Source organism: Malania oleifera, chromosome 4, assembly GCF_029873635.1.
Source record: "Malania oleifera isolate guangnan ecotype guangnan chromosome 4, ASM2987363v1, whole genome shotgun sequence".
Taxonomy (NCBI): Eukaryota; Viridiplantae; Streptophyta; class Magnoliopsida; order Santalales; family Ximeniaceae; genus Malania; species Malania oleifera.
In genome coordinates, this window is record NC_080420.1 from 16,581,955 (window position 1) to 16,654,043 (window position 72,089).

The window sequence follows — 72,089 nt, forward strand, 5'->3', positions numbered from 1 at the left end:
GTGAAACTCGGTTTTAATGCAGACAAAAATCAGAAATCACTCCCTCTCTCTCTCCCTACGGTTTCTCTCTCTTCGATTTTGGCTTTGTCGTTCACCAGATAGATGATCTGAGGCTGCCACGACGCTTCTAGGGAAGTTCTCTCCAAATTTTTCGGAGCGAATCGTTGGTGGAAGCGAGTTGAAATTCATCCCTGAGTTGAGGTAAGACTTTTTATGCCAAATTTGATCTTTTTGCAGTTGTAGGAAATGATACTCATGTGAAAATACTGAATTTTAGTTCTGAGAGTTATTATTTTCAGGGAGTTGAACGAGAAAACTCTGTGAGTGGAGGACCGAAAATTTTAGGGAGGTTTTTTTTTCCAGTGTCAGGTAAGGGAATAAACTAATGCAATTATTTTTCTATGCAAATTAGTATTATTTATCAGCAAATTAATTTTTCAGAAAAACATGTATTATATTTGAATATTATTGAGAAAATACATATTTTGGAAAATACTGCTGTTATACAGGAAATGTAATTTTAGAATGAAATGTACGAATTTACTCAGCTATGTGTGGCATGAATATTATTTTTCATGAAAAATATTATGATATGACAATTTTACGAATAAGTACGTTTTTAGGAATTATGAAATAATACAGTACATTATGATTTTGAAATACATGATAAATGATTTATTTATTCAGAATGATATGTATGAGATATTCGACGTAAGAACATGATTGATAGCTGGCACGAGGCCGTATTTGATATATGATTTCGGCGCGAGGCCGTATTTATGAAATGTTCGGCGCGAGGCTGTAATTATGAAATGTTTGGCGCAATACGGTATTTATGAAGTTATAGAAATGCTATTAATCTATTTATTTTAAATGTTATATTATCATGTACTATATGTTATCAGAACCCGTTTCTTAGTTTAGTTCAGTCTAAGGAGCACGACACCGTAATTATATAGATAAGATATCTATGTTCAGATTGGTGCTAACCACCCCACGAGGGGGTGGGAGATGGATAGTCGATATGACTTTCAGTGTAGAGTTAAAAACGTCCACCTGAAAATTCGGACCAGGGTGTGGCGGACCCATCGTACTTACAGACATTTTTGACACTACAGTGGTCGGCCAACCATTGTCGGGTCCTGCCTTCGAGCTACACATCCCGTCATGGGGGATAATACATGACATCAGCTAATTATTCATCCTGGGTGTGTTTTCAGTATTATTAACTATACCAGATAGTTATGATTAGTATGATTTATTAAAAGTATGAAGGTATACGTTTATGCAGTTATTAAATGATTAATGCTTCCTGGTATAGAAAATGTACTATATATCTATATTATCTTTAAATATTCATGTTGCTACACAGCTGTATTTAGTTTATTTTCCCTTATTGAGAAGTGTCTCACCCCCGAACATTAAATAATTTTCAAGGAACCCAAAAAAACCGGCAGATCGAGGCTGCCGTTGAGATAGAGTGGTACTACCCCATTAGGAGGGTAAGTTTTGATCTAGGGGCGGGAAATTCATATTGTAGGTCCCTAGATATGAGTATATTTTTGGTATTTTTGGAGATTGTATATAAATACAGTGTTTTGGGATTATAGTTAACTATGGTATTATGTATTTTGTGGTAATGAGGTTGATGATTTACATTTATTGCTGCCTAAGTTCCGCTGTGTATGACAGGTGTCCCCCCTACCCACTGGTTTGGGTTGACTATTTTATTTATTATGTTTTATTATATGTTAAAATAATCAGGACGTTATAGTCATGGTAATCCAAACCTTCTACCTGAGTGTAGCCCTTGGCTACCAAGCGAGCTTTGTGTTGCTCTATGGATCCATCGGCTCGAAGTTTTGTTTTAAACACCTATTTACAACCAATTGGTTTTTTTCCAGGTGGAAGGTGTTGAAGAACCCATGTATTATTAGTTTCTAAGGCTTGGATTTCAGAAGCCATGACATCACACCAATGTGGGTGCAACACAACCTGAGAATATGAGGTGGATTCAGGATGTTAGGAGATGACAGAAAGAAAAGCCAAATATTGATTAGAGAAGCAATGATAAGATAAAAAAAGGAGAGACAATGAACTGTACCCGAGGAACATCTTGAAACTTATGAAGCCGTGGAGGACTTTGATAAAGTAGGGCAGATATAATCAGCCAAGTAAGATGGATGTGTGACAGCTCGTTTGGGCCATGAAGAGGTAGGTGGAGGGGGTGGTGGGGAAGGGGGTGAGGGTGGGGGTGTGGGGGAGGAGACCAAGGGAGAAGAAGGGAGAGATGAGGGGCTAGGGTTAGGTGTGGTTGGTAGAGAAAGTAAAGTGTAGGAAGGATGTATATCAGGATTAGGAAGAGGAAGGACTGGAGAAGATGTAGGAGTTGGAGAGATGAGATGATAGGGAAAAACATTTTCTTCAAAAGTGACATAACGGGAGATGAATTTTTTTTTTTCTTTCAAGATCGTAGACACGATAAGCCTTATAATGAGCAGGATAACCTAAGAAAACACATTGAAGAGCATGAGAAGAGAATTTATTGCGGTGTTGACGAGCAGTTTCGGTATAGCACAAGCACCTAAACACTCGCAAGTGTGTATATGAATGTGGTTTCTAAAAAAAAAGTTCATAAGGGAACTTATGATTGAGGGTGGGTGAAGGAGTGCGGTTAATTAAATAAGTGACTGTGAGAATGCATTCACCCCAAAAAGAGATGGGAAGATTAGCTTGAAAACGTAAACGCTGAGCCACATTAAGAAGATGGCGATGTTTATGCTGGGCAACACCATTCTGTTGAGGTGTATCGATACATGTGCGCTCATGAAAAATGCCTTGATCATGGAAAAAGGTTTGAAGTGGAGTGAATAAAAATTCTCGACCATTATCAATGTGCACGTGCTTAACAGTGCAACCTGAGACTGCTGCGAGTGCTGAAGACGACAAAGGCTAAAACAAGAGATGATCGGAGACGTTGAGATGAGTCGGAGATACAGGAGAGACGAGAGCCAGAAAACAGAGATCCATAGTCGAATGCCGAAGAGCTGAGAGACGACGATAACCGGAGAAGAACCAAAGAGCACCAAAGATGCTCTAGCCGGGACTGAGAGTTGACACTAAACTGAACGCGAAGGTCGGAGATGCACCAACCGAAGACTACTGTCGGAGAAGATGGGAGAACCTGAACAGAGAGACGTGAGGACGAACTGAGATGCAGAAAGCTGTCGGAGAAGACGAACAGAGTTGAAACGAAAGAGAGCCAAGAGAGAACTGCGTGCCTGCAAGTCGCTGAAAATCAAGAAGTTGTTGAGATGACGTTGGAGATTAAGAGAGCTGAGGGAGGGGGGGTTGCCACTGAGAACTGAGCACGAACAGATGCCAGAGAATGATGAACAGAGGCGAGCCGCGATCGGGTTCAGAGAGAGAGGAGAGCATAAGCTGGTGACTGAGATGAGCCGAAAACTGGAGAAAACGGGAGATCTACGAACAAAGGAGACGACACCGGAGTTGCAACTGAGACTAGTGGAGGAGATTGACTAAGATGAGAGGTCTGATCGGATCGCATCGGCAGAAACAACAGCCGAACAAAAGAAGGCCGATGATGGTGGCGGCAAAAAAAGAAAAAATAGGTTAAGAAACCCTAAGCTCTGATACCATGTTAAATTTTGAATAAAGACATTTATCTTTATTGATTCTCATATATTATAAGGATTACAAGAGTATATATATATACATGAGAGAATTGAAAAAATGAAAAGTGTATATTTTTCTAAGATAAAAAGTATATATTTCTCTAATACTATGGGAGGCAGTAAAAGTGGTGGGGGCGTACCAAAAATAATAGTTCTGAATCTGTCAAAAGAAATGATCCATAATCCTATAAACTGACGAAAAATGATTCATATAACCGACCGCACCTAATGAGACTCAAAACTTGATTTTATTGTTGTTATTGTCGTCGTCGTTTTCATATCTTTGCTTGAAAAAAAAAATAGTTATTAGTGCAAGTAAAAATATGGGATCGAAATTTTAGAGGCTTTGAGTTCCAGTTCTTTCAGTTTGGTGCCGTGCAGACTAATCAGTTTGAAGAGCCTGATCAATCAGATCAGAATTCTGGATTATGAAAAAATATATAAATATTTATTACTAAATAGTTTATCTCATTTTTTTTTTTATTGAAAGTTAATAATAGAGTTTTTTTTTTTTAATTTTTAAATTGGGTTTTGCATGCAGTGACCTCATTTAATTTATGGGGATGGAGTAGAAGGTAGGTAGAGTTGAATTCTCACTTTGTCAGATGAGCTGTATTAATTAATTCTTGGCACTGGTGCATTTTCAATCACTGTTCACTTCAACAAATTTCATGGTTACACCAAGAGTAAGTTTCTCCTAATTTTTACAGTAGGAAATCATAATTTGATCACAGTTTTAAATTCTTTACCCTTAATTAATAAAAAAAAATTAGTCAATTAATTTTCTACGTACTTTGAAGGGTATTTTGGGTACTAACTTGGTTATGATAGGAGTTCGAGTCTTGTACTGATTGATTACTCGATTATTAGAAGAATTATAACTTAGTTTAGTTTTCGTTTCGATAAAGATAGCATTTTAAAGATTAATTTCTAAAATGCAGTTAAATGGTTTACATATATTATTGTAATTTTTTTTTTACTTTTATGTAAAAAAAATTGATAGAAAAAATTAAAATTAACATTAATTCGCAATGGTAATGAAAAAATTGTAAGATGCTTGAAACATTTAAAACGGTAAAGAAAATATGCCATCTAGAAACTAAGATTACATTATAAATACATTAATTTTGTATTTTTTTTAAAAAAAATTAAGGACATACATAGAATAGGATAATTGATTTAAAAAGTTTTTAACTATTAAAAATCAAAATTTCATAATTTTTTAAAAATTTAAAAAATTTTAAAAGTAACTTTTTAAAAATTGTTTATGGAACATGCATTAGCCCTTGGTCCCACACACCCGTGATAAAGTTTTATTTAGGTACATTACAATAAAAAAAATCAATTTTAGTATACAAAATCACTCAAAATTGACCAAATCAATTTGATTAAACCCTAAAGCTCAGTTAATTCTATAATTTAAAAAATGAATGATATGTATTGTTTCAAAGGACACAACCAGTTCATCAAAGTGTAAGCTCAAACCCTAGCCAGGATGCTTTGGGCATCGGAGAACTATAAAATAAGGGGTTCCAATTAGATGCTTCAAAGAATCAAAGCTTTATTTTAATCTTCCTTTAAACAAAAAGTTGAAAGGGAAACTCATAAGGAGGAGTATCCCACATTAAGCTGGCATCAGTATTACAGATCCCAACATGCTGAAGTGGGGTTGAGGATTAAATATTTGAACACGAGACCCAATCCCAACGGTCATGTAATTGACATGACCGTTACGGGCGGAGGCTGTACAAGGATCCGGAGCTGCCGGGGCCCATGGGTGTGGTGGGGTGCACCCCATGCACCACCGGCCGACCAATCTAATTTTGACCTACAATTTTCCCGAGAAAAGAAAATGATGGAAAGTTCGAAGAAAAAGCCCTCCCCAAAAATATTGGCCACCCTATCTTTGTTTATTTGTACGTGCCTTTATCTATTTTTTCATTTTGATTTTTCACTTGCCAAAGTGAGCCTTTTCCTGCATGGCCCTTCTCCTTCCTCTACTTTATTTTTCCTCAAGAAAAAAAAGAAACCCCTTTAGGTACATATCTTAGCCAATAAGCCAATTAATCATTTCATTTCATGGGACGCCTACAAAAGAGAAGCATTGAGGGGTGCCTAGCTACAAACGTGGGTCCTTGACAAAGCCTTTGGTGGTGCACTTGAGCAAGTTGTGCAAGGGTGAGGGATTTCTTTAAAATATTTTTTAAAAAAATTAAAATATATATTTTTTAATTTTAAAATATTAAAAATATTAATATCATGCTCAATTTTTGCTGTCCAAAACTTCTCCTCATTTTGACATCAATAAAAAAGAGTAAGACTTTAAGTATTAAGGTTATGAGCAACCATAAAAAGTATAGTACTTTAAACTTCAGCATGCATAATAATTCATGATACCAATTATTTATTCTATGATTCCAATTTAATAATTTGGGAAGAAACATAATACAACCAATAAGTCATAATACTCCCCCTTGAATTTAATACATTCAGATTTGATACCAATTATGCTTTTAAGTTTATTATCCATGCTTCATATGTTGATTCATATCCTGTATGCTCTCATGAACACAATCATCAAATACCAATATCATGTTAACATCATCAATATCATAACATGCTCATGAGTTCAATTATGCTTATCATTCTTAAATATATCAATTCGTGATACCAATTGAGTCTTTTAAATTGTGATACCAATTAAAATTTTTAAAATGAGATACTAAAAATACTTTATAGATACCAAAGCTAATATCACATCATGCAAAGTTCATAGATATCAAAAATATCATTCATAGCTCATGGATACCAATATAAAGAGTAGCACCAGACAATTTTATCCACTTGATTCATTATAAGCATGCATAGTCAAAAATTAATTTTATATCAAGATTCATGCTCATGTTCAATAATCTCATGCTCAAACTCCATACTTCTTATGTCAAGATTGAGTTTCATAATCATGCTTAAGGTTGCAATATAATGAGCCATATGTCATTAATATGAGTCAAGTCATGATCATACATGTAGTATATATAGCAAATTATCACAACATGTATTTCATTTTCATTTGCTTTGTCATATTGCTCAAGTTGTCTTCAAGTATCTCTCATTATTAAAATGTTTCTTATCAAAATATTCATGTAATATGCTTGATTTTTTGCTTTCATATGAATTTTCTTTCCAAATTTTAAAACTCTCTATTTTAAGCTTATATGAATCATACTATGATTTTGGCCAACAATGTTATTTGTGTTTTTATTTGTTCTAATAAATTATTTGAGATTTTAAGACCTTTTATCTAGGTACCCATACTTTCTTGGGTCCAGAAGGTTTCATAAGACTTGATTTTTCTTTTATTCTCCATGCTTGTTTAATTCTTACATCGTTTCTCTTTAATGGACATTCAAACTTTATATGACCATTTTTCTTGCATAGGTAGCATATGATGTTAGTGTAGGCATTAGAAGATGTGCTAGCATAATCTTTGGATGCTCTTGAAAAATATCCTATGTAAAGATTCTTTTTCTTTGTATTTTCAACCCCATTAAATCCAATGACGTCTTTGTTTAAGGTCATCCTTTGTGAGTCTATCATTTTGTCAAAATATCTATGGAAGTTGTAAATGATCTTTTCTTTATCTTCAATTTGATTTTTGAGATCATTTATCTCAATATCTTTCTTATTATCAACCTTCTTTAGCGATTTATCTAATTCTTGAGATAATTTTCTTATTTTGTCCTTTAATTCATAAATATATGTGTCTTTCTCATATTCCATAGATGATAGAGATTGAAGGTCTTCTATCATCTTTTCATTCTTGCATTCTAATTTCTTAATTTTTAAGTCTTTTTCTTTTTCAACAAGATTTTTAACTTCTAATTCTTTTATTGCAATTTCATACTTATTTTCTATTTTCTTGAGTTTTGAATCTTTATCATTTTCAGCAATCTTAATTGATTATAGTTATTTCATCATTCCATCGTTCTTGTTTTTCAATGATGTGTTTTGTTTAATTACTTTGATTAGCATCTTATGTATTTTGAATAAATCATTTTGTAATTCATCATAAGATGACATACACTCATCATTGGATTCATTTGAAGAATCACTACAAGAATTAGTTAAGGATTTGGATGAGGAGGTTTCCTCATCTTCCCAAGCCATAAAGCAAGTATAAGCAACCTCTTGGTCACTTGATTCATATTCCAATCTACTTGTACTATCCCAAGTAGTGGCTTTCATGATTTTTTTGTTTTTCTTCTTATACTCTTTCTTTAGTAATGGACATTCCGGTTTTATATGTCCAACTTTGTTGCAATTATAGCATGTTGGGGTTTTATTTTTAGATTTGTTTTTGCTGATTTCTTCTTCTTTTGATTCGGAGTCTTGGTTTTTTCTTTTGAATTTGTTTTTCTTTCTAAGGATTTTTGCAAGTTTCTTAGATATGAAGGCTAGTTCATCTTCATCCATTTCTTCTTCACTACTAGAGTTTTCTTTTGAGACTTTGAAGGCTATTGATTCTTGAGCTTTGGTTTTTCCACTCTTTTCATTCATTGTCATTTCGTATGTGAGGAAAGAACCTATAAGTTCATCTAAAGAAGTGGTTTTAAGGTTCCTACCTTCCGTTATTGCAATGGCCTTTGATTCCCATATAGGTGACAGCTCTCTAAGAATTTTTCTTATCATCTCATAGGTAGTGTAGGTTTTTCCTAAGGCATTTAGGGAATTTATTATGTGAGTGAACCTAATGTACATGCTAGTTATAAATTCAGCTGGGTTCATCTTAAAAGCTTCATATTCGCTTGTAAGCATATCAATCCTATTATCCCTAACATCTATAGTGCCTTCGTAAGTGACTTCTAACTTGTCCCATATTTCCTTAGCCGATCTGCAAGTCATTACTCTATTAAATTCATTAGCATCTAAAGCAAAATATAAACCATTCATAGCACTAGAATTAACTTGCAACATCTTATGATCTAAGTCTGTCTCATCATTTTTCTCTTTAGGAACTTGTTTTCCATTTACTAGTTTAAGGGGAATTAGGTCACCATCCATGACAACCTCCCAAACTTTCAAATTCGTAGTTTGAAGATATATTTGCATTTATTTATTTATTTATTTATTTTTTCCAAAAAGTGTAGTTATGTCTACAAAAGATAGGAGGCCTAGTTGAAGATTGTCCCTTTCTAAAGGGAGCTACGCCTAAGTGAGCCATTAGGGTCTTTTTATAGCTACTAATTAAGATTTGCTATAACTCCGCTCTGATACCAATTGAAAACAAAGATGTAGTCCCAAGGGGGGGGGGTGAATTGGGTTATAAAACTTCTTAACCTTCTTTTATTTCTTTTAACCAATTCTTGACTTATTTGTTTAATTTGTCAATCACACAAGAACTTAGTTTCTTTTATACAATCAACAACACAGCTATTTAAACAACCAAGTAACCAATCAATCAATCAAACCAATTATCCAATTAAACACAATATTCAAACCAAGATATATAAGATACAAGATTCCAGATTTTGTTTATTCGCAGCCTTGAAAATATGAAAGTTTGATTCAAGCCTTATAGAGAATGTAATTTGTTTCTCAATTTAATATTCAACAAAACATTCACACTCTTCCCAAAATTCAGAATTCGAATAAACTCTTAGTTAATTTATCTTTGAGATGTTAATCAAGTAACGTACTCCCGTATGGTTTCCGCAAAGTATGATTTAAGCAACGTACTCCCTTTCTATTTTCGCAACCCAAATCAAAATTAGACTTTAAGTTTACTTGATTTCCAAATATACGTAGTATATATGATTTCTAATTAAACCATCCATGCAATTTATATATGTTGAAAATAAAGAGTAAGGAAAAGAGAGAATGAGACTGAGATTTTTACGAGGTTCGACTTATACCCAGCTTACGTCCTCGCCTTTGGCAAACCACCAAAGGATTACTAAAATCAGTTCCTTTGCCAGACGGAACAACACCGTTTACACACTTCTTTAGTAGGCTAGAGCCCGCCTCTCTAAACGATGTACCCTCGTTCGATCACTCCTTCAATTAGGCTAAAGCTCGCCTCTTTAAGCGATATCCCCTCGCTTAGCCAACGATCCATATAATCTTGAACCGTCAATATCTACAAGATATAAATCAAATAGATGTGTACAAAGAATGCTCACACAAAGAGCTGATTAGTATAAGTTAAATCTATATACTTTAATCAAATTCACAATATGAAAATACGAAGCTCAAGAAGATATCACCGTAAGCCTTCTTTCTAGGTTGGAAGAACTAAGAGTAGACTTAGAATTTTTTTGATAAATTCACAAAAAATCTCAATAGTGAAACTTAGAAATTGATTGCACACGAGAGCTTTGAGAGAATTAGGAGATTTGAGAGCAAGAAAGCTTATTTGCTATATTTTTTTTGGTGTATTTAATCCTTAGCCTTGGGGGGTTATTTATAGATGATAAATCAAGTCTATTTCATGTTCCCCAACTGGCTTGGAGTGTTTCCCAAATTTATAGAAAGTTTGGAGCACAAGAATATAAATTTGAATTTAAAAACTTTTAAAAAAATATGACCGTTAACAGTTTTCAGGCGCCTGAAGTCTCGAGATCAGTAGCCTGAAGTTTCAGAAAACTATAATTTTTGAAGTCAGTACAGGTTCAGGCGCCTGAACTCACAGGGTCAGTCACCTGAGGTTGTTCTGTCTGTTGTTTAGGCGCCTGAACAGACAAGATCATCCATTTGACAATTTCAACTCCCTTCAGTATTTTGATCATAAATTTTTCTATACTACTCCAAATTAGTTGATCTTGGTGTCAAAAGAAAGGTAAGAGAAAATAATACAACTTTCATGTTGAATACTTTTTAAAATAACGAGTGTTTGATAGATAAAAATGCACGTAAATGTGGATGTAGAAAAAATAACAGCATTTGGAAAAACCTCTTTTTGGTGTTTTTTATTCCAAAAATAATTTTAACCTTTTTGAAATATCTTTTGACCTTATAAAAATATTTTCCAATTATTTTAAAAGTTATCTAGGTCCAAGAAGTTAACCTAAGAGTTTAATGTATCAATATTGAAATTATTTGAAGTACTTACATAAAACTTCCTTAAGATTCCTTCAACTCTTGAAGTCTTCATATATGTCCTTGCTTTGAGTCTATCTTTTCTTCAAGCTTTCAATGTACTTTAGGCTTTTAGCAAGTTCAATTTAATATGCATGCTCTCATAATCTTCAAACTTTATTTAAATCATCTTTAAATCCATGCTTTGACTCTTTTAAGTTTCACTTGATTCTTGTGAGCACTTTGACGTTACTTTCACATATGTGATCTTTGTGAGTTCTAAAATATCACCACTCAACCAAAAATGTTAAGTTCCACTTGTTTGTTAGCATCAAAACAAGATTTTAAGCCTTATAAGGCCAACAAAGATTTATTATTCGACATATTCTTATTATCAGCATTTGATTACTGCACCAAGGTATCACTTACAAGTTAATATATTTGTCCAAAGATAAAATATTAATGGAGTACACGATATCTTGAGATGGGAATTACCTGTTTTTGAATTTAATTTTGATTCAGGATTTATATGAGCTTGCTTTTTATTCTCTGTTTAGTTATGATACCTACTAATATCACATCCAATATCAATTCTATTTCTATGCTAAATGGCCCAAACTTTAAGTCATGGAAGGAGAACCTTTTAATTGTTCTTGGAGTCATGGACCTCGACCTTGCGTTAAGGGTTGATTCTCCCCCACCTATTACGAACAAGGCTACCTCTAATGAGAAGAGGGACTTTGAAAGGTGGGAGAAATCAAATCGCATGTGTATGATGATCATGAAAGAGCCATTCCAGAAGAATTTAGGGGCACTATGTCTGATAAAATAATTATAACTAAGGATTTCCTTGCCGACATTGAAAAGAGGTTTGTCAAGAATGAAAAGTTTGAAATTAGTACACTCTTGACAAGCCTAATTTCAATGAGGTATAAAGGTAAGGATAACATTAGGGAGTATATTCTAGAACTGTCTCATCTTGCTTCTAATTTGAAAGCACTTAAACTTGAACTCTCTGAGGACTTGTTAGTGCATTTGGTAGTATTATCCTTTCCGTCACAATTTAGCCAGTTTAAGGTGAGCTATAACTATTAGAAAGAGACCTGGTCTCTAAATGAGCTCATCTCACATTGTGTACAGGAAGAGGAAAGACTTAAGTAAGATAAGGCAGAGAGTGCTCACTTAGCCTCGACCTTCAAAGAAAAAAAAGGAAAGAAGAGGAAGAAGGATAATACTGCTGCAGATAGAACACCTTAGAAGATAAAACAAAAGAAACTGACCGAATAGGAAGGTACATGTTGTTTCTTCTGTGGAGCTGAAGGGCATAGGAAGAAGTAATGCACCAACTATCACACCTGACGTGCTAAGAAAGGTATGCTTCTTAATTTGGTTTCTTCTAAGGTTAACTTAATTTTGGTACCTGAACACACTTGGTGGATAGATTCTGGTGCAACCACTCACATCAATGAGTCTATGCAGGGTTGCCTGAATTGCCGAAAGCCAAATGATGCTGAAATCTGATACATCTATATGGGCAATGGTAAGACAGTTCAAGTTGAGGCAATATGACTATTTAGATTATTGTTAAAGACTAGATTTTATTTGGATCTTGTTGAAACATTTATTGTACCGTCTTTTAGACGGAACTTGATTTCTATTTTTGCTTTGGACAAGTCTGGTTATTATTATTCATTTGGGAATGGAAAATTTAATTTGTTTCATAATTCAAAATTGGTTGGTTCCAGTTCTTTATCAGGTTATGATAATCTTTATATGATAGATACAATTGCTTCATTTAATGAATCCCTGCATTTTAGTACACGTGGTACCAAGAGAAAATTAACCGGGGAGAATTCAGTTACGTTATGGCACAAGAGATTAGGTTATATCTCCAAACGGAGAATAGAGAGACTTGTGTTAGGTGAAATTCTAGACCCCTTAGATTTCACAGATTTTAATGTTTGTGTAAATTGTATTAAAGGAAAACAAACCAATAAAATGAGATTTGAAGCGAATAGGACCTTGGATGTCTTAGAACTTATACATACGAATATTTGGGGGCCATTCCCTACGGTTGCTTGGAATGGTCAACAATATTTTATAACGTTCATAGATGATTTTTCCAAATATGACTATATATCTCTCATTCATGAAAAGTCACAATCACTGGATGTGTTCAAAAACTTTAAAGCTGAAGTTGAAAATCAACTCAACAAAAGGATTAAAACCATCAGATCTGACCGTGGTGGTGAATGCTATGATATATATGATGGTTCAGGTGAACAACGTCCAGGGCCATTTGCTAAATTCCTAGAGGAATGCGGTATTCACAAGTATAGAATAAAAAGTTAGCGGAAGCAATAAGTAAAGATGAATGTAAAAACATGAGTTAATCAGCATGCTTCTAAAATCAATGGAATTCTTGTTAATTATTACACAAGAACTATTATGTAATAAATTCTTGTTAACTTTTTTTTTTTTATAGTATTATTATTTTTTTATAATCGAGAATCTGGGGTGGCTCGGACCTTTCGGATCCTTACCTCCTTGTCAAACTGGGGGTGAGCTAACCCCACCTGCATATAGCTAGCTAGCACCCGTTAAACTAGAGATGATATTCATTATCGATTATGTATTATATGACAAGTTTTGACTTCATTTTGGCCATAAAATTTAAATAAATAGGGGCCACGGTTTTTTAGGTCTACTTAATTAGATTATAAAGGAAGAAAAATAATTGTACTTGAGAGAAATGCAGACATGGTCTAGGGATTACGATTTTTCATTTATTAAGAAGTTTACTAGGCTATAGAAGGAGTGGTATTAAATTCATCCCATTCTTTTTTTAAAAAGAAAATTTCAATTTAAAATTTATGGTAAATGAAACTACAAGATGAAGGCATTGGTAATGTTCCCTAATTAGGAAATAGAAAAGTTTCAATTATATATATATATATATATATATATATATAATTTTTTATTTTTTACAAAATATCATAAAACTTTCTAGTGCTCAAGCCTGATCCACACTTCCCTTTGGAGCTGGGTCAATTTTTCTTGATGCATAAAACTAATAAATAAATACATAAATGAGTAATTATTCTTAAGCTAGCAGTGCCGAAGACACAGAGTCCACATTATTTTAGTGAGTCGAAATATTAATATAACATGTTGTGCACTTGCACTCATGCATATATAGTCGATTGAGTTTAAATTTTACATAAAATAACATATCTTTTAAATTAATATTTGACAGAATGAATATTAAAAATTTGAGTTTATATTTCAATTTATTTAATGTTACGTTTGGCAATGAGCGTGAATTTTAAATTTTAAATTTATACTTATATGGATTTGAACAAACCATAAAAAAAAATTTTCACAAAATATTACTTAAATATTATATTACTTGAAAATATAATTTAATATTATATTTTATCAAAGTTTCCACGAACTTAAATGAGGCAATTTAGTTTCCATGCACATGCAACATGTATACATACGCGTAGGTGTGGGGCGGCGTGGGCAGCAGTGGTCGGGATTGACGGCAGTCAACGGATGATCAGAGAAAAGGTTGACCTCCCACCCACTCAAGACGTTACGCGTATTCAATTTTCACACGGTGGATGTGGCGTGACATGTCCGGTTAACGCCTCTAACCGTCTGCATCAAACAGTTATTGGGCTTACTTAGGAAGTAATCATTATCCATTCGACCGTTTCTGTAAGTTAGTACACCAAATCCCCTGGAATTTTCCGCGACCTTCCAAAATTTATTTTAAAAAATTAATTCAAAAAATAAGAGCTTAGACAGTGTTTGGGGGATAAGATAATGATAGGCATAGGATTAGATTTGGGTTAATTGCCAAGTGAAGCCCCTGTAGGCAAATGGTCGGTCCAATAAAAGCCGGCAGAGTTGACCACCCCCACCAAGTCAAAATCTAATAAAATAATTAATTAAGTATATATATATATATATATATATATATATATGAATTTTAATTATTTATTTAGAATGAATCAAGCAAAGAAATAATGTTAAATGTAAAAATATGTAAAAAAAAAAAAGAAAAAAAGAAGAAGAAAAGAGTATGCCGAAAATGGTAAATGTCTAAATTACTAGCATTTGACTTGTTTGTGTTAGAGAAATTAATAAAAATATTTTATTAGGATGACGTAATTAGTGGCAGATATAAGATTTATGTCTTGTAGTCGTATCGATAAAGTATATATTATTGGGTCCAAGTTTAAGAAGATGAAGAGAGATTAAATCAGAAGAAGTACTTTATTGTGTAAAGTCCTAAGTGATGTATACGATTTGCGTTTTGCGTGGACAAAATATATTGGATGTCAAAACTTAGAGGATTAAGTTACTTAAAAGGATTTTTTCAAAAGAAAAAAAATTATTGGTGTTCTAAAAAAGAAAAAAAATATGTGTGTATGTTAGACTTAGCCTAACCTTGTTAACAATTTTTCGTTGTGTATCATAGATTGAATGAATCTTAAGGCTGCATTTGGAATTCAAAAAATATTAGGAAAAAGAAAGGGAAATATCAAGAAATATTTATTTCATGTTTGGCTATATATAAAGGAAAGTGAGAAGAAAATTAAAATTATATCAAATTCATAAATAGAATTTTGATTTTACACATTTTTGATAATATTTAATAGAAAAAGAAAATAAAAGGAAAAATGGGTTTCCTTCTTTTTCTTTTCTTTCCTCCTTCTAAGTAAAATCCATAATCCAAATGGTTTCTAATTTTTTTTTTATATTAAAGATAATGCACGAAGCAATGCTGAAATTAATATATGATAAAAATAATAATACAGCTTTCCATAATTGAAGGAAAGCTTTCCTTACACTTTCCATCAGTCGGATTAGGAATGATAATAATAAAGTTATAAATGCATGAATGTAGGTAGCTCTATATATATATAGTGCACTATGAAATTACTTAACTAAGAAAATAAATCATGGAAGTGGAGAATAATATTAAATTATTAATTGTAGTTATATGTAAATGTAGCATTAATAATTATCCTATCAAGAGACCGATGGAGTCGGGCGGCAACAAGGTATTATAATGGACAATTATAGTATTGTAGATCATAATAATGGGCCTATATATATATATATATTTAGTACCATATAGTATATTGACAGATGGAATATTAATAATGCAATGCGTGCAGACATGTACTAAGTGTAGAATTAATGGTCTGTTAGCATTGATTAAGGTCTCGGTTTAACCTAATTAGCTACCATTCATCATTATATAAACTAATTCTTGCAATAGGAGTGATGAAAAGAAGAAAATAAAGAAAACAAAGAACACACAGAGGATAAAAGATAAAAGTAAATTCTCACTGAAAGCTCCTTGTTATTACAATGCGAAAACTCAGCACAATGTGTATATATATATATATATATACAAGGAGGAAGAGAGCAAAATATTCTCTGTAACAAACTTAACAAAAAAATAATAAAGAAAAATAGAATATCAGTAACAGACAATATTCGTTTGAACTGAAAATTATTCCTGAGTTGAAGATGGTTGAGTAGTGCTGATATGCCCCTGTGAGCCAAACATGTGTGGAAGAACAGTGAGGCTCGAACGAAGAGAGGCAAATCTAGAAGCAGATAAGGGTTTTGTGAAAATATCATCGAGTTGATCCTTGCTTGAAAGAAAAGACACCTGAAAAGCTCCTGCTTGAATTCGATTGCGAACATCATGATAATCAACATCGACATGTTTAGTTCGAGAATGCATTACTGGATTCATATACAAGTAAGTTGCTCCCAAGTTATCACAAAAAAGAGTTGGAGATGTGGATAGGAAAACACCCAATTCAGATAATAATGATTGTAACCACAGTAGTTCACAAGTGGCATGAGATAGGGCTTTGTGCTCAGCCTCTGTGCTAGATCTGGCAATGGTGGATTGCTTCTTTGAGCTCCATGAAACTAAGTTGCCACCATAAAAGACATAGTAACCTTCAGTTGACTTTCTGTCATCAGGACACCCTGCCTAGTCGGCATTGGTGTAGGCAGCCAGGGATGAAGTGTTGGAGGGTTACAACAGTAAACCATAATGCAGAGTATACTTTAAATAGCGTAAGATGCGCTTAACACTCTGCTAGTAAGATAAGCATGGAGCATGCATGAACTGACAAACACGATTGACAGAGAAAGCAAGGTCTGGTCTGATGAAGAGCAAGTACTGTAAGCTGCCCACTACACTTCGATATAGCGTAGGATCTGGAACAGGAGTGGAGTCAAAAGCAGACAATTTTGTGGAGGAGGACATAGGGCTAGTGATTGGCTTGTAGTTCATCATGTTTGTCTTATTGAGTAAATCCAAGATATATTTTCGTTGACAAAGCATGAGCCCAGTAAGGGTATGATGACATTCAGTACCCAAGAAGTAGTGTAAAGATCCCAGATCCTTAATAGGAAAATCAGAGGTTAGAACAGATATGAAGTGAGAGATAACACTCGAACTGGAGCCTATAATCACAATATCATTGACATATACAAGGAAGTAAACAGTTACTGATTGATGCTGATAAATGAATAAGGAGGTATCTGATTTTGAAACAACAAATCTTAGTTCCAACAGCCGAGAGCTGAGCCTAGCATACCAGGCTCGAGGAGCCTGTTTAAGGCCATAGAGAGCACGATTGAGTTTGCAAACATAATGAGGAAATTGTGGATGAATAAACCCAAGAGGTTGAGTCATGAACACCAGATCATCTAAATTGCCATGTAAAAAGGCATTCTGAACATCCAATTGATGAATCGGCCAGCAAGACGAGAATGCAATGGAGAGAACTAACTTGATTGTGGTAGGTTTGATCACAGGGATAAAAAGTTTCATTGTAATCCAAACCTTCCAGTTGGCTATAACCTTTTGCAACCAGTTGGGCCTTTCGTCTCTCAATGGAGCCATTAGACAAATGCTTTGTCTTAAAAATTCAACGACAGCCAACGATATTTTGATTGGAGGCAGGAGGAACAAGAGACCATGTATTGGTGGACATCAGGGCATCAAATTCAACTTGCATCGCATGCCTCCATTCACGAAATTTGGAGGCCTGAGTAACAGAAGTGGGCTCCTCTGGAACAACAACGACAGTGGTATGGGTGCGAGGCGGAGGCCAAGGTATGGTGCCATCATTTTAGATTTTAGGGCAAGATTTTTGTGTTCGGGCTCTTGTTTGCATGGGATGAAAAGACGTGGTAGGAATCGCAGAGCGAGAAGAAGAAGAAGAAGGCGAAGGAGAGTGTGGCGATGATGATGAGTTGAGGGAAGCCCTGGTGGATTGTTGAGAGGAAAAAGCGGGAGTAGGTGAGACTAGCGGCAGCTGGGTTTGGGAGCGAGGGATGGAATAGTGGGTTGAAGGCCCAGTGTTATTGGGAGGACATGATGGGCCGGGCCGAGTTGGGGATATAGGAGTGGGGGAAGATCTAATGGGCCGAATGAAAGGAGGTAGTGAAGTGTGAGACTGAATGGGCTGAGCTGGATGATGTTGAAGAGAGCTGAAACTGGAAGCGGCAAATGGAAAAACATTTTCATCAAATAGAACATCAGTAACTGACAATATTCGTTTGAATTGAAAATTATTCCTGAACTGAAGGTGGTTGAGTAGTGCTGATAAGGAGAGAGTAATGGAGAAGGGGCTCGGGGCTTGCAAGACCGCATTAAATTAGATTAACTCAAATGAGATATAGTCAGTTTTCTTTAGATTTATTTGGATTAAGGATTTTATTTTGATGGAGAAAGGAAAAGAAAAGAAAAGAAAAGATAATGAAAAATGAATTTCCTTAAGTTTCCTTTCCCTTCTTTTTACTAAGCAAAATCTTTGATTCAAGCTAATCCTAAATATCATGAATTTATTTTATAAAAGTCTTTGTGTACTACAAAGTCTAAAGTTAATATCGACTTTATTTTTATATAATTAAAATTTTATAATACACATTCAATGCGTGACCATCTAGTGATCGAGCTCGACCCATTGGATCATTGTTTACGTAACTGGATACTAGCCAGCCATTTGCGAGCTAGCTAAGTAGACATAGCCGTGTTTGGATAAATGGGAAACAATTAATGAAACACCATTTTGTTAGAATTGTTCTTGAAAGGGTAAGGGTTAACCATTTTAATGCATGCATGCATGCAAATATATATATATATATATATCCTTCTTAGCTCCCTTCCGCGGCGTCTGTGGGGGCGGTGGCCGGTGGGGGTCAGCCACCAAGCTCCCCCTACTACACATATGCCAAAACTTCTCCACTAAACCTAGCTACGTACCTATGAACGATCTTATAATTACATGTTTTAATAAAAAGAAAATTAAAAAATTTAAATTTATTATGACCTGTTTGAAACTTAGAAAATATTAAAGAAAAGAAAGGAAAGTAAAGAAAAGGAAAAACATCAAGAAATTCTCATTTTCATGTTTAATTATCAAAGAAAATGAAAAAGAAAATGAAAAATATATATCAAATTTATAAATAAAATTTTAATTTTACACATCAATATTTAGTTTTCCATAATTTTTAGAAAAATATAAGGGAACATGAGTTTCCCCCTTAGGGGTTTGTTTGGATTAAAAAAAAAAACATTGAAAAAAAAATGGAAAATGAAAATAAGGGGGAAACTCATTTTCCCTTATATGTTTCTTCTCTATTTAATACTATCAAAAATAAAAGTTTGTTTTAATATGACTAATTTTTTTTTTAAAAAAAATTGTAATGATGTGTAAAATCAAGTTTTTGTTTATAAGTTTGGCATACTTTTATTTTATTTCTCTTTTTTCTTAATAGCCAAACATAAAAATGAGAGAATTTCTTCATATTTTCCTTTGCCACTTTGAACACTATGGTGCGGCACCAAACTCAGGGGGGTGAAAGTCATCCATCCATTAACGCACTCTTGGTAATTCACCGGTGTAATAACTTAAGAGGGAATCGAACCCATGACCATGGGATGACCAAAGTTACAAGTCGCCCTTACCACTTGAGCTGCCCCGGTAGAGTAAACGAGGACTAAAAGTTTATTGATTTCAAACTAGAAAACGTAAAAAAACCCATTTCTTATTTCATATTTCTTCTTATTTGCTTGTTACTTTCAAATCCGAAGTTTGTAATATGAATGTCTTGAACTTTGATTATTGCAAATCTCTCTAGGGACATAAATATACACGACTAATATGGGTAAAATAATGTCGAGACTGAGCTAGGCTCACGATAATAATCGTTTTCTTATGAGCAAAGCTTGTTTTTATATGAACTAATTCTAAAACTGAAAAGTCGTAAATCATGATCTTACTAGTAGTTATACATGAATTAAGACGAATTGGATTGTAATGATGCGTGCCCTCCTTACTATAATCTACAATTTTATACATATTGTTATATATAATGTTAACGCAATTAACGTAGCTTTGCTGTCATAATAATAGTAATCAGTAATGATTAAGTAACCTTATATTTGTCTATCTGGTGATGCGATGATGAAACAGGAGAACACCGTCCAAGAGGCAGAAGAGCAGCACATGGCAGATTGGAGATGGCCGACGGTGGTGGTGATTTACTGCGGAGACAATGGAAGCTATTATGGATTATGGAATATGGATGTGCTGCCCATTTTCAATACGCCTGCTTTGCACATGTACTCAACCTTCCACACTACGCCATCTCACTATTTATTTTTAATAATATTAATAATTTCATTTACTGTTCTGTTCGGCGCTTCTTTTTTTTTTTTTTTTTTAAATTTTCGAACTTCCTTCACCGCATACTTTTGACCAATCCAGTTAACCAGATGCAGTTCAGACCTGTACACTTGACTAGACTAGAGACAAATTATTATTATTATTATTATTGGTTAAAAAAAGAAGAATTGATTTATTTTTTTTCATTTTTTTTGTTTGATAAATAAAATTGACTGTAAATTGATGGATCAATTATCACGAGTTTGCCACCTAGCATAATCATAATTATCTACTCTAAGATCGTAAATATTAAACTTTCCTTTTATTTATAAGCATGCCTTGAATTTAAATTTATATAAATTTGACGATATAAAATTTTTTTATAATTTATTTACATATCTTTATATTTGAAAAAGTGGATGAGATGTAATACAATCTTATATTTAAATTTATACACAAATCCAAATTCTAAGGTTCAAAATGTTCCAAACAGATATTTGGTTTGGATTAGGGTTTTCATGTCTGCAGATCTTATAGGGATTTGGGTTTTGATGGCTTGAAATCTCATATATGGATTTCTGAGTAATGGGAAGAGCAGATAGGGCAATCCACCACTACCTACTAATGCAGTGCACCGACCCTTCTCTTTTATTTATTTTTATTAACATGGGCGTTACATCAGAAGCACAGTTTTAGAGAATGGGGATGGCAGATTGTCTGATAATTTTATATTATATTCTATTCCAATGTAATACAACTTCAAATTCAAGAAATCTCATCTCAAAATCCTTGCTCGCATAGGTAGAAACTGCACTAGCTAGGATTGAATTAAATGGAATGAAATATTGAATTTATTACTTGCTTATTGTAGTGAGTTCATTTGTTTTATTTGGAGCCAAAGCATAGGGATGGATGTCCATATCAAATGCAACTCCAAGCAATTTGAAGCCAACTTTATTATAACAAACTGCCCATACAAATGAAACCATACAGCACCAACCAAATAAAATGGATTCTTTGCCCTCGCGAATATCGAAGAGCGCCCAACCCACAACAAGAACTAAACAACACCACAACAAAGCACCCCCCTCAAATGCTAATTTCCCTTCAATTTTACTATTTCTGCTATGTGAAAAGAAAAAGAAATAAAAAATCGGTTCTCCCAAGTCTGGGCAGCAATTGCTCAACGTTTCGTAAACATCCCATGCGTTAAGGATGAAAAATCGTAATCTTTTCCAGACGATACTGGCGATGCTGAAGGAGGCCTAGTTGCTCCAGTTGTCGCCACACTGCTCACTGGGGCTACTGCCCTTGCAGTATACACGCTGCAATAGCACAAATATTAAGCAAGAATATAAGGTATATAGATCACCAGAAAATATTGTTCCAAAATAAAAAAGAGAATCAGGCCAAAAGTAAAATTATATAAAATATCAAAGATAAGGCTATAATTCAATGCTAGAGTTGAATTGCAACTTGAAACTAATCCTTGCATACAAGTCCCACTAAACCAAATTTCTCCCCGGCTTGCTTGTAATCCTTTACTAGGAATATTGGAGCCAATCCTTATCTAATCATAAACGCCTTAAAAGATTTATAGAAAATTTATAAGACTATTAATATTAGAATTGATCTTGGTTGCAGCTTGCAAGTCACAACTAATTGTGTTCGAACCACTTCCAATAGTAGAAATGCGTATATGATTATTTTTAGATGCCAGGACCCAGAGGAGCTGAGCTCATAAAATTTAGCAATACAAGTACTAGCACTTTGTTCTGGCAACTCAGTTCTGTACCACATGTTCCTTTCATCTTCATCTTAGTTTTCCGAGTAAATTCAACTTAATCATTCCAAACCAGCTCAACGAATAAGCTGAACTTATCATCATCAGCTAGTTCAGTTTTATATAATTTGTTAACATTTAACAGATGATAATGAATTTAGTAGTGAGCAAACCTGGATGTTGCAAAAGGAACAGCATTTCTTGCAGGAAGAGATGGCTGAATACTTCCCATCTGGGACAAGAGGACAAATCACAAGATTACACATGGAACTTGACTTCAAGAAAGCACAAATTGTTCGTTTGCGTGAGCCAAACCTGCATATTCTTTTGTAACTCAGGTAGTGGCATTGCTGGTCCAGGAACTTGATGGCCAATGCCAGTCCAATTCTGAGCAGGTAAATGGACACCGTTGGAGACAGGTAGATGCAAATTGCCAGGAAATGTCTGGGACCCACCATTAGTTTTTGCTGCAGCAGCCATGAGAAAAGACTGCTGTTGGGCTAGCATTGCAAGTTGTTGTTGATGGACAGAAAATGGAGAAACCATATTCGTCTGCACAAAATCAGAGAAGAAAAAGGCAAGGAATATATATCATCTTCCACAGCTATGAAAAATAGTAAAAATGATTGTTACGAGGCAGAAATGTATCAATTTTGTCTTCTGCATTTTTCCCATCGAATATTCCATCAAATAATGCCACAATTCAGATGCTACAACTTCACTATGAAGTTGCTCCTCACATAACATAAGATAATTGTAGCGCCCGTTGGGAACGTCTTAAAAAATGAGCACTCATTGTGAAAAGTGCTTTAAAATAAGTACTTGTGTCAATAAGTACTCATGAAAAGTAATTATTTCATATAGTAGTTTTCCAAACTAACTTTTTTCAGGAAAATAAGTATTTTTTGAAAAATGTATTTTTCAGGAAAAAAAAAACACTAAATTGAAAAAGTACTCATAGTAAATAATCCCATATTACTTTTAGCTGAGTGCTTTTTTCAGATAAGAACTTCTTCCACAGAAGTACTTTTCTATAAGTGGTTCAAATGATCCGCCTGAGCCAGTTGCTTCAGTCAAGAAAACAAATTAAAAGGACTCAAATGTTCTACATCACCAAACTTCAAATTGGGTATCATCCTCTGCCAGTCAAGAAATTAGTCCTCTGCTACAAGGCTATTGCTTTTTACAGATACTGTCGTGCAATATTGACACAAGTACCTTTTCAAAAAGGTTCATAATGTCATTCTTCACATCCTTTTGTTTCTCTGAAAGAAGAGGCTGGAATGAAGGTGCATCTTTAAATAGATCCTCAAATCCAGAACTGGATTGGGTTTTTCCTTCAGTTGATTTTGATGAAACAATTTTCTCTGGAGCTGATGTTGCTTCAGCAGCTGCAAGTTTTTGCAGTCCAGTGTCAGAAACAGCAACAGTATGCAGTAACAATAATTCACAAAAATAAAAAAAATGTTAATGAGGGACGATATATGATGAAAAACACACACACACACTAAAAGGCAGTAATTGTTTGGTCAAAACCAACAAGCTGGAAGCATACTCTGAAATCCGGCCCATGCATTGTCATCTGCAGAAGAAGTCTCGGAGCCATTTTCTCTAGAGTCATCCATAGACAACATGTTGAAAAGATCAGTAGCATAATCAACTTTGGGTGGTGAGACAACTGAGCTAATGTTAGCTGCTGGTTTAACTGGTTCAGTCTTTGAGAATGCTGTTTCTGAATTTTGCATAACATCTTGTGGTTTTGGATCAAGAGTGACCTATTTAATCAAGTCCAATTGAAGATGTTCCTAAAAAGGTTAATATCTTTTCCCAGGCATTAAAAAAAAGTTATCAAAGCACTGGACTATGGGCATCAAGCACTTTCGGAAGCAGGCGAAGTATCACAATTGCTGAAATATATGACTAGCATTTTAGCTGACAGAAAAAAAGCTAGATGTTACCAAAATAATTCAAAACATCACCAATATATGTTAACAGTTGGTGCAGTCTCTACCATAAATATGCAACTAACCTGTTAACAAGTTGTAAAAAGCCAAAACTGCTAAATCAAAGCCATATTAGTCTCTCTAAATCTTTTCCTCTCTTTTTCTATAGGAAACAATAATGCTAGACAGAGAGTAATGAGAAAGGAAGGGAGAGAAGGCACAACTGCTACCAGCCAAAGAAATCATTTGACATACAAACCATACAAGAATAATAACATTTAGTCCTACCATGGATTTCATTACTTCCTCACGTGATTCCAAAGTGTAAAGTACCATAGTGGTGGTCATCTAGCCCCAGAGAAGTATAAGGCGGAAGAAGCAGCTCATTTATTCTTCAAGCACGTCGTTAGGCATTGGGAGTTTCTATCTCCATTCTCAGGGATAGGGAGGGAAGATTCACAGGTTGATTTTGGATGCAACTCTTACGACTCATAGGATCCAATCTCTCATCCACAAACCAACCGCCAAACTGAGAGGGTGAATACCTTGTTGGAGCTATTTTGAGCCACTATGTGAGTATTAACCAAAAGGATTGGGCAAAGTTGCTAGACATAGTCTCGTCTTCCCACAACTTACAAAGGAGTATATAGGAGATCTTTCGAACTAGCTAGGGGGCAATGCCACCATGATGGTACCATACAATCATGCAAACCATGAAAAATTGAAGGAAACAGGCTTGCCTTGAGAAAGGCACCTTCTTATGTAAAAATAACATGTGTCCTCATATGGGATCCAAGTATCCAACAACTTGTGTTGGATTCTGCCATATATATATATTGTTTTCTGCTCTACTAAATGTTTCATAAACCATTGGATCTTTTACTGCTTATGGGGACATTCATCAAATCTTATCATTAATATCCATATTACCATAGTAGTAGTACTATGGACATTAAGCTAAGAATAGCACTTCCAAAAGATAATGGACGAACAATAGATATTAATGGTAATGTGTTTATAAAATAAATATTTAATACAACTAATAAAATAGCATTTTCTAAACATTGACAGTCCGTTCGGATCAAGAATTTTACTTGGGAAAAGGAAAGACAAGGAAAATAAGGAGGAAACTCATTTTCCATTATATTTTCCTTTATATTAAATTCTATTATAAATGAAAGTTTGGTTTTATATGACTAAAAATTAAGAAAAACTGAATATTAATGATGTATAAAATCAAAATTTTGTCCCATGAATTTGGTATATTTTTCATTTTTTCTCTTACTTTCCTAGATAATAAACATGAAAACAAGGATTCCTTGATATTTTCCTTTCCTTCCCTAATATTTTCCAAGTTCCAAATGGAGCTTTAAAATAAATATGTGCCCCATCTTCCTCAAGTGTGTGCTTTAACTACAACTGTCACCATACACTGGTTTTGTTGACACCAAAAAAAATAAAAAAATACTATGATGATTAAGTTTCTAGGATTTGCTTTTACTTCATTTAGCAGGCATAACTTGTAATTTTAATTTATTTATATATATTTTTTGTGATGAATTGTATTATAAAAGAGAAAATGCAAAAAAAGAAGAAAAAAAAAAACAAGGAGAACAAGATGCCCTCCCTATACAAAATGGAAATGGCTTTAGGATCAAAGAAAAACAAAAGCAAGACATAATGAAGCAAAGCCAACCAATCCCGCTGTAAGTATTCCAAAGAAACATGACAAAAGAAGCCATTAGCCAAAACTTATAGTGACATAAGAAACACCACTCTACCCCAAAGCAAGTTATTAGAAGTAGCACTGGGATTGTGAACTGAATAAGAAAAGGACTAGCAAGAGAATGCCCCAGAAAAATCTACGACCCAAATCCTTCTATCACTCCCCAAATGGACATGAAACAAATCAAGAAAATCCTTAAAAAGTGCCAACTCATTAATCTACCACTCATTAAGGTTCTCCCAAAATGGAAACCCCAAGAATGCTCCTCTTGGAAGAGGAAGACAAAAATAAGGGTTTCATGAAAGTTTGATAACCATAAAAGATGAGGATATCAAGAGCTAAAGTTCCTGTTGCATGTATATTTTTATGACAAAAAACCTGCAAACAAAATTTCTTACTATTAACGTGCAGAATCTGCAGATAAAGACCAACATGAGACTCTTTAGATAAGGCTTCTGGAGTTCTTTAACGACCAGTAAAGACAACTGTTGCATGTGCCACTACAAGCTCAATAGGATGCCTTTCTATAACAAAAGCCTATGTGAAAATCTTTCAAAGGGTGTACAGTTAATAAAATAATTAGTCATAAGACAAAAACAACCACCACTGCTGGGCCTTAAATCCCAATAGGTGGAGTGATGGAGGGTTGCTTGCAGATGAATCTAGGTGATCATATTTTGTTTGAAGATTTAAAGTTTAAGGATTTAAAATTAATTTGGAAATATTTGTTATTTCAATAGTTTTTAATTACTTTGGTGGCTATTCTATGATTTTTTTTTAATTATTGTTTTGTGGTTATATTGTGATTTTTAGTAGTTCTATCTGTACTGTTTCTTATTTTCCCATAAAAGAAGGCTTATGATGCAAGGTTAATTAGCGGTAGGATGAGTAATTGAGTCTCACATTAATCTCCCTCTTCCTCAACATCTTCTTCCTCCTCTTCCCCTTTTTTCCTCCTCCCTTCTTCTTCCTTCTCCTCTCTGTTTTTATTTCTGTTCAGTTTTTATTTATCTGTCTCTACCTTCTGTATTTCCTGCTGTTTCTCTTTTTCTCCCTTTTCCTTCCCCTCTCTAAATTCTATTTCCTGTCTTGCTCCCTTGCTGTCCTGCATTTAACTCTATTTCTTCTCTTGCTCCCTTACCATCCTGCATCATGGGGTCAGCAATGTGAATCCTTTTCCGTTATTATCCACAATCTAAGGCGATATCTGCAGAAGGTTGGACTGCTTTAAGCCCATACAGTACGAAACAATCAAGTCAGTGCATACTAAATATAATTCTATCTTACTTAGAATTTTTAATTATACATCTTTCTGACTTAAAATAAAAATGGTTTTACTGATTTTGCCTAATTTCATGTCTTTTGAAAAACATGGCTGACGAAATCCAGAATTGTCAGAGTTTGAGAATCTTGCTTTTGACAAAATATAAAGCAAGACATTATGAAGCTTTTTAAGATCAATTTTTTTCTCCTGGCATTTCAATTTCTAATCATTTTTTGGGTAAATTAATTTTCCAAGGCCTTTCTTGTTTAAAATGTCTTCTAACATGAAATAGGCAGGACCAAACAGCCTTAAAAATTTTCAATTTTGTTCTTGAAAGGAAGTGCTGATTTTATTCTTTTAAAATTTTTATGTTTTAAGCATTATTTTGAATTCAGTGTGCATGTGTGGGAAGGAAGTGTATTTCTTTATTTACACAAAAAATCTTGAGTAAATGTCTAGGAAGAAAAATAAAAAATGCATTTTTTTGAATGATTTGCATGTAAATAAGCTGCCCATTTTTGCTGAAGTTAGGATATATATAGCTGAAGGGGAGCTTAGGCGCAACAGTAAGGTTGTCGCCATGTGACCTGAAGGTCACGGGTTTGAGGCGTGGGAACAGCCTCTTACAAAAATGCAAGATAAGGTTGTGTACTATAGACCCATTGTGATCTATCCCTTCTCCAGACCCCACATACGCGGGAGCTTTGTGCACCGGGCTGCTTTTTTTTTTTTTTATAGGATATATGAGGCTATTTTTATGGGAAAAAGACAATATGCACATGGTGTGCTTTTTTCCACATAGTGCCAAGGTATGAATTTCATTCAACTCTGCGAGTAAACTTGCATGTGGCTACCTTGGCAAAGGCCATAGAGCTGGAGTGCACCTTGCACCAGGGCATGCCTCTGCTGCAATTCTAACAGCTACTGGGAATAACAAAAATAAAATAAAAAAAGTGCATTAAGAATGAAAGAAAGTGCTGCTCTGCAGAAGAGAAAGAAGAAAGAACAGAATAACAAGTCATTCAAATTGAAGATTCTATGAACAACTTATATTTACCTGTTCAGATACTTTAGGTAGCACTGGAATACTATTTTTTGTACTAGGAAAACTGTTGTTTGTATTGGGCAGATGGGTGTTCTTCCTCTCTACAGAAGAGTGATCACTATGATTGGTATAACCATGCCCACCACTGCTCCCAGTTCTCAATCTATGAACTGAAGTCTTCTCTTCAACCAAGTTTGAAGGTGATCTTGTTTTTCCATCCCTGGGAACCCATCTTTTCTCCTCATACCTAACAAATAACCCAGATTAACCAAATGATAACAAAGCACCACTAACTTAATTAGAAATATACTATTAGATATAGATCCTTTTTTCAAATCATACTTTGCACGAATGAAATTCTCTATTCCAACTCTGTCATAGTTAGGCGGTAGCTCTGCCTCCCAGTAGCTATTTGATTTCTCATTCCCCATTGCTGCAAACAGATAGAAATCAAATAGATTTCACATTTCCACTCATGCTTTTCAAGCACGATATATCAAGCAAGCCTGAGAAATATGACTACTGCTTACATTGGATAAATGCAACCTGATCTGGAAGCCATGTGTCCAGCGTAGCAGATCTGACCTGCAACAAAATCAGTGAGAATCTATACGGCAGAAAAGATGTGGCATTCTGGATAATAACTACAACACATATGTGACTTTGGGGAAAGAGAAACTTAAATTGAAAAAATGACTAAAAAAATGGGGAAAAAAACAAACAATATAGAACAAAAACTCAGCACCAATGCAAAAGTTGCTTGACGAGTTGGATTTTGACAAAAATACTAGAACTCAAGCAATCAATGGAAGATCATGCCCGAGTGAAAAAAAAAATGGACATTCAGTATCCAGTTATAGAATGTTCAGTATCCAATATGAAGCCATAACTTCAACAAATAATGGACAAGAAATCAACAATACTGTCACCAAATTTTTGCAGAATAATTTCCCTAAAAAGTTATGGTCCATAACAATGACAAAACCCAAAATTACCCCTCAAACTAGTGAAATTGTGCCATAAAGATTTGTAATATGGATCATTTCTTGGTGAACTGTAATATGCACCATCAGTTCATCTACGATGATAAATCCTCAGTTGCAATATACCCCAGCACCCATCCAGCCCCTTCAACCCAAAAACATAGTTGTTAGAATCTTACAATCATGATTCAATTCGTAAGATTTGTACGAATTCCACACCAAATTGATTTGAATCTTACTAACAGATCTAAAATGACAGAATTGTTGCCAAATCTATTGATCCATCGATTCACATGATTCTCAACCTATCAAATCCTAACAAACACAACTAGTTTAAAACTCCAAAAACAACATTTCTTTTCACATTCCATTCCTCGTCTACGTCAGTTTTGTGCAAAAAAAAGGGAGAAAAATACAACTTTAGGTCCAATGTTGCCTTCACAAAACCATTTTTCACTCTTGGAGGAGCGGAGTGTTCTGCCATTGAGAACAAGGGGCAGAACACTCATCGGCTAAGCTGGTACTCATGTTTCATTGTGTTGTTAGGATTCAAAAGTTGGTTTTAGGTGAAATGCTAATCTAATGTGGTGACAAAATCATGGTTGCCACATGGTCCTTGATTTTAGTCTTCTCGTCTGCATTTCTTATTTGGTTGTTAAAAACTATTTTATTCCCTGTAACGGTACTTTTTATTGTCTGTTTCTCTCCACATGCAATCAGGCTGAGTGTGCAGGGGAGGCTAAAAGCTTGGTATGCATTGTTGGCCCACATTCTAACAGCTTAATCTTTTAGGCAAAGTGGTAATAAAAAAAAATAATTAAAAAGTTGTGAAATGTTACTAATTGCTCACCAGTAGCAACTACAAAACAAGGTGACATTCAATAGTTAGTATATATCATATGTAAGTCAATTAAAATGTCCTAATAATCATTTAAAATTTTATAAACATTAGTATCTAAGGGGTCAAATTATGTTCTTCATAAGGTTGCCAATGCAAAAAATGAATCTAAGGGGTCAAATTATGTTCTTTATAAGGTTGCCAATGCAAAAAATGAACTTGCAGATGTGATATCAGCCATCCAATACAGAAACACCCACAGCAACCATGACTGCCATTGTCACATGGACCACCACTGTTTTTAAACCATGCCCCCAACCCCCCCCCCCCCCCCCCCCCTTCCCTAGGAAGAAGAAGAAGAATGGAAACAACTGAGATGAAGTTAAGGATACACCACCTTTGATATGTGTACTCCAAGACTTCTATGAATCCCTGAACATTGCATGCATATGAAGATTCCCAGGTTTACACTAGCCCATCTTGGGCCTCTGCACGGCAAACAAATCATTATTATGATCAGAATCCTCAAAACATGTGCAAAAAAGTCACAAACTGTGCCAATAACAGGAATTTGTAGTGGCTTCTCTCCATTTCTTTCCTAATTTTTGTTAACAACCAAAACAAACTACATGCAATACATGTCCCAGACACCTACTTGCTTTTGCAGTCGGCACATTCCCTGTTCTCTGGTAATTTCAGAAGTCCATCCAATATCTGCACATAGAACAACAAAAAGGTATAACCAGTTTAAATTATAGGAGTACGCTGTAATTGTACAAAACTATAGAAAAGAAACCAACTCATAAGAATAACCAAGTAAACGAAGTAGGAAGTGCAAAAGATGACAAATGCAGGCATAACATACAACAAATTGGTCAATAATAATGACAAAAGGGCAAATTAGGTATGTACGTAAGCGCAACATCAGCTGTAAGATTTTATGCTTTTGGCATAAAAAGTACATCTTGCTACCAAAGAACATCTTGCAATGAAAATGGATAAAGATAAAAGGAGGACAAAGCATCCTCCGCTAAAGAAAAATCAGAACAAAAATGGAGAAAACAACAAAACAATAATGTAATGCTCTCCAATCCCTTCACATCAATGTTACTTAAGAGGAAAACCCTCTTGAGAACTATTTGCATAACACCATAGAAAAGCTATGAAGACTGCCTTGCTCCATATAAGATCAGGAATGGTGCACCTATAAAGAATTAAGCCTTGCACTCCACCCCAATGCACTAAACCACTCCAAAAATATGTATTTCCAAAGAGCATCTTCTTTGAACTGCCAAAGCCGTGTTTTCATTAAGATGGTCCAAGACAAGTAGGACGCAAGGAGGGCAAAACAGAACCCTACAAATAACTTAGTTTTCTCTCCCATATTTGTACATTTTAGTAGTTCTATTTCATATTTTCTGCCTTACACAGTAACATATTTCAGCTAATGTGCTTAAGAAGATGCTAGACAGCAGGTAGCGGAAGAGAGATGAACGTATGGGAGCAAGGATAAAATGATTCATTGGTTTCAAACCTTTTAGGATCGTTTATACTAGAAGAACCAATGAATTATCTATGTCCAACCAGCAAAGAGGTGCATGCATTATTCAGATCAAACCACGATCCAGACAGAACCTAAAGATAGTTTTTGGTTTGGTTTAGTTTGAAACACAATTTAGTTTGGTTCAGTTTGACTATTTTAACAAACCCAACAAAAACTAGGTATATATCTTTTGGCCAAAAGACATTTACCTCCCCAGAGGTTTAGCAAAGAGACAAGAACCTCCCTTAAGGTTTCAAAAATCACATGGACTTCCCGTAGAAGTTTGAAAAAGTCACAAACCTCCCTCAACATTTGATTTTTGGGACACTTACACCCCTCAAAAGATTTGTCTTTTATCAAAACACAATAAAAGGTTTGTGTCTTTTTGAAAAAAGTAAAACGAGGTCTGTGAAATTCTTGAAATCTCGGAAGAGGTTTCTAGACTTTTTGAAACCTCAGCCATCAGTGTATTTTGCCCTTATTTTTATTTTTCATTATTTAAATATAAATTACATAAATTATATTGTCGTAATATATTTATAGATAAAACATTCTCTACATATACACCTTATATTTTTAATAAACTGGAACCAAACCACACCAAATCATAATATTTTGGTTTTTATATAAAATTGGTTTGGTGAAAAGTGCAAAAAACTAGTTCGACTTGAACCAGACACTTAGAAAACTAAGAAATTTACTACTGATGCATAAATACTAATCCATTGCAATACTAAAGATTGCTCACAAGCTCACATGAAAAGAATCATTTTTATGATAAATCACTATTAACATAGCATAATTTATTAATGATCATGGTTGAATAAACTATGATCATTTACTGCTGCATAACATGAGAGGAGGCCCCACTTGTAAATAAAAATTCCATGTGTGTTTGAATTTTTTCTCCTGTTTAAAGATTACAAAGTTTTCTAGTACATTTTTATAAACATGTATTTAAAATCAGGGAACCATGAGAACCAATCAGAATTACAAACGTACAACAATAAAACGTGCCCCCCCCCCCCCCCCCAAAAAAAAAAAATCCCAAAAAAACAAAAAAGTTAACACTTAGCACCGTAAATAAGGATATTAGTAAATAAGAAAAATAGTGTCACTTATGCAGCTTGACTCTGTCTCTCAGTGATTTAATATATATTTGAATTTTCCCCTAAAGACAGTCAAAAGATGGAAATTCACCCATTGGATCTTACTATCAATTTGAAAATCCTTCCTCATTTATTTAAAAGAATGAGATAGGCAGATATTATGACGAACTAGGTAACATGCATATCATTATGAGAGGCGTGAATGCGATAATTAGGACATAATGTTCAAAGTTTTAGGTTCAAACCTTAGGATGGAATGGGATGAGAAGGTGCATGGAATTGGGATAGGCGACTCATAGGCTACCTCATTTGTGTAGGTAACCCAGGCCCAATGGGCCTGCTAATGGACAAAAATATATAATGATTTCAATTATTAGGCATAATACAGATATACAATTGCAGAGCGCCAACCTCTAGACAGCTAGGTGCTTGTTTAACTGTCCAACATAAATAGAGTGAGGATTCTAGATAAGTTTCAAGAGGTGGGGCTTGAATTCAAATATAATGGTATCACCAAAAGCCTGTTGGCAGCTAGATTAGAAACTTGACAAAAAAGAAGAAAAAAAAGAAGCTAACATTTATTATTTGCTCACAGGTAGCTGCTTGGTGTATTCGACAACAAATCAACTTTTTATTTTTCTTTCATTGAGTTGCTTTTGATCATAAAGTAATTTCGGAAAATTTTCATCAAAGGTTAAGAACGTAGCTGCTTGGTGTATTCGACAACAAATCAACTTTTTATTTTTTCTTTCATTGAGTTGCTTTTTATCATAAAGTAAGTTCGGAAAATTTTCATCACAGGTTAAGAAAAAGATATGGGGAGGAGAAGGGCAATCTGCTAAACATCTACGCTTTAAGACTGTCGATTAACAAAGCTCGAAGGATCAAAGACTGTCGATTAACAAAGCTCGAAGGATCAAAGACCGCGCTTTAGAGGCATTTTGCAATAAGATGGCCATTTGTTCCAATAAAATCCACATAAATGATTTTTAAAGAATTAACTTGAATCGGCCGAAGAGCTCCAAGTCAACCACTTTGTCTAAACTAAACGGCTTACGCAACCAAAAAGAAAAAGCAAAGATGAATATAGATGTCCCTAGTCGGTGATAATAAACATCAAGATCAGGTAAATGACCATAAACAGAATTGAAATGAACCACAGGCCATAGAAACGAACTTACAAGGAACAAACTTAATTAAATCAATCAAAGGAAATAAAAAGAAAACCAATTAGGGCTCTCAAAACCCAGATCAAAGCAAGAAAAAATCAAAGCAACCAACACAATCTGGCATAAAAAAAATAATAAATAAATAAATAAATAAATAAAACATCAAGAGACAAATCAAACCTTTCTGTGCTTCGCATTAAGCTCCTTGGAAACGCCGGCCTTCTCGTTCATGGCGACGGTTACCCACAACCAAATTCAGCCCCACAAAAGAAATACAGAAAGGAGAACAAATTCAACCCCACCCTCTCGTTCTGTGCTACGAGAGGAAGAGGGGAAAGTGGGAGTGCTTGAATTTTCTTTTTCTTGCTGGAAGAATGGCGTCTGCAAACGCGAAAGAGACTTTCCGCTAGTGGGCAAGCTTTAGTTTCGCCGACGCGTTACGCGTGGCCTCCTGATGTTGTTCGCAGAAGCAGACGGCGATCTTTCCTTGTTGTTTATCCCTACCTTCCCCTGTTCAGAAAAGGAACCTGCACATGAGCGCAAGCAGCCATGGAATATGTATCTACTTTGGCTACCATCTTAAAAAAGCCTTCTTATTATATTTTTAAAATGCAAAAAAAAAAAAATTTGTTTGGAGAACATGAATTAAGGTTTAGCTTTGTGTGCATTAAAAATATATTTTATACAATGTTTTGTGGAAATTTATGTAAATCTAGATTTAAGGTTTTAAAAATTCTGTCCTTTAATACAAAATAAGTATTTAAAGAAAATAAATTTAAAATATATATATATTTATGATTCAGATTTAATCAAACAATACTTACCCTTGTATATTTCCTTAAAATATCTTTATAGTTTGCCTCTTTCTCCTATAAAAGGATGGTCTTGTACAGTTTTATTTGTACAAAAAGAATTAATAAAGTTTTTATTAATTTTAACATGATATCAGAGCCTTCTAAACCTAATTTCCTTTTCTTAAACCTCCTTGCTGACGCCCACTGTTTCAGAACACCCTTCTTTGTCGTCGCCGGTCGAAATTCCTCTGGTCCCATCCTTCCTCCGCGGCCTCCTGGAGTGCCACAACAGCCCCGCTTTGGAACCAAAGATCCGTCTTGAAGTCCTGAGTGATCTCTCGCACCAACCTCTAGAAAGGGAGTTTGCAGAATAATAGTCTCCGTGCTCTTTTGGTACCTTCTGATCTCCCTAAGAAAGCAACAGTCTCTATCTGGCATCGTTTCTCGAGCCCCCCATCAATCTTCGGTCCCAAAGAAGACAACTTGCTTGAGTCGCCATGTCAACACAAAGACATCGCCTATGCAGTGCACTTTGTTAGCTAGTTTATGTCGGCTCCTCGTTTCGTTCACTATGCAGTTGTTTTTTGCATCTTACGATATATGAAGGACACCTTATTTCATGGCCTTTTTTTTTTTCCTCTCACTCATCCTTGACGTTACAAGTTTATTTAGATGCTGATTGGGCAGGGGACCCTACTAATCGTCGATCTACCACTGATTTTCTTTTTTTATTTTGTGACTCTTTTATCTCTTGGCAGAGCAAAAAGCAGACTATTGTTACTCGCTCTAGCATTGAGGCTGAGTATCGGGCCCTCGCAAATACTACTTATAAGCTTCTTTGGCTTCGTTGGTTTTTCCAAGATATGGGAGTTCCTCAACCCTCGAGCACTCCGCTTTATTGTGACAATCATAGTGCTGTCCAGATCACTCACAGCGACGTCTTTCATGAACGCACCAAACATATTGAGATCGACTGTCATTTTGTGCGTCATCATCTTCAGGACGGGACACTTCACCTCTTGTCAACTCCTTCGGCTGATCAGTTGGCTGATATCTTCACGAAAGTTCATCCACCTAGTTGTCATCGTGCTTTAGTCTGCAAACTACAGATGACATCTTCGATACCACCTGGAGTTTGAGGGGGAATGTTAGCATAAATACCCTTGTATATTTCCCTAAAATACCCTTGTAGTCAGCCTCTTTCCCTTATAAAAGTGTAGTCTTGTACAATTTTATTTGCACAAAAAGAATTAATAAAGTTTTTATTAATTTTAACAAATGCATCACTTGCAAAAAAATGTTGTCATACATATATATTTGTGATGAAAGATAAGTTCATAATTCAAGAAAGCATCTGAAAATATGTTATACCATTGTTTTGCTTTTTAGTCTTTAATTATGAAGTACTTTTACTGCTTTTAAAGGTAAAAATATTTTTTTCTTAATTTTCTTAAAGAGGAAAAGAAAGTGCATATGGATATTGAAATTTGAAAAATTAAAACATGTGTTGTTAAATGTATTTTATTTAATGTTTATTAAAATAAAAAATACAAGGGAACTCGCCAATGGAATTTTGGTCTTAGTATGTTTTACGAAAAAAGTAGTTATTATGAAGGTGTCTTAACACATGTTTTCTTTAAAATGTAAAAGTATAAACAAATTGAAACTATGATTGCAAAATACAATTTAGGCTCAAGTTTCTTATCCTAGCGCTAAGAAAAAAAAAATTGTAAGCTTTTGAAACATTATGTTTTAGAACATGAATAACACATACCTAGAAAATATAGGTCATGTGGCCCAATTAGAAGATGAACATTATACGTTCATACAAGTCAAGTATGTACTGAAACGAGGAATAGCTTTCCAAGAGAGGGGGGGTGAATTGGATTCTTTTTCTATTTTAATTATTTTTAGACTTTTGATTTTAACAATCTAGAAAACAATATATATATATATATATATATAAATATATATGAACAATAATCACACTTAAGAATACTGAAATTTTAAATTCACAAATCAATCAATGAAATCATGATAATTCAATCACCCAATCAAAATATAAAAACTTTTATTGATTTTCCTGAAAACTCATTGTATACACTTTACTTGATCAAGATTTCCGCAGATTAATTAACGTACTCCCTTTTTGGGTTTTCGCAAACGATAAATTAAAACGTACTTTCTTAATATCAAGTACCTTTGTTTCTTTCTCAATTTATAACCTGCAACTTGCACTTATAAATCATGTAACAATAGTAAGTAAAAATTGTAGAGTAAAGCAGAGAGAAAGAGACAAGAGTTTTTACGAGGTTCGGCTTCAACACAGCCTACGTCCTCACCTTTGGCAAAAACACCAAAGGATTCCACTATATCAGTTTCGTTACCTGGTGGAACAATACCAATTTACAACCACTCCTTTTGCTAGGCTAGAGTCCGCCTCTCTAAATAATAAACCTTTGTTTGGTCTAACAATTCAACAACTTTAAATTTTTTTTAAGAATGATGATAATCAAATTATGTGTACAAAAGAGAACTCTCACAATAGAGCAAATTAGTACAATAATCGGCTCACTTATACTCCAAGGTAATTTAAATATAAGAAATTTGAAGTTCAGTACTTAGTATGAATTAAAAAATAATTTTTCAAAGAAAAATGAAAGATTCTAATTTTTGAAAGCTTTGTTTCAAAGTATAAATCGATAGTATATTAGAATTTTAAGCACAAGAAAGATTTAGATCCTTTGAGAAATTTGAATACTTGAAGATTGCTTGATAAAAAAAAAACTTTGAAAAGTTGCTTGATCTAAAAATTTTGAAAATTGCTGGATCTGAAAACTTTGCTGAATTTGAAAACTCTTGAGAATTGCTTGATTTCAAAAAACCTTTCAATATTGCCTCAATGATGAACATGTTAAACCTTTGAAGCTTTTGACTATTTATAGATGTTTTAGAAGCCATCGATTACTCCCAAAGATTTCTAAAAATCATTTCCAAATAACTTGAAATAAATATGTTTAAAAACGTGGTTTAAAAAATCTTCCCGTTGAGAGAATTAATGCCAACATTCGAGTGGCAGTCGCCTGTCACAGAGCAACTCTCAATACAGAATGCAGGCAGTCGCTTGGCTTGTACATGAAGGCGCCTGGCTGGTTAGACAGTCGCCTGTCTAGCTACTGACTTTTTGAAAAATCATTTTCTTAAAGTGGTAGTCGCTTACCTCAACATGGCAGTTGTCTGACCCTTCATTATTTAAAAAAATTTTCTCTTCTTAAGCCCTTTTTATTTATTGAAAAATACTCTTTAGAGTATATATGTTTAGAAACATATTTTTGATTTTCTATGAGCTTCAAAATATTTGAGTTTAACCTTGAAGTACTTACATTTTGAATATCCTTAATATAATTCTTTTAGTCTTCAAACTTGATCTTCCATTAGCTTTGTGGTTGCAGTCTTTCCTTGAAGATTTTCACAGTATAATTTTGTTCTTCATGTTCTTGATAACCCATAAGCTTTTCTTTGTATTCTTCAAAGATTCTTTGTACTTCATGAACTTCCTTCTGCATTTTAACTTTACTGTTTTCTTGAAAACTTTTGCTAGAAACACATTAAACATATCATTTGTTATCATCAAAATAAGAATTGTAAGCCTTTATTAGGCCAACATGTATAAGTCATCATCCTAGAGAATAAGGCAGTACGATAACTCTCCTTAAGCTAGGTTACCCTCTAATGACCACAAGGACTAACATGCTACTTTTGTAGTTGAGCCTCATTAACATGTAATCGTTTGAATGTGACTTCCTTGATTTCAATTATTCTTATAGAATGAAAATTGTAAGGGAAAGGTAAGCTATTCAACTGCAGTGCTCCACCTTTCATAGAAATGATTTAAGTATCCCACTGTTCTTCCAAAGGTTGCCTTTTAATTACCGTCCATTTATATTTCTCTCTTGACGAACAAACATTGGCATTACCCCACTCAAAAGTAGTTTTTGGGTTAACTTTGACATTGTTTGAAGGAATTGTTGGTTTTCGTCTTGGAGTCATTCAGATTGAGTATGTCCTAATTTTGTTAGTATTTTTTTGTCCTACACTGGAAGAATTAGAAAAAAAAAAAATGTTAAATTTATGCTAGACTTGTAACCTTTTGGTGTTAAGCTAAAATTGTAGACTATGGGTGTGTTTTTCCTTGCCCTACACCTTGGATCTTAACTTCAATTTTGTAATTTTTTAGTAAGTTATAAAAGTTTTTGTTATTGGTGTTCTTAATTATTAAAGATATTTAATAAGGAGATATTTATATGGTCATAAGATAACATTTGATATTAATATTTTAAATTCAAAATTCGTAATGGTTGATAACATTATTACTTGTTTTTGAATCTATTATTTTCAATTACAATATTATATTGTCTTAACTATAAACAATATTTTTTTTAGAGTTACTCTATTCATCACAAGAAAATTATCACAAAACGATATTACAAGGAGATGTGGCATCCCACCACTTGCTAGACTTAGTTAGCTTTTTCATACTATATAAATTTTAGAAAATCTTGTGATGTCAGACCATTTGAACAAACCAACACAATCTACTCAGTACAATTCTATTTAGCTCCTTGATTTTCCTTCATACTCAATTATGCGACAAATTTAAATAACTCTTAGAACTCGATTATTGTAAGTACATACAAATCATGTAGTAACCCGAACCTACAAATAATTTTATGCAGTAGAAGATCTCAAATTCATTATATCAGAATACTAAATAATATCATTATCACAACATTTCTAATATCAAATTTAACACATCTTTAGAAATTTTAAATTATACAAATAAATAGCAAATTTAATATTTAATTCAAACTGCTCTTTCTAATCTCACATACGCTTCCACTACGCTACTCTGATTTTGACTATGCTCTTCAAGATATCTGAAATGTTTGATAAAAATTGGGGTGAGACACCTCTCAGTAAGTAAGGACTAGACTATTATCGTTGTGTGGCTGATATGAGTTTTATAGTATAAAAATGCATTTAATAATTTTACATTAATAAAAATTGCATTTTAATAATTGTGTATCAATTATGTAAAATTAAACATACTTTCCTTCAAATTATAATTTAAGCTTAATAAATGGCACTGATTACATAAATATATAAATATGTATAAAAATCTCCCTTTTGGTCTATGCATGTCATGTTTAACCCCCATGACCGAGTTGTGTGGTCCGAAAACTGTATTTAGTTTGGTTGGTCAACCAAAACTAAATCAAAATATTATGTTCGTAAGTACGATTTGCCTATCATATCCTAACTTGGAAACAGGTGTAAATAACCCTACTCAGGCCAAATCGACTATCCACCGCCAACACTTCCATAACAGTGTGACTGCACTCATATTCCTCTGTAACTACGGTACCGAACATTCACCACATTCGAACCATCAGGGTTCTTAAAACATATAAATATAATTTATGTAATAAAAACATTATCATAATCTCATCATTTTTCCCAGTATACAATTGGTAAATAAATCTTATCATTATTTACAGTCAAACACATAATAAACATAATCACGCACAAAATCCCAAACTTGCTCATTATTCGCAATCAAACAAATAATAGATAAATCACCGTAAAAGTCCTGTCATTTTCCCAGCATAAAATTTGTAATAATTTTCATCATGATTCTCAATCAACCACGTAATAAATATAACACCGTAAAATTCACAATCTTGTTTAATTATGCAATAAAATAAAATAAACTCATGCCACGCAATTTATATAATAATTATAATTCCATAACTTACTTGTGAAATTCTTATATATATTTATATTCGGTAGATTTAAATAAAAATACGGGTATGATCAACTCCCCATATTTAAATTTAATCCCCATTATATTTTGAAAAACTCAAACATGATCAAATTCCCACAGTGTAATTTAATTTAGTCATATAGATATAATTAAAATAAAAATAATCAATTTAAATCACACATATTTTAAAATAAAACATGACATAATTTAACCCATTTACTCTAACTCTGGAGTGGTGCTTACGGCGTACAGAAGATGAAATTTTCCCTATCAAATCTTTGAAGAGCGGAACTAGAACCCAGAAATGATGTCCGTTCTTCAATTTTGCAAGAAAATGAAAGAGAAATTGAGAGAGAAATAGAGAGAGACGGACTGAGAGAGAAAATGGAGAGAATAGGAGGGGATTTTGTTTCCTGAATGATAGGAAGTTCCTAATCCTTCATAAGCTTTTATATATTATTATTATATTACATTATATTATTTAATTAATCAATCAAATTTTTATTTTTTTATACTTACATGTACATTATTTTTGAGATCGTTACAAATCAGGTTTATAGAGTCCTCCCATGGGTCATAAAATTATGTGGGTGTAGATTAAATTTTAAGGATAAGGACTACTCTACATATGTATAAACTTTTACACTTTATTTTTTTCATTATTTTTCTTGTCTTAACTACAACTAACGTAAGTGAATTGATCACTCATCAATACTCCTTATTCTTTTTTTTTTTTATCTTTAAAAAAAAAAAAATCTAAGAAGTAAATGCTTATTTGGAGTTTAGCCTCTAATCATCTTATTTTTTTTCCCTCTTATTATAGATGAAATCTTTTGTGCCACTCTATCAAGATATGTGCCAATGATTTTAAAGATAAAAAACTTAAAATAAATAATCAAAAGAGAATCACTTATAACCTAATGATAACTGGTAAATGTTTAGCAAATATTTGAGGACGGCAAATAATCTAAGAGAAATGATTAGAAGAAGGTCATGCATAATTTAGTGCTAATTAGTAAAATTAAATATTTGAAGTAGGTTTTGCTAGAAGATAGATACAGAATGTAAGGATCCAAATCTGAGTGGGTTCTTACATATAAATTTTTCAGCGAACGCAATAAATTTCAATTATCTTTATTACTAGAGTACTAATTAGCTTTATTACAAATATACGTCTCAAATATTAAAATTAAAATTTCTAAAATTCTAAAATATACAAACATATTTTAAATTATATTATACTAAATTTTTATTCTACTTTACTCTTTCTACTCTCGCTCATACATTTGTTACGTCATATTTCTGATACATTTTTCAAAATTATCTAAAATGTAAAATAATAATTAGGGTGAGATAACGCTCAGCAACTAAATAAGATTATTATTAGTGTGTGACCAAAATGAGCTTTCATAATATTATAATTTCGTAAAAAAATATTTAATACTATAATTTTAAAATTATTTTTAAATAAATGTAAATTTAAAAATTTTTATATAAAACTTATCTTATCATCTATAGCAGCAAAATTTTATAATCATAAATTATAACTATTAAACTGAACTTTTTTAACTTTTAAAATTATAACTATAATACTTATATATATGATCCAAAATATCCTTGGCCTATGGGTTCTTTTTCTTCTTGATTTCAATTCTTTAATTCAGAAGATTTTTTTTCATTTGATGATATGAAAAGATCATTTTTTTTGTTTTCCATTGATGTTTTTATTTTCCCTAACATTTTCATTAAACCATGGGTTATACCAATCAAATTACTTCTTTTAAATTTTAATGAAAATGTTAGGGAAAATAAAAACAACAATGGAAAACAAAAAAAAGGATCTTTTCATATCATCGAATGAATTTTTTTTTTTTAATTAAAGAATCGAAATCAAGAAGAAAAAGAACCCATAGGCCAAAGATATTTTGGATCATATATATATATATATATATATATATATATATATATATATATATATATATATAGAAGTATTATAGTTATAGTTTTAAAAGTTAAAAAAGTTTAGTTTAACAGTTATAATTTATGATTATAAAATTTTACTGCTATAGATGATTTAATTTTTCTTATTAAATCATCATTTAGGTACAAAAATGTCATTGTTCACATAAACATATACTTTTCCTTCAATTCATTAATAGTTCTTTACACGTAATTAAATATATATATACACGTACTGTAAAAACCATTCTTAGACCTATTAATTGTAAGTCATGTTTACTTCATTGACTGGATTGTGCAGTTTGAAAACTGGACTTAACTGACTGACTGGCCAAACTAAATCAACGTACATCATCATAGAGTGAGATTTTCCTTATTAAACCCTAATTCGACCCATGTGTGCACTCAGGAGAAATTCACTACCATATAAAATCACTCTATAAACAGCGTAAGTGCACTCTGATCCACTTAAACTTTAAGTTGCAGTACTGAACATTCATAATTTCTGTATTGTCTAAGTCATAAGGGGTTTTGAAAATATACTATTATATAATTTATATAATTAAAATAATATCATGAAAATCTCATTTTCTTCCTCATATTTTCATAAAATATGTAACGTAAGAATAAACTTATGTGATCTTTACTCATATTTTTGTGAAATATACAACATAAAAATTAAACTTATGCCATACGATTTTTGTGTTAAAAAATATTTCCTTGAATAATAAGTAATGCTGTAAAATACCCGAGGGGTTTAGAATATTTTTTCACTAAAAAATAAACACAAGTATATTAAAATAAAACTGGTATAATTAAATATACACAAAAATAAACTCGGGTAAATTTTATGAAAAATAACTAACATAATCAAAATTTACTTATAAATAAATTCGGGTATAAATTTTAATAAAAATCTAACATAATCAAATTTACTTACCTCTTACTTAACTTTATGATGTAGTCGCAATAAATATCTCTAAAAAATGAGATCGGAATGAGTGGGTGAGTAAGAATTTTAATTATAACAAAAATTCTCTCTCCACCACTAATTCTTTTACTCACTAATCTTTCTTTTCTTTTGAAATTTTTTTTGTGAAAAATGAAGGTTGAAAGCTTCCTATTTATAGAAAAATTTTAGGGAAGAAAATGAAATTTGTAAAAGTGTGTGGAGATGAATGAAATTATAATTTTTTAAAAATAAATGAATGGGCAAGAAATGAGCATGTAATGGGCATGAAATGGGTTTGGAATGGGAGGTATGGGATGGGGATAAACGTACATATAGGGAAAATGAGAGTGCTTGCCGACACTCCCATTTAATTAATTTTTAATTAATTTACTTAATTAATTAATTAATTAGTTTTTGAAATCATTATTATTATTTTATTATTATCATTGTTATTATTTTTAAATTATGTGTAGTATTTTTTATGAATGAAGAATTAAATTCGAATTTCAAAAATTCATATGGGCCTGACACTGTCTTGTGTGGCTTACACTACTTTGAGACCCAAGTGGGCTCTACTTAACTTCAATAGTCCTCACACGGTCATATGGGTCCTACACAGTTTTGAGACTCATGTGAATCCCACACGATCATGTGGGCCCCGCATAGGATACCTATATTATTATTATTATTATTATTATTATTATTATTATTATTATCTATTTCTACAAATTATGCCAGTCAAAACATTATTTTATGTATATGTGCTTATTTACGTGTAAAAACCGTGTCTATCCTGTTTATCTTATGAAATTCCATTTTGATTAGGCTGACCTCCAGGAAGCGATTAAACCGCAATAGTCTCTAAGCACTCACTAAGATAAGGTCTTTCTTAGGCATCAAATATAGAATCAAGGATCCTACAAAAAAATAAATTTGTATTGATATTAACTTAATGACCATTTTTATTATTTTATTATTATTAGTATGCTTTAATCGTATATATATTTTTTGGGTTATTACATCCTTTCCTCCTTATAAAAATTTCGTTTTCGTAATTTGCTAATTTAATGAATACTATATTTGCGCTCTTGATTTGAAAGATTTGGTTTAGTCTTATTATAGGACTAACTTGGCAGAATATATGTTTGGGAGATTGAAGTGAGAATCGTTGATCTAATAGGGGTTGAAGTTGAAGAACTTAGAAAATGTAGAAAAGGATTGAACAAAATTTATATATATATATATATATATATATATATATATATTATACATATCTCATAAATTACAAAAAAATAAAATAAAATAAAATAAAATATGGCCCTTCTCCCCGATGTGTGTTCTCAAGTTAGAACCTTAGCTCAACTTCAACATGTATTGAAGTGCTAGCGGTGTCATTGTTATCTGCCTGCGTTCTTTCTCGGCGGAGTTGACCTCTTGTAATGTCACCGGCTTGGTTCGGAAAAAGGGAGAGAATGTCCGTTTGTTCAACAAGGGAGGAAGAGTTGCCCTCTTCTCCTTGTGGCCTCTGGTGGGGATGCTCGAAACGAGCCATCAATTACCCGTACACCAGTATCAATGCATTTTGGATCTATTGGCAATGGTGGAGTAGACCAAGATTATCAGAAGTGACTGTGGTGTTGACATTATAAGGGTAGGGCTCATTGGAGTGATGTTAGTTGTAAGCTTCATAGATGGAATATTCCTGATAGGGATGAGGGTACAAGTAGTTGAGAAAATGCGGGGGTACTGCTCGGGGCGGTAGTGGCAAAGGAGGCAAGTTGGATAATTGGTGGGGCAGTAGTTGAAATGGTGGCCTCGTCAATTGATCCCCGCTTACGCCTACGACTCTTAAACCAAAAGCATACATTCCTCGGCTCAATCAGATCATACCGTCGGAGTCGTGCTGCAAGCAAGGTAACCCGTTCCACGGAGAGGAGTTCCCCTTCACTGCTGTGGAAGGCCTCCTCTAGAATCACCAGCTGTCCCTCGCTGAGTCTCCACCTTTAGATTGGTGATCTAGTGCTACTTTCAACAACTTGAGGAGTTGGGTGGTTTGGAAACATTTTCAGTTAAATGAAATGAGTAATAAGACAACCAAAAGGAATGTTAAGGAGAGCTAATCTTTACGAAGATGGAAGAAGGTTGTCATGCTTAGAGTTCGAGGAGGGCAGACCCTTTTTATAGGAGAATGATCGCGTGTCGTAGAAATCGAGAGAGAGCGATGTGTGTTGCGATAATCATGAGAGAGCAACGTGTTTTTCAAAAATCGAGGGAGAGCGACGTGTGTCACAAGAATCCTAGTTCAACCCTAGGTCCCAGTGAACAAGTGTGGGTATCTCTGATGCATCTGTTTTTCTAATTCCCACGAAACTTCCTCTACTACATGATTACGCCATAACACTTTTACCAGTGGAATCCTCTTTGTACGCAGCTCTTGTTCCTTCCAGTTTAAAATTTGCATTGACATCTCTTCATAAGATAAGACATCATGAAGCTCCAGTGCCCCATAACTGATCATATGGGAGGGATCTGGAACTTCTTTCACCAACATGGAAATGTGAAATACGTCGTGGATTCTAGACAAAATCAATGAAAATGCCAACCTGTAGGCAATTAGATCCACTCTTTCAAGAATCTCAAATGGTCTAATATACCTAGGGCTTAGTTTACCCTTCCTCCCAAATCTCATAACTCTTTTTATTGGTGCCACTTTCAGAAATACATGATCTCCTGCGTCAAATTCCAACTCTCGCCGGCGAGTATCTGCATAACTTTTCTATCGACATTGTGTTGTTCTGATCCTGTCTCTGATGAGTCTGTTGTATCAACTCTGGCTCCAAAATCTATTTTTTCCCAATCTTATCCTAGTACAACGGACATCGGCACCTCCTACCATATAATGCTTCATATGGTGCCATCCCAATATTGGCCTGATAGCTGTTATTATAAGCAAACTCGACCAATGGAGTGAACTGTATCCAACTGCCCCCGAAGTCCAGCACACAAGCTCGTATATCCTCCAGTATTTTTATCATCCTCTTTGTTTGGCCATCTGTTTGAGGATGAAATGCTGTGCTGAACATCAACTGAGAACCTATGGCCTTCTGCAAACTCCTCCAAAATCGAGATGTAACCGTGGGTCTCGATTCGATATTATGGACACTAGTACGCCATGCAGTCTAACTATCTCCTGAATGTACAAATCAACTAGTCTTTTTATGGAGTAATTAATTCTGATAGGCAAGAAATGGGCAGTCTTCGTTAGTCAATCTACGACTAGCCAAATGGCGTCCTATCCATGTAGTGCTAGCGGCAATCCTATGATAAAATCCATTGCTATATGTTCCCATTTCCACTTAGGAATTTGAAGTGGCTGCAATGATCCCGCAGGTCTCTGATGCTTAGCTTTCACCTGCTAGCATGTCAAACACTGCTCTACAAACTCAGTGATCTCTCTTTTTATATTGCTCCACCAAAAAGACTCCCGAAGATCCTATACATTTTAGTGCTACCAAGGTGTACAACTATAGGGATCGGTGTGCTTCATCCAAAATAACTTTCTTAATCTCAGGATCGGTAGGTATGCACAGCCTGGTATAGAACCTCAAGGCTTCATCATTTGAGATACTGAAATCTGCCTCCTGACCATCCTATACTTTATCCATAATCTTCATTAATTCCGCATCTTTTAGCTAAGCAACTTTAATTCTTTCCTATAGGATCGGCTGCAATACTATATTAGCAATAAATGTCAATGATCTCCCTTTACGAGTTCCACTCCAAGTCTTTCCAAATCCATTTGAATCAGATGCTGAATCATCCATGTTGACACTGTTGCCCCCACTGATTTCTGGTTCAGAGCATCAGCTACCACATTAACCTTTCTTGGGTGGTAATTGATGGTGCAGTCATAATCTCTTATCAGATCCAGCCATCTCTTCTGCCTCACGTTTAATTCTTTCTATGTGAAGAAGTATTTCAAACTTTCATGATCAGTAAAAATTTCACACCTACCCCTATAAAGATAGTGTCTCCAAATTTTCAGCGCATAAACCATCGCTACTAACTCCAGATCATGGGTAGGGTAATTTTTATTATATTCTTTCAATTGTCGGGAGGCATATGCTACCACTCTCCCCTATTGCATCAGCACACATCCGAGCCCTTTATGTTATGCATCACTGTAAATTATGAAACCCTCTTCTCCTAAAGGAATCATCAACACCGGTGCAGTGATAAGCTGCTACTTTAACTCCCAAAAGCTCCGTTCATATTCATCGGTCCACTCAAATTTCACACCTTTCCTACTCAATCTTGCCAAAGGACTCGATAATTTAGAGAAGCCCTCAACAAATCTATGGTAGAACCCAGCCAAACCCAAGAAGCTTCTGATTTCCTACACATTCTTTGGTCATATCCAGTCCACCACCGCCTCGATCTTTCTCGGATCCACCGAAATACCACCCTTGGATACCACATGTCCAAGGAAGGTAACTTGCTTCAGTCAGAACTCGCACTTCTTGAATTTTGCATGCAACTTTCTTTCTCTCAACAGCTGAAGCACTATCCTCAGATGTTCCTCGTGCTCCTCTGGGTTCTTTGAATACTCCAGTATGTCGTCAATGAGTAACACCACAAACTGGTTCAAATACTGGTTGAGGACCTTGTTTATCATATCCGTAAACACTGTAGGAGCATTTGTCAACCCAAACAGCATAACCAGAAATTCATAATGGCCATATCGAGTCCTGAGTGCTGTCTTCAGAACACCTTCTGCCCTAACCTTCACCTGATGGTACCCAAACCGTAGATCCATCTTCGAAAAAGTGTGGGTCCCTTATAGTTGGTCAAACAAGTCATCAATGCGGGGAAGTGGGTACTTGTTCTTTATAGTCACTTTATTAATTTCTCTATAGTCGATGCACATTCTTATTGACCCATCTTTTTTCTTCACAAACAATACCAATGCTCCCCAGGGCGACACGCTGGGCCGAATAAACCCCTTATCTAACAGTTCCTGCAGTTGTTCCTTCAATTCTTTAAATTCCACCAGTGTCATTCTGTATGGCACTTTCGAAATCGGCGTTGTCCCTAGAATTAGATCTATTGTAAATTCTACCTCACGATCAGGAGGTAGTCCCGAAAAATCCTCTAAAAATACATTTGGAAAATCCCTCACTATCGGGATATCCTCTAACCTCAACTCTCCTTCCAATACCTCTTTCACACAAACCAAATAACCCCTAACAACCTTACAGCAACAATCTCCTCGCCTGAATGGCGGATAGCAACTTTGGTGGGGCGCGCACACATGATCCCATAAATCTGAACTCATGTCCCCCTAGAGGTCTAAACACTACCTTTCTCTGATGACAGTCAATACTGGCATAGTGGGCAGCTAGCCAGTCCATCCCCATAATTACTTCGAACCCATACATATTTAAGACCACCAAGTTAGCTGATAAAGACCTCCCCTAAATATAGACTGGACAGTTCCTAAGTACCTTCTTACTAACATTACAACCCCAGTTGGCATAGAAACGGACAAACTGATATCTAACGACTGAGTTTCTATCCCAAAAAATTTAACAAACTCCTAAGCGATAAAGGAGTTAGTAGCCCTTGAATCAAACAATGTAGTAGTTGTATATGACAGAATTAAAATAGTACCTATCACGACATCTCCGACCACCTCAGCATCTCCTGGTGTCAGCGCATAGACTCATATTGGGGCGGTATTCCTCTATTGACCGCCTCGGGGTGCTTGGTGACCTCCTCGATATGGTCTAGGAGCAGGTGTAATAATTGGCGGTGCTCGGCAATCTCTTGCCATACGGCCAGGCTGATAGCATTGGTAAGAAACCATCTCTCTGACTCGACACTCTCCTGGGTGTCTCCTAAAGCATCTAAGACAGAGAGGGGGCATCAATTTGCCTTATACCACTCGATCTCCCATTCCTTGTCTCCGATCTCCTTTACTATTCTATCTCCTCCAAGGCCCCCGGCTGGACCCTGTCTAAAAATCTGGAGGCACGAATCTTTTTCCTTGACTCTGTGCTTCAGCGCCCCTTTGTAGGCTATTCTCAATCACTGTAACTCTATCAAATATCTCTAAAAAATTTTGGGCCTGGAAACCTACAACTGGCTCATATAATCCCTGGTTCAGGCCCTCCTCAAACTTCCTTGCCCTCTTCTCTTCGTCTAACACTAAGTATGGGGAAAATTAGGACAACTCAATACATTTAGCTACATACTGCTGTACCGTCATATGCCCCTGAGTCAAATACAAAAACTCTACCACCTTCACCTTTCTGATGGTAGCAAGGAAGTATTGCTTGAAAAATAACTCCCTAAAACGGCTCCAGGTCACCGCTATAGGCTCAAGTCTTTGCTCCTTTAATAGTCTCGCTGATCTCCACCAACGTTTTGTATCTCTAGTTAACTTGAATGTAGAAAAGGATACTTTTTATTCCTAAATACAAGGCAGCACTGCCAACATGTCCTCAATATCCTAAACCCAATTCTCAGCCACTACTGGGTTAATCCCTCTTGAAAACGATGGGGGCTTCATACGAGTGAACTGCTCAATCGTGCAGCTCCACTTCCCTGAACTCCTAGCCATCTCTACCATCACCTGTTGGGTGACGCTACGTAACACTGCATCAGGGTCTCTGTCACCTATATTAGAATGCCCTGCATCATCACCTCCAGTATGTGCACTGCTACTTTTAGGCTCCATCCTGAAAATGATATAAAACAATCTTAGAATTCTATCCTCATAATATCACTAATACATTTAATAAAATAGGATCCATAAAATATTCTACCATAACCATTTAACATCGTCAATCCCAATTTAAGATTCAATCCTACCACTTAGAAACAAGAACCAGTGATAATTTACTATGGTTTTCCTGAAGTCGTTACCCCAAGAAAATCATAGAACAACCACGGAACTCTTGCCTCCAAGTCGCAAGATAGAACCTTAAATTTCAATTTTATCCTCCACAATGACTAACTCATATCCCAGTCTACCCATCCTTTACTCTTATCAAAATACATTCCTATACTCTGGTATTGTATTTTGCTGTTTACTAAAGTCAGCAGAACATAGCAACTTAGGCTCTGATACCAAACTATCACGACCCGATTTTTTCATCATTTTTTTTCAAAATTAAATAAACAATAATAATTATCATCATTTGTCATGTCAAAACCCTGATATCATTTATCATCGAGACCCGACCCGAAGTCGGACACCGGGTAATCAATCCATCATATAAGAACATACCTAACAACGGAAGTCCATATTTACATACCATCCAGAAAACAATAACCACATTTTTATACATCTATATACATCCCCAAAAGTCCATAACATACCCTAGGAGATTACACAAACACATTCCCCAACACATAATGCTTACCATATCTATTAGGGTACCAGCTGCCCTTTATCTCGGAGCTTTATCTCCTGATCTATTATGGTTCCCTAAAATATTAAAATATTTGCGTGAGACACCTCTTAGTAAGACAGAATAAATTATTCATGGTGTGTAGCAGTATGAGTTCAATTACATCATATTACATTCCATTTTAATACATATAACAGCTAGGAGAAAATATATAGATATGTACTCATAATCATATATGAGTAAAACATATTTTTCAAAAGCTCTCTTGTCATTTTCATAATCATATACGTACTTAATTTCTTATTTCTCAAATCATATTCACATTTTCTTTCATAAACTTTTCTTTCTCATATTCCTATTTCAATAGCTTTCATAAGCTTTTCTTTCTCATTTCCATTTTCACATTCTAGCCCATGGGTATCCTCCAATATATTTCACAATGTGTCTGTAACCTATGTCTATTCATTATCATGTCTGTAATGTGTAATCACAATCCGGCTCATGATTTTTTGCCAGTATAGAATCCATTACGTGTTTGTAACTCATGGTTACCCTGAGGATATTCCCATCTTATCGTCATGCTTCCCCCCATGACTGGGTTGTGCAGCCCAAAGACTGGACCTAACTGCGGTTGACTTACCCGGTTAGATCAAGGGGGAACATGTCTATAGTATGAATGGCCTACCCAATCTTGGTTCGGACCCTAAAAGGGTATCACAACCCTTCAAAGACTCATTCGACTGTCTCGCCACACTCTCCACGAGACTGTGTGGTTACACTGTCACCTCACTAGCAACGGTACCATACTCTCTATCAACAACAGTCCATCAGGGTACTCATTTCCACATTTCCATATTCACATTTCAATATTCTCAATTCAGCATTTTACATTCATCTCATCACATCAGTAGTATTTTCATCATTTTCTGTACACATTCCATTCTTATAATAGTGCACATCTCATCTCATGTATTTCAACATTTCTCAATAAAACATATCAATATACCACATTTCATTATTTTCCAATAAATTGCACATCAATATATCACATTTCTTCGTTTTTCTATAAAATCATCCTGTATGCCACTTTTCATCATTTCCATATAAAAATCTCATTTCATCACAATTATGTATATAAAATATAATTAAATTTCCATAATTTCATTTTTGTATAAAATAGTTTAGTATCTATATATTTCATAATCTCATTTTCCTCAACGCAAATCATATATCCCAATTTCAATTACATTCCCAATATAAACTTGTTTTCTCATATTTCTCGAGCCACACAATTTTTATCTAATATTTATAACATAATAAGCAAAGACAAAATATCAAATTTCATTTTCACATACTTTAAATAAACAATTCATTTACCAAAAATAGTTGTTATAATTTATTCCCCTTACCTGACTTACTAAGAAGCCCGCTAAAACCCAAATCCTATGCCCGCGGCGTTCAAAACTCAAAACCCTAAAATTCACATTTTTCTCAAATCAATCAACTCTACTCTCGGTATCTCCTCATCGACGAGCATGTATACTTCGTCGACGAGACCTAGAAGGACATTTGTCGATGAAGACCATGAGTTCATTGATGAATCCCTGCTGATGCCCCTCTTTTTTCCTTATTTTCTTTCTCTTTCTTTTCTTTTCTTTTCTTTTATTACTTTCATAAATTAAAATGTTTTTTCGGGTCTTTACATGCTTACTAAGAGGGTGTCTGCTAAGATCTCTAAACCAACACCCACGGCGTTTGGAGCTCAAAACTCTTAAATCATATTTTCCTAGTTAATCATCTCAACCCCAGAATTATTGTAACACCCCGACCCCGAGGGGCCTGGGATATTAACTTTTTACTACTGATTTACAGCGGAAGCAAATAAACTCAAATTTTATTCAAACCAGAGCGCTAATTATTCATGTTACAATCACTTATTTCAAAAGAAGAAAATTACACAAACGTAAATATCTGAAATCATACTGTATTTCTAATTAATCTTTATTTTTCTAATCCCCACCCGCATGCTTGCTAAGCCTGATTTCCGACATGTCCTTCAGAGTTATCTGAAATAAAATATGATTGGGGTGAGACGACGCTCAGTAAGTAAATAAGATTATTATTAGTGTGTGGCTAAAATGAGCTTTTAAAGAATTTCGTAAAATAATATTTAATAATATAACTTCAAGACTGCTTTTAGAATAAATATAAATTTAAAAATTTCTGCATAAAACTTTTGTCATCAATTTCAACAGTAAATTTTTATAATCATATATTATAACTGCTAAATTAAACTTTTAACTTTAAAATTGTAAAAACATTTAATGATAAACATACATATACTTTTCCTTATACGTTTTCCTTAGATCGTCATTTAAGCACCAGAATGATCCTTTTCACGTAAACTTATACTTTTCCTTCAAATCATCAGTAACTTGTATACGTAATTAAATATGTATAAACATATATTATAAAAACCACCCTTAGGCCTTTTTGCCATAAGTCATGTTTACCCCCATGACTGGGTTGTGCGGTCCGAAGACTGGACTTAGCTGGCTGGCCGACCAAACTAAATCAACGTACGTAAACTTTAAGTGAGATTTTCCTTATTAAGTCCTGGACTTAAACCAGGTGTGCACTCAGGAGAAATCCACTAACATAAATAACCACTCTGTAAACAGTGTGGGTGCACTCTGATCCGTATAAACTTTAAGCTGTGGTACCGAGCATCTGTAACTTTGAACTTTCGTTGCCATAAGGGGTTTGAAAATCATCTTATTATAATTTATGCAATTTAAAATAATATCGTGAAAATCTCATCTTTACTCATATTTACATAAAAAAAAAATGTAACGTAGAAATAAACTCATGCCACACAATTTTTGTGTTAAAAATATATATAATTTTATTTTTGAATAGAAAGAAATGCTGAAAATTTACCCGAGGGGATTGGAACATTTCTTAACCCAAAAATAGATGCAAGTATATTAAAGATAGAACTGGTATAATTAAATATGCGTAAAAATAAACTCATGGAAATTTTATGGAACTAAGTAAGATAATTAAAATTTACGTACAAAATAAGCTCGGGTATGAATTTAAAATAAAAAGAAACTAACATAATCAAAATTTACTTACCTTCTTCTTTTACCGTGTGCTACGAACACAATAATTATCTTTAAGAAATGAGATCAGAAAAAGTGGGTGATTAAGAATTTATTCAAAAATTCTCTCTCCACCACAAATTCTTTCACTCACTAATCCTTCTTTTCCTTGGAAAATTGTTGTGAAAAATGAAGGTTGAGAGCTCCCTATTTATAGGAAAATTTTGGGGAAGAAATAGAATTTATAAAAGTGTGGGGAGATAGGTGAAATTATAATTTTAAAAATTAAAGAATGGGCAAGGTATGGGTTGAGTGGAGGCTATTTGGGAGTGCTTGCTACCATTCCCACTAAATAAATTTTTAATTAATTACTTTCCTAATTAATTAATCCATTACCTAACTAATTATTTTATTATTTTATTATTTTTCTTAATCATTATTATCATTATTATTATCATTGTTATTAATTTTAAACTTGAGTGGAGGCCATTTGGGAGTACTTGCCACCATTCTCACTAAATAAATTTTTAATTAATTACTTACCTTATTAATTAATCCATTACCTAACTAATTATTTTATTATTTTATTATTTTTCTTAATCATTATTATTATCATTGTTATTAATTTTAAACTATATTTAGTATTTATTTTATATTATTTTATTTTTGAACAAGAATTAAATTTAAATTTTAAAAACTCATGTGGGCCCCACATGGTCTTGTGGGCCCCATGTAGTCTTGTGGGCCCCACACAATTTCGAGACCCAAATGGATCGTACGTAATTCCAATAACTCTTATACGATTTTATGCATCCTGCATAGTTTTGAGACTTGTGAAAACCTTCATACGGTTTCGGGACTCATGTGGGCCCCACACAGTCTTGTGGGCCCCGCATAGGATACCTATATTATTATTATTTTATCATATATCTCTACAAATTATATCAGTTAAAACATTATTTTATGTACTTATTTACGTATATAAACAGTGTCTTGTGGCTCCGGGACTCATGTGGACCCCACATAGTATTGTGGGCCCCACATATGATACCTATATTATTATTATCTTATTATGTATTTCGACAAATTATGTCTGTCAAAACACTATTTTATGTATATATACTTATTTACGTGTACAAATAGTGTCTATCCTGTTTATCCTATGAAATTCCATTTTGACCAGGCCGACCTCCAGGGAGCGACTGAGCCGCAATGGTCTCTGAGCACTCGCTAAGACAAGGTCTTTCTTAGGCATCAAATATGGAATCAAGGATCCTACAGAAAAACACTTCTGTATTGATATTAACTTAATGACTATTTTTATTATTTTATTATTATTGTACTTTAATCATATATATATATATATTTTTGGGTCATCACAATCTCCCCTCCTTATAAAAATTTCGTCCTCGAAATTTGCTAATTTAAAATGAGTACTGTATAATTGGTTTGCGCTATAAGAAAGAGTAAATCGATTAATGATTTAATTAAGTCTTAGAATAGATTAAGAGTCAATTTGACGAAGTATTTTATTTTGGGAATTGAAGTGTGAATCATCGGTCTAATAGTGGTTGAAATGGAAAAGAAATTCAGAAGATGTGGAAAAGGATAATTATATATATGTATATATATTATACATGTCCTATAAATAAATAAAAAATATACGAGATCTGGCCTTTAGAGCCTTAGATCAACGTCAACATCTATCGCAGTACTAGCGGTGTCACTGCTAACCGCTTGGGTTCTTTCTTGGCAGAGTTGACCTCTTATAATGTCGCCGGCTTAGGTCGGAAAAAGGGAGAGGACGCCCATTTGTTCGGCGAAGGAGGAAGAGCTGCTCTCTTCCCGAGTTATTGGTGGCCCATATATGAGTCTCATTGCGAATCGGGTTTGCTTGAAATGGTGAAGTAGGCCAGCATTATCCGAAACCCTTAGTGTGGTGACTGCGATATTGCCATTGTAAGGGATATGGCTCATTGGTGAGATATTAGTTGTAAGTTTCACAGCCGGAATATTCTCGATAGGGAAGAGGGTTGGAAGAATGGCAGGGGCACTACTTGGGTCGGTAGTGGCGGAGGAGGTAATATGGAGAATTGTTGGGGCAGTAGTTGAGATAGTGGCTTCTCCAACTGATCCCCGCCTACGCCTACGGTTCTCAAACCAAAAGCGTATATTTTTCGGCTCGATTGGACCATACCGTCGGAGTTGTGCTGCAAGCAAGATAGTCTGCTCCACTGAAGGGAGTTCCCCTTGACTGTTGTGGAAGACCTCCTCTAGAATCTCCAGCTGTGCCTTACCGGGTTTCCATCTTTGAATCAACGATCTAGTGCTGCTCTCAGCAACTTCGGGAGTTGGGTGATTTGGCAACATTTTCGAGTAATGAGACAACTAAGAGACAAGTTGGGAAGAGCTAATCACTACAAACCGAAATGTGATTGTTCAAGATGATAGAAAACTGTGATGCTTAGAGTTCGAGGAGGGCGTACCCTTTTTATAAGGGGATGACCGCGTGTTGTGGAAATCGAGAGAGAGCGATGTGTGTCACGGATATCGAGCAATGCACTTTGCACAAATCGAGAGAGAACGATATGTGTCACGAGAATCAAGAGAGGACGACGCGTGTCATGGATATCAATGAACGCATTTTGCACAAATCAAGGGATAGCGACATGTGTCGCGGAAATTGAGCGAGTGACACGTATTGCAAAATTTGCAAACTCTAGGTTCTTTTTATATTTTTACATCTTTATTAATGCTTTAACTATAATTAATTTCATCCTTAGATCACCACTTGGGTGGGTGGCCTAGTGGTAAGGAACCGGCCGTGCATCCATGTGATCGCGGGTTCGAGTCCCCACTACGCCCAAGTGGTCTCATGCCCTGACCTTGCTTCGGGGGTAAGTGAGTTATAGCCGATGATTTCCACCCATGAGGCCCCTTTTTTTTTTTTTTTATAACTACAAGAGTACCCCTTATATATATATATATATATATATATGTATATATATATTCCATTAACATTAGTATTATTATTATTAGATCAAATAAATGTTGGGCATGTTTAGCCGATTAATGATTTGACATTGGTTAGTTATTTGAAGGAAATTAGTAAATTTTTATATTGCTTTCATTAAAAATATATATATATATATATATATTTTTTTTTTATAGAAAATTTTAAGTTGTATTAACTTTTATAAATTTATACAAAATTAAAGATTTCATCAAAATTTGTACTCCTAAATTAAACTTGGATACTTGATGGAAATTGAATATGTAATGGGAAAAAAATAGATATACATATTTAACTTGCACATGCTAAGGGATTATATATATATTGAATTTAAATATAATAAGTAATATTTAAATGATATTTAATTCTTTATATACTAATACAAAATAAAAATTAAAGATTTTGTCAAAATATATATTCCTAAATTAAGCTTGAATGTTTTGTTGATAACTGAATATGTAATGTAAAAATACATATTCATATCCAACTTATACATGCAAAGAAATTTTGGGTAAATTCAGATTTCATAATAGACCGTTTGTTCATATCTATTTGTATGTGTAGCACTTCTAAATTCAGTAGGGTCTAATAGGTTATTTCTTATAAATTTAGTGAAAATAACAACAGTAAAAATAATTAAATCTCAAATATTATTATTATATTTATATATATATATATATAAAAAAATTTAAATTATTAATTGCATTTGACAATTAATTATGAATCATCAATATGGGTACGTGTTTCTACAAACATAAATAATATATTTAAATTAATTAACGTGTCTTCAATAATAGTACTATTTTTCTTAGAGAATTTATAATTATTACCTGTCCTTGGGAGCCTTCATGTAAATCTCATTTCCTCCAATGCTACTATCTTTAGGATCCATTCTTAAATAATGATCAAATGTTATTTTAAAATCATAAATCTATTATTAACGCATAATAATATAACAAACTAAAATAAATATTCTAAACTACCCAATCCTACCCAAATCATATTTTATACCTATGCTCTGATAAAATTTATATATTAGATTATGCAGAACCTATATCCTATGCTCTGGTAAAATTATTTCTTTAAAGTCTACAGAACCTATAACCTATTGCTCTGATACCAAAATGTAACACCCCGACCCCGAGGGGCCTGGGATATTAACTTTTTACTACTGATTTACAGCGGAAGCAAATAAACTCAAATTTTATTCAAACCAGAGCGCTAATTATTCATGTTACAATCACTTATTTCAAAAGAAGAAAATTACACAAACGTAAATATCTGAAATCATACTGTATTTCTAATTAATCTTTATTTTTCTAATCCCCACCCGCATGCTTGCTAAGCCTGATTTCCGACATGTCCTTCAGAGTTATCTGAAATAAAATATGATTGGGGTGAGACGACGCTCAGTAAGTAAATAAGATTATTATTAGTGTGTGGCTAAAATGAGCTTTTAAAGAATTTCGTAAAACAATATTTAATAATATAACTTCAAGACTGCTTTTAGAATAAATATAAATTTAAAAATTTCTGCATAAAACTTTTGTCATCAATTTCAACAGTAAATTTTTATAATCATATATTATAACTGCTAAATTAAACTTTTAACTTTAAAATTGTAAAAACATTTAATGATAAACATACATATACTTTTCCTTATACGTTTTCCTTAGATCGTCATTTAAGCACCAGAATGATCCTTTTCACGTAAACTTATACTTTTCCTTCAAATCATCAGTAACTTGTATACGTAATTAAATATGTATAAACATATATTATAAAAACCACCCTTAGGCCTTTTTGCCATAAGTCATGTTTACCCCCATGACTGGGTTGTGCGGTCCGAAGACTGGACTTAGCTGGCTGGCCGACCAAACTAAATCAACGTACGTAAACTTTAAGTGAGATTTTCCTTATTAAGTCCTGGACTTAAACCAGGTGTGCACTCAGGAGAAATCCACTAACATAAATAACCACTCTGTAAACAGTGTGGGTGCACTCTGATCCGTATAAACTTTAAGCTGTGGTACCGAGCATCTGTAACTTTGAACTTTCGTTGCCATAAGGGGTTTGAAAATCATCTTATTATAATTTATGCAATTTAAAATAATATCGTGAAAATCTCATCTTTACTCATATTTACATAAAAAAAAAATGTAACGTAGAAATAAACTCATGCCACACAATTTTTGTGTTAAAAATATATATAATTTTATTTTTGAATAGAAAGAAATGCTGAAAATTTACCCGAGGGGATTGGAACATTTCTTAACCCAAAAATAGATGCAAGTATATTAAAGATAGAACTGGTATAATTAAATATGCGTAAAAATAAACTCATGGAAATTTTATTGAACTAAGTAAGATAATTAAAATTACGTACAAAATAAGCTCGGGTATGAATTTAAAATAAAAAGAAACTAACATAATCAAAATTTACTTACCTTCTTCTTTTACCGTGTGCTACGAACACAATAATTATCTTTAAGAAATGAGATCAGAAAAAGTGGGTGATTAAGAATTTATTCAAAAATTCTCTCTCCACCACAAATTCTTTCACTCACTAATCCTTCTCTTCCTTGGAAAATTGTTGTGAAAAATGAAGGTTGAGAGCTCCCTATTTATAGGAAAATTTTGGGGAAGAAATAGAATTTATAAAAGTGTGGGGAGATAGGTGAAATTATAATTTTAAAAATTAAAGAATGGGCAAGGTATGGGTTGAGTGGAGGCTATTTGGGAGTGCTTGCTACCATTCCCACTAAATAAATTTTTAATTAATTACTTTCCTAATTAATTAATCCATTACCTAACTAATTATTTTATTATTTTATTATTTTTCTTAATCATTATTATCATTATTATTATCATTGTTATTAATTTTAAACTTGAGTGGAGGCCATTTGGGAGTACTTGCCACCATTCTCACTAAATAAATTTTTAATTAATTACTTACCTTATTAATTAATCCATTACCTAACTAATTATTTTATTATTTTATTATTTTTCTTAATCATTATTATTATCATTGTTATTAATTTTAAACTATATTTAGTATTTATTTTATATTATTTTATTTTTGAACAAGAATTAAATTTAAATTTTAAAAACTCATGTGGGCCCCACATGGTCTTGTGGGCCCCATGTAGTCTTGTGGGCCCCACACAATTTCGAGACCCAAATGGATCGTACGTAATTCCAATAACTCTTATACGATTTTATGCATCCTGCATAGTTTTGAGACTTGTGAAAACCTTCATACGGTTTCGGGACTCATGTGGGCCCCACACAGTCTTGTGGGCCCCGCATAGGATACCTATATTATTATTATTTTATCATATATCTCTACAAATTATATCAGTTAAAACATTATTTTATGTACTTATTTACGTATATAAACAGTGTCTTGTGGCTCCGGGACTCATGTGGCCACATAGTATTGTGGGCCCCACATATGATACCTATATTATTATTATCTTATTATGTATTTCGACAAATTATGTCTGTCAAAACACTATTTTATGTATATATACTTATTTACGTGTACAAATAGTGTCTATCCTGTTTATCCTATGAAATTCCATTTTGACCAGGCCGACCTCCAGGGAGCGACTGAGCCGCAATGGTCTCTGAGCACTCGCTAAGACAAGGTCTTTCTTAGGCATCAAATATGGAATCAAGGATCCTACAGAAAAACACTTCTGTATTGATATTAACTTAATGACTATTTTTATTATTTTATTATTATTGTACTTTAATCATATATATATATTTTTGGGTCATCACAATTATAATTATCTTAATATTCCTAGGCTCACACGCTCCCATTAACCAGTTAAATTCTAAAATCGCAGGTTTGATTTACTTCCCATATTTAAATTTAATTTCTAACATATTGAAAACACCAATATGATCAAATCCTTGCAGTTTAATCTAATTCCAAATTATTCCCCAAAAATTCCATTTAATCAAATCCCTACAATTTAACTTAATCCCTTCCCAAAAATATAATATAATCAAATACTCCAACTTAATAATCACATATTATAATTTAATCGGTTGAATTTTCAAAATAACTAACATAATTTGTACTCCTCACCTTAGCCTTAGAGTGGTGCCTACGACACTCAAATGACAAATCCACTTCGGTTAAAATATCGGTGATCTAATTTGGAACCCAGGGATACTTCTCGTTCTTCAATCGGCGCACGATTCGCTGAAGAAATCTTAGAAAGAGAAAGAGATGGAGCATGAAGAGAGAAAGAGAGAAAGTAGAGAGAAAGAGACGAAGTGATGGGGATCAACCTGCCTTATGTATCCCTTTTACTAATATGATGACACATGGACGACCTCTCGATGTCCACTCCTTTGCTGACATGGTGACACGTGGACGATCTCCAGATGTCCACTATTGTTTATATCTATTTTGCAGGAACACATGGGATCAATTGAAGATCTTATATTTCTTTGATGGAAGACATTTTTTATGTGAAGACTTTGTTATTGTGTTAATTTATATTTTTTGTGGATATGTTATTTCAAGATTATTAGGTGCTTGAAGACCATGCTTGAAGACCCAAGTGAAGTATTGAAGTAAAATCCAACTCAAAACCCATGTGGGCCCCACATGGCTCCACTGGGTCCCACACGATTTTGGCCTTCCTTTTGGAATATGTTTAAATTTCAAATTTGAATTGTAATAATACAAGACAACTAAGCTTGACTTATGCTTATAAGTTGGAGTTCCTTGTTTTTTAGTAAGTATTAATTGTGTTAGATTAATAGTTGTTGAAAGTTGTTGAGAGTTGTTGTTGAAAGTTGTTGAGAGTTGTTGAGTGTTTGGTGCTTTGTCTCCCAGGCTATGCCTATAAATAACCTTCTTATTGTAAGAACAAGATACATGAAGTTGAAGTTGAATATTGAAGAAGCATCTTTTTGCTTGAGCTTGTAAAACTTGTTCCTCTCCTTGTGAGTGAGTAGTGTGAGGCTACGACGTTCTCTCTGGAGATCAAGTGGTGAGAGACCACTAAACTATCCAACAACTCCATCAACCCCTCCTCCATCTAATACTCTCACAACCCCCATCAACACCACATGACCAACACCTTCATACACCCACACGACGATCATCATCTACACTTCATTGCTGCATTTATCTTGTGATTCAAAGCTTGTACGAAGGACCTACGGTGTGACCTAACTACGTGTGGAACAACATCAAGTCATCCAAATCAATCCCTTGGTAATTTCAGTACTTGTGTTTGAATCCTTTGCTATATCTTGTAAACCCTTTCTAGTAGATTAAAATCACATCTTTGAATAACCCATTTGATCCATATATTGTAATATTGGTACTTGCTAGTTAAAATCAGTTGTATAAATATTAATTGCTAACATAAAACTTTTATTCTTGAATCTTTGAAATAATAACTTTTTAGCATATAACTTGATTCCTTTGTGAAAGAACCAATCAGGACTTAATTGCTGGACAAGTCATACACCTTTTCAAAATCCTAAAACATGTGAAATAAAGCATGATTTATTGTGTTTATGTTCGGATAATTAAATTCTTAAATTAAAGTGTTTAAGTGTATGTGCTTGTGTGAGGGTTGAATCTTAGGACATAGGTCGACCATTCCCGTCCTACATCATCTTGGTATCAGAGCCTAGTTCGAATAAGGCAAACCCTCTAAGTCCTAACATCTTCATTTTCCGTCTGCCAAATTTATGTGCAATTTTCACTATCAAAACCTTCTCATATTCCAAAACCCTAAACACAAAATTTGTGAGAAATTTTCTTAGCTTTCTTTTGACACCAAGATCACCTTATTTGGAGTTTTGTAACAAAAGTTATGTTCTAAATACTGAAAGGTGTTCATAACTGAAAATCCTTTGGCAGCTCTCGGGTTTCCAGAAAATGGGTGACGGTTTTGACTAGAACAGCACATCTATACTCTGAATTTTGGGTATTTGGACCTTAGTTATGTTACGTTTACATTTGACCTTACCTGGTGTAACCAAACACCATTCCAAAGGGCTGCCCTAGTGCTCTCCGAATCCTTTCTCAACCCTTAGGATGTCTACTCAAGTCGGGCATCCTTACCGAGGTCGTAGGATTCATGTTGAGAGAGAGCCACTTATAACTCCTAGAGAAAGACCTTCCCTCCCTCCACAAATGCAAGTGAGTCGTCAAGATGATATTGCTAGGATACCCCCATGTCATGAGCTTTATGCCCAACATTGGGATGATGAGTACTATGACGTTGATGACCTTCATATTAGGAGACCTTGTCGTAGGGACCGTTGTGATCCTTACAATGATGAAATGAGGATAGAAGCCCCCACCTTTGATGGAAAAAACGATCCTAAAGTCTTCCAAGATTGGTTGATTGGAATGGATGCCTATTTTGAGTGGTGTAAGATGCATGACTCACACTGAGTGAGGTTTGCAAAAATGAGACTAACCGAGCAAGCTAAACTCCATTGGATAAATGTTGAGAGACAAGAAATGAGATTAAACCATAGACCCATTGAGCATTGGGATCTAATGAAGGATAGATTAAGGGAGAAGTATGCACCCCTTAGTTATAGAGAGCACCTTATAGATTAACTTTACGACTTGCTTCAAGGTAGCATGACTATTCTAGAATATATGAATCAATTTGATAAGCTAATTGTAAGATGTGGTGTCTATGAGACTAATAGTCAACAGACCTCCCGATTTTGTCTAGGACTAAATCCTGAACTGAGGAGAAAACTATTCCCATATAACATGAAGTCCCTTGAACATGCCTATAGTTTAGCTTATAACTTTGAGCAAAGGACTAAAGAGCCTGTGGGAAAACGGTTTGATACCTCTTCCAATGAGTCATACTCTTACCATATTTAGAGTTATGAAAAGTCCAACCAGCGCAATCAAGTCTAGTCACCTCCCGAGAAAGCAATTCCCTAGTCCAACAACCTATGGACAAAGGAAAAGCACCTATGGACTTTGCGCTTGAAAGGGAAGATGGTGAGAAAAATGAGAAAAAAAGAGACAAATTAGTGGTGAATCCTTGAACCCCATAAATAAAAAGTTGTATGATCAAGAAAGTCAAGATGCATAGGAAGTATCGGTGGATGCTCCTAAGGAAATTGAAACACCCCTTTCTCATCAGGATACACCCGTAGAAGTATCATCCCTACCTTATGAGTTTAAGGATGTCATCTTTGAGTCGCCTAGTGAGTCATCTCCCATAAGAGACAATCAACATATCACTGACCTTGTTCCTTATTCATCTCTGTCTCATTTACCACATCATAAAGTGAATTTGATAGAACATAAGGAGCTGAAACAAGTAAATGAATTGAAGGAACATGACTTTGTTCATAAGAGTTTAGGTCCACTTGGTTGCCCTACTTTCCCTAATCCTAAGGAAGATAACACTTTGAGCACATGCATCAATGATAGAGCAACCAACAAGATTCTCATCGAGCATAGGTTTCTCAAAACCATTGTTTCAAATAAAGATATACAACTCATAGGTTACTTCTTGAAAGCCTCGAGGACCATGTCAGGCACCAAACTTAAATGTTCTAGTGCTTACTACCCCCAAACTAATTGTCAAGTTGAACTAGTAAAAAGGAGCCTTAGGGACCTATTGAGATGTAAGGTAGTTGAAAACATCATATCTTGGGATTTATGCCTTCATGTGGCCAATTTTGCATTCAGTAGTTCAGTGGATAGGACTGCAATACTCAGCCCATTTCAGGTTATTACAAGATATAGTCCTTGAAAGCCTGTAGATCTTATTCCACTACCACTTAAGTCTAGAATGAGCTAGCCGACTAATGCTTTTGCAAAGCATATACACAATCTACACTCTAAAATAAGAATGAAGGTTAATTTGAATCATGAACATTATAAATCTACTGCTGACACACATTGCATGTTGAAAAAAATTTCAAAGGGTGATATGGTTATAGTCTGTATTCGTCCTGAGCAGATTCTTGTAGGAAAGGTGAAGAAGTTAAATGCTAAAAAGATGGATCATTTCAAAATTTTCAAGAAAACTAGTTCTGATGCTTACATGCTTAGTATTCCTATAGATTTTAGCATTATTAATGTTTTCAATGTTGAAAATCTAACCCTTCTTCTTGTAGCATCTTATTTTATAGAACCTTCAAATTCTAACCCTACAGGTGACCCCATTCAATTTCCCACTCCTTTTGACCCTGAAAACTTGAAATTTCCTTTGCCTCTACCCTTACCCATCCCCAAGTACCTTGATGTAATCTTGGATGACAAGCTAAAGGTCACATGAGCAGGATCATATCAAAAGTTCTTTGTCAAAAGGAGAGACAAACCACTTTCAGAGAGGAGCTGGATACTTAAAGAAGACCTCCTTCATCGCATCTTAGAGTTGTATTCTCAGTACATCACCTTTAATTCTTCAGAGAAGAATTCTTTTTGGCCCAAGAGAGATGATGGGGATCAACATGCCTTTTGTATCCCTTTTACTGATATGATGACACATGGACGACCTCCCGATGTCCACTCCTTTGCTGACATGGTGACTTGTGGACGACCTCTAGATGTCCACTGTTGTTTATATCTATTTTGCAGGAACACATGAGATCAATTGAAGATCTTATACTTCTTTGATGGAAGACATTTTTTATGTGAAGACTTTGTTATTGTGTTAATTTATATTTTTCGTGGATATGTTATCTCAAGATTATTAGGTGCTTGAAGACCATGCTTGAAGACCCAAGTGAAGTATTGAAGCAAATTCCAACTCAAAAACCTATGTGGGCCCCAGATGGCTCCAATGGGTCCCACACAATTTTGGCCTTTCTTTTGGAATATGTTTAAATTTCAAATTTGAATTGTAATAATGCAAGACAATTAAGCTTGATTTGTGCTTATAAGTTGGAGTTCCTTGTTTTTTAGTAAGTATTAATTATGTTAGGTTAATAGTTGTTGAAAGTTGTTGAGAGTTGTTGTTGAAAGTTGTTGAGTGTTTGGTGCTTTGTCTCCCATGCTATGCCTATAAATAACCTTCTTATTGTATGAACAAGATACATGAAGTTGAAGTTGAATATTGAAGAAGTATCTCTTTACTTGAGCTTGTAAAGCTTGTTCCTCTCCTTGTGAGTGAGTAGTATGAAACTACGACGTTCTCTCTGGAGATCAAGTGGTGAGAGACCACTAAACTATCCAACGACTCCATCAACCCCTCCTCCATCTAATACTCTCATGGCCCCCATCAGCACCACACGACCAACACCTTCATACACCCACATGATGATCATCATCTACACTTCATTGCTGCATTCATCTTGTGATTCAAAGCTTGTACGAAGGATCTACGGTGTGACCTAACTACGTGTGGAATAACATCAAGTCATCCAAATCAATCCCTTAGTAACTTCAGTACTTGTGTTTGAGTCCTTTGCTATATCTTGTAAACTTTTGCTAGTAGATTAAAATCACATCTTTGAATAACCCATTTGATCCATAGATTGCAATATTGGTACTTGCTAGGTAAAATCAATTATATGAATATTAATTTGCTAACATAGAACATTCTTGAATCTTTGAAATAACAAATTTTCAGCATATAACTTGATTCCTTTGTGAAAGAACCAATCGGGACTTAATTGTTGGACAGTCATACACCTTTTCAAAATCCTTGAATATGTGAAATAAAACATGATTTATTGTGTTTATGTTCAGATAATTATATTCTTAAATTAAAGTGTTTAAGTGTATGTACTTGTGTGAGGGTTGAATCGTAGGATATAGGTTGACCATTTCCGTCTTACATCACGAAAAGTATGCTTGGGGGTTTCTATTTACAATTGAAATCTCGATTTCAATTTCAATCAGGAAGCTTAAGCTTCTTAATGATCCACTATATATAACCTATTATATTACTATTATATACATATATCTATATATATATATATATATAATATTATTTATTTAATTAATTCAATTTAATAATATTTAATTAATTATTTAATCAATAATTTAATTTTTATTTATTTATTTATTTATTTTAATTTTTTAAATTTTTTCTTACACTTCCATGCATATAATTTTCTAGGGCATTACATTTTTGACAAGCTTTTGAGATTTATAACATCAATAATACAAACCCAGAATTAATTAGGCCATATGACTGAATTAGAAGCGGAATGTCCTACCCATACTCTTATACAACCTAAGCATGTAAAGGACATGATCCTAGAAAATAGGGTGGTCAGACATATCACTCTCCCTTAAGATAGGTCATCCCTCTCGACCATGACCAGGACTACTACACCACTCTTGTAGTGTTAGGCTAGAGTGTTGGGCTAAATATGGGCGTGTTCTGCCTATTGATCACACCACACATGCATAAACTCTTACAAGTATGTTTTTTCCTTTACTTTTCTTGTTTTTAGCAACATTATTCTTGACAATTCTAATTTATCATTGATCTATAGTACTCCTTATTCTTCCAAGAAAGAAAACCCTAAGAAACAAATGTTTTATTTGGAGTCTGGCTTCTAGTGACCCTATATTTTCCTTTATTGTAGGTGAAATCTTTTGTATCACTCTATCGAGATTAAAACATGTGCTAATGATTTGAAAGGCAAAAGACCTAAGAGAAATGATCATGTAACATCAAAGTCATGTATAATTTAGTACGTGGTTACTACTAAATGGTTAGGTAAATATTAGAGGAAGGCAAAAAACCTGAAAAGAATTGGTCAGAGAATTAGAAGAAGATAAATTATATAGGAGACCTCTCCCTTCATATGTCCATGTGCCTATATTTAGATGTTCGACATATGACAAATTGGTTTTGCGTTCATTAATACCAAGCATGTAAAGATGGGTCGAGATCCATTTTTCTAATATATATATATATAAAATTTAAAAAACAAACACACAAGCATGTGGAGGGAGAGGTTTATTGTATAATGTTTTCTTGGAAAGAGTCATGCGTATGAAAGCTCACTATAAGAGAGATTCATGCATAATCTAGTGGTAACTAATAAATGGTTATGTAAATATTTATGGAAGCTCACAATATGAGAGATATAGAGAATAGAAGCTAATAATGTAGCCATTAACTTTAAAGTGGAAATTCATAAGAGTATTCTCAAATGTTGCTGGTAGAAACACCAATGATAGGACAAGTATGAAACCTACCTTGCTCCACTCCAATGTCATGGTCCACTTTAATTATGACTAGAATACAATTTTTATATATATATATATATATATATATATATATATATATATATATATATACATATTTCATTTTACATTTTAGACCAAATAACCTAAAATACATTTTTTTAATTTTTCCATTTCTGACCAAATGATCAGAATACCCTTTTCAATTTTATCTAATGACCAAAATGCCCTTTCAAATTGTCTTAATTCTTTTTCTTTTCCAAAAATTTTCCAAAAATAGTAAACTTAAGAAATTTGAAAATTTTATTTATTTCCCTATGAGTTTAATTGAATAAAAATCTAATCACATGCATCCCTTCCATGCAAGTGCACACACACTTCATCATTGCCTCAATCTCCATCGTCCTAACTAAATGCAACCTTCCTCACTCTATAATTCTCTGTTTCTTAATGTTGCATTGTTTTATTAGAAATTGATCCTTTTTTTTAAGTGTCCCTTATACAATGTCCTGAACCCAAAACTAGGGTCCGAAGTATTATTTGAAATATATCTTTGCTACCATCTTGTGATGCCCTAAACCCGCCAAGTAGGGCTCGGGTGCTACGTGTTCCATTTACCTGAACCTGTCTCTAAATCAAATACACAGCGGAAATAATAATAATTCTTTCATAATATACCAGAGTTTCTACATCTATATACATCTAAAAAACAAAACCCAACCTCTAGTATTCACAACTCTGAAAACATAAATATACCCAAAAGAAAATATACATATCCATTAGTCCATATACTCTCTCTCTCTCTCTCTCTCTAAAAAATGCTACAACAGCCCGAACTCTCTAAGCTCGATCCCGTGAAGGTCCTGAAGAGATGAAATTCAACTATCGGGTGAGACGTATGTCAGTAAGGATAGAATATATTAAATTAGTGTGTGACAATCATGAGGTTTAAGTACAACATATGTATATATTCATTATTTTCAAATAAAACCACAGTTAAGAAATCGTTCTCTGTTCCTACTCATACACAAACAAGGTATTTTACCAACAAGAGATCCGGAGGATAGGGGTGATTACCTTCCTATACAAGTAGCACCCCTTTGCTCTGATACCCTAAGCAACCTACAATCACAACTAAAGCATATCAGGGCACTTACCTTACTTAGTAAGTTCTCAGGTGGTTAGTTTATCTCGTACTCACACATTCACGCAAATGTTTTCTGGCAGAAGTTCTCGAGAATAGGGAAGATTACCCGCCCAAAAAAGCAGCTTCCCTTTGCCCTAACACGTTATGCAGCCCACAGCTACATTTAATATCTATCAGGGCACTCGCCTTTCTCAGCAAACCCTCGGGCAAAGAGTATACCCTACCCCAAATATAAGTAAAACTACTATATTTAATATTGATAATACCTTACTACATTACTCTTTATGTTGTTATCACTATGCCATTCATTACATTCACTTTCATATTCTATATTCATGTGTCACATATTCATCATTTCTTTCTATATTCATGTCCATTTTCACATATTCTGTTTTCATGTCATTTTCGTCTACTGATCTTATATCCATTACTTCTATAACTGTCATTTCCATATCCATTGTTCTCATATTATCTATGGTTAACTTATAATTATGCGTTTAGAACCCCTTATACCAGTGATAAATCCTAATCATGCTTCCGCCCTATGACGGGTTGTGTGGCCCGAAGGCTGGACTTAACCCTTGTTGGCCCTCTAGAGTTAAATCAACCACATTTTATAGTCTGTAAGTACAATTGACTATTCCCATACTGGTCTAGACTCCAGGGGGACACTACCCTTTCCCATCACAATTGACCATCTCGTCTCCACACTCTATCTAAGACGTGTGGGTGCACTAGCGCACCATACATATCCGCAACAGTACCATGCCCTTTTCCTAATCTACCAGAGTTCTCAAACCATACATTGTAATTTAACATTATCAAACACATGCAATATAATTCATATCACCTTGTAATTCTCAATACATTTCTAGTATTTCCAACATCTCATATATATATATATATATATATATATATATATATATATATATATATATATATCATAGTTTAACACATAAATTTCATTTACTCATGCCACATAATTTAACAACATATATTCATATTTTCACTGAAAATAAGCCAACCCATGTTCATCGTTCATATACTGAAAATATAGATTTAATCTCTTACACAATTAACCAAAAAATTTGTCATTTAACTTTCCATTTTCACAAATAATATCTAATACCACAGCCTTAGGCTCCGAAATTTACAATTTAAAAGGTTGGCATTTTAGAACCCACATGAAAATCATATACATATATACATAATATTTTCATTTTTCACCAGTTATTTCCTCAAAAATCCTAATTTAATATATTCCCCTTACCTAATTTCTTGAATTAGGCCAATAGGAACCCCAAAATAATGCCTGTGGCACTCATCCAAATCCTGAATCAAAAACCCTTGTTTAATCAGATAAACCCCAAATAACCTATTATTTCAACACTTTCTCAACCCATAAACCTCAAATAAATGTTTAAAACCCCAAAAACTAGAAATCCTAACCCTTACCTCAACTCTGGAGCGATTCCTGAAAAGCTCAGTTTAGAAATTTGCTCCGTTAGATGTGTAGAAAATCTCCCCTAGAACACTATAGCGGTCTCCGTTTGTTGATTCAGGCTGAATCTGGGTCGGAATCTTAGAGAGAAGGCAAAGAAAATGTTTTAAAGAGAGAAAACAAAGAAGAAAATGATTTCTTCGCGGAGAAGCTTCCTCAATTCTTTTTATACACGATGTTGCCACATGACTTCATCGATGAGAAGACAGGATTCGTCGAAGAACCACAGAAGGGAGTTTGTCGATGAGAGGATACATTCGTCGATGAAACATAAAATCTGAAATTCGCTCACTCGGGACCTCTTCGTCGACGATCCCTAGATGAACACTCATCAACGAGGACAAGAGATTCGTCGACGAGGTCTACTGTTCTTTCTTTCAAAATTTTTCATTTTCCCCTTATTATTTATTTATCTATTCCATTTATTATTTTTCCTAATTTTTAAATAATTATAATTTTCCGGGTCTCTACACCTTATGCCCTATGTCAACACCTTTAGGAAGGAGGAGCGGAAACTCCTCTTAACCACCCCCCCCTTTATTCCAACATGAAAGGACTTCCCCAATCTTTCAATTCCCCTTTAAACCACCCCCACTTATCTCACAAAACCATCCCACTCTCTTAAAAACCATCCCTTTTCTTTTAAACAACCCCTCAAAAGTGTCCATACATAGAATTGTCACTCCCTAAATCCTCTCGCTTGTGAATGGCCCTTGTTTCCCTCTCTTCCTCTCCCACTTGCTTAGGTCTGCTTAGGTCTCTACATTAGTTATAAGAGAAAATTTTGAAGGTTACATCATCAACAATGAATCACTCAAAAAAGAAAGAAGAAGATCTTTCTCTTTAATGGTAGATTGATGTTACGTTTGACAATGTTGAAGGGCAATTTTTGCATGTTCTATTGATCATGTTGTACATTAGGAAGCTTATTTTAGTTATATTATGAATGCAAGGAGGATTGAGTTAAAGGACGCTGATTTTCGAATATTGCAGAATCTGGAAGTGCAAATTGTGAATAAAAGAATTAAAACTATGCAATGTGTGAGAGGGCTAAAACCGAGGCAATGGAGGTTGAAACTAAACTTGGATGGGAGTAGCTTAGGGAACCCAGGGCCGGCGGGTGGTGGTGACATCCTTAGAGACCATACAAGTTCTTTTGTTTTTGGTTTTTCGTTTTGTTGTGTGAGGTTTGTTTTTGTAGGTCCTTGTTTTGTTTTGGTTTGGTTGGACTTGTAACTTGGTTTTTGGGCTGGATGTGGGTGTTGTGTTTTTTTTTTTTTTTTTTCGTTTGGGAGGCCTTTAAAGTTTTGTCTTTG

At 34.1% G+C, this 72,089-nt stretch overlaps 1 protein-coding gene across 1 annotated transcript; it reads right to left on the reverse strand.

Moving 5' to 3' along the window:
- Positions 1-21,403: 21,403 nt before the first annotated feature.
- LOC131154476 (ADP-ribosylation factor GTPase-activating protein AGD5-like) lies at positions 21,404-34,597 on the reverse strand. Its single transcript, XM_058107276.1, has 11 exons — positions 34,072-34,597; positions 30,726-30,784; positions 30,468-30,558; positions 28,780-28,834; positions 28,592-28,682; positions 28,262-28,496; positions 23,827-24,046; positions 23,490-23,662; positions 22,587-22,823; positions 22,445-22,503; positions 21,404-21,813 (listed from the first exon to the last, which is right to left on the reverse strand). Exons 1-11 carry the CDS (start codon positions 34,120-34,122, stop codon positions 21,672-21,674), a joined length of 1,413 nt encoding a protein of 470 aa, XP_057963259.1. The 5' UTR covers positions 34,123-34,597; the 3' UTR covers positions 21,404-21,671.
- Between the last annotated feature and the right edge of the window lie 37,492 nt (positions 34,598-72,089).

What these genes read in the sequence shown, in the direction of transcription:
- LOC131154476 (XM_058107276.1), bottom strand. Translation starts at nt 34,122, where the DNA reads ATGAACGAGAAGGCCGGCGTTTCCAAGGAGCTTAATGCGAAGCACAGA. An exon ending in TCAGGTTGCATTTATCCAAT is followed by an intron (nt 28,683 to 28,779) that starts GTAAGCAGTAGT and finishes ATCTGTTTGCAG; the next exon opens with CAATGGGGAATGAGAAATCA. An exon ending in GAGAATTTCATTCGTGCAAA is followed by an intron (nt 28,497 to 28,591) that starts GTATGATTTGAA and finishes GTTATTTGTTAG; the next exon opens with GTATGAGGAGAAAAGATGGG.